This window comes from Macrosteles quadrilineatus, unplaced genomic scaffold, assembly GCF_028750875.1.
Source record: "Macrosteles quadrilineatus isolate MER2022 unplaced genomic scaffold, UCM_ALF_1.0 Scaffold_2__2_contigs__length_208266976, whole genome shotgun sequence".
Lineage (NCBI taxonomy): Eukaryota > Metazoa > Arthropoda > Insecta > Hemiptera > Cicadellidae > Macrosteles > Macrosteles quadrilineatus.
The window spans coordinates 85,640,059-85,712,147 of NW_026542595.1; the positions used below are offsets into that span (position 1 = coordinate 85,640,059).

General features: G+C 36.3%; 1 protein-coding gene across 1 annotated transcript; it reads left to right on the forward strand.

Annotated features, from left to right (window-relative positions):
• Positions 1 to 19,959: 19,959 nt before the first annotated feature.
• On the forward strand, positions 19,960 to 27,040 carry LOC128984526 (uncharacterized). The gene is made up of 3 exons (XM_054403857.1): positions 19,960 to 22,912; positions 24,329 to 24,430; positions 26,736 to 27,040. Exons 1-3 carry the CDS (start codon positions 19,960 to 19,962, stop codon positions 27,038 to 27,040), a joined length of 3,360 nt encoding a protein of 1,119 aa, XP_054259832.1.
• The last annotated feature ends 45,049 nt before the right edge of the window (positions 27,041 to 72,089 follow it).

Consider the following 72,089-nt stretch of genomic DNA (forward strand, 5'->3'; position numbering starts at 1 on the left):
GGAGTCGATCTTTTCTACACGTTTGATTTATCGGAAGAAGAAAGAAAGGACTTTGATAAAGTCATCAGTGTGAACCGCGCCCTCGTGCCTGCACCCAGGCCAACGACTTGGAAGCGTGAATCAATGTGCAGGCCCGAGGAGCGGCCCACCAAAAAAAAAACAAACAAGCTGAGAACCATGGATGGAGGTTCAAGAACAACACGCCATTTGAGAGACACGAGCTGTAATAAACAATTTAAATGCACAACAACAATAATACATGAAACTCTCAATGAACTTTAAATAATTTAGTTACCAGTCTGGCCTACTAACTTACAGTTATTTCTTTTATTATTCAAAATAGGCTAATTTCTGTAAAAAGTAATTTAATAAGTTTTTTTTTACTAAAAAATATTATATAAATGCAACAGTAAATATATATCTCTTTCTTTCAATAAACCCATTTGATCTGGTAACAATTTAACATTTAGAGGCCCCAAAATAAATGCTCTTGAAAATAATTTTTTTGTGTAAATTTTCATAAAGACAATTGAATAAATATATATATATATTTTTTTTTTACAATAAATAGGCTTTAAATCTTTAACAGTAACATAAAAATCTAAACATTAATTAACGATAAATAACCATAATAGGAACTTGCGGTAAGGCGGTAACTGTTCTAGGGCATTTCAGTCGCTTGGTGGAGGGGCGATGAAACCGGACAGAGAGGGAGCATCCCAGAGTCCGAAAGAATGGCCCCAAATTGGAGAAAGTTTCTCTGCCATCGGTGAATGGTCCATCTCCTGGGCCCCAAAAGGTGCGCTGGGCGCTCTTAATTTACTCCATAACAGACAAAATCTTCACCAAGATGAAATTAAAGGCAAAAAGCAAGTAAAGCATGCAACAAAAAATAAGATGCCAATCGATGAAAATTTATGCCGATGCAGCACACTTGACAATCTCGGAGCCTCTGACACTTGGCGGTGGGAGCAAGAAGAACAAGGCACAGCCTTGTTGAGGGTCGTGGGAAGTAACAAATCGAAACACTAAACTAACCTACTATACAAAAACACTAGGACCGTTGAATATGAGTCGTGACATTCGCCGGTGGAATTAGTCACGGCTCAAGTGCATTCGAAGACTACGCCAGTCCTAAAAGCAATGTCGTAATGGAAAGATTCAAGTTTAATATGAGGAGGCAAGCACCGGGGGAACCTTTAACAAACTTTCTAACCGATTTGAAGAGACTGATAAAATCGTGCGAGTTTGGTGATCAACAGGACAGTTTACTGAGGGATCGAATGATTCTGGGCATTGCCGACAAAGGGCTTCAAGAAAGGATGCTAAGGGAGGTAGACTTGAGTCTGGAGAAGATTGTCAAACTATGCAGAGCTACAGAGATGGGCAGAGAGCAGGCTAAGGAGCTGCAGGGTCAGAATTCAGGAGTCGACGCAGTGAGAAGTCGTCCAGGACATTCTGCGAAGCAAGAAATGTCAAGTACCGGTAGGCTTAGCTTTAGTTACTACAGTGGACCTAATAAAAACTCAAACCTAAATTATAAACCTAAGTAAAAGGCTAAGTTAAAACTGTGAAAGTAAAGAAGTTGCGAGAAATATATTTATCGTGACGATAATATTATTTTATCTAGACTAACGTTCAGTTAGTTAAAATGCAATTGCCAACGTGATAAAATACATAACTTTAACTTAACTTATGATAGGTTAGGGGAAAATGAAAAGTCAATGGTAAGTTAAGTGAACAAAGGGCATGCTTTATACATTAAAAAAAAGAAGGGTTACAGAAGATGAACATGCAAGCTGACAGGAAATGGTATTAGTTTACAAAATTACTATGCTTAAATAAATTCTTTGCCTTTCCAGCTTTTCTTAGTAGCAAATATGAGACTAGAAGGACAGGATGAGTCATGGAATGTGTACTATGGAATTTGGGAAGAGGCTAATCTCGCCAGTCACCCTCTGGAATGTTTCTCAGTAGGGGAAACATACCTGTCGAGATTAGCCCCTTCCCACATTCCATATTACACATTCCATGACTCACCCTGTCCTTCTAGTCTCATATTTGCAACTAAGGATGCCTCATCATAGCATGGGTGAAACGTTTGGCTCTGTAAGTTTAACAAGTGTATACACCAATGACGTGGCTTTCACCGGAAAGCCGAGAATTTATAGAGATTACGCCGTTATACGAAAAAAGATTGAACAAGGCAAGAACTGAATATACACCTTGGTATCATACATAATAATGTTAAGAGGAAATCATTTTGTATTCTAAAAGAAAAGACCTAACTGAAAATGCAAAAAGTTAAACCACTAAAAAAGTGAAACTAACATAAGAAATGACAGCTTATGTACAAACAGCTTTGCAAAAACATACATAATACAAACATAAGTTAAGTTACTGAACAACAAAATATACAAGTTGATATTTTACATGCAATCAAACACGTTTTAGCCGTGCAAACCCCAAATCTCAAAAGTTTAATAAATTATTCATGCTGCATAAAAATGAAACAACAAAAGACTTGGATGGTGAAAACGTAAAATGGCAGTTGGTTGAAACAATTGACATGCAAAAATGAATGGTTACATTTTAAAACACAGCTAAAGAAAACAAGATACAGTAAGAAAGACTGAATAGTAATACACGATAAGTTGGACAGGTTACGTTAAAAGATGTAGAAATGAAACTGTACAACATGCTCAAGCTGTCATCTTATACTAAAATCTTTTCCTTAAAAGTAAAAAAAACCCCGTCTTTCAACATGTGGGTGGATAGAATTTGGACTATTTCCGAAAGCTCAACTGATTCGTCGATGTCATCTTCCTCTGGCCAAATATACTTGTTTTCTTTTTTCGTAAGAAACTTAACGGTCACTTTTTTGCCGTCAATTCGTTTAATTTGGCCAGTAAAGTTGACTTTCGAAACGTCCACTTCATAGGGCACAACCACCCACGAATTCACGGTCAGTTCTTCCAAGTCCAAATCGGTAAGGTCCACAGGTTCCGAACAATCGTCATCAGACTCACTTCTGTACACTTTCTTCACTCGCTTAACTTCCTTCAGTCTCTTCTTCTCTTCTCTTTCAACTCTTCTTTTTTCATTTTCCCTTTCCTTTTCTTGCTTCTTTTCATCTCTATTTTTTACGAACTCTTTAAAATTGCAGCCAGATACAGTGGAGGGCATAACTTCACACGATTCTGTCTGTGCTTGGTCGCACGGGGAGGGGTTGGAAATATTAGGCACCTCTTAAAGGGTGAGGGAAGATTTGTTGGTGACACGAAGGTTGTGGTTTTCTCTTTGTATGGTGTTGTGGGAACGTCGGGACCAGGTTGGTGTGGCAATGTTGCTGTCGGAGAGGCGCTTGAAGGACCGGGGAGGGAAGGAGGAAAGGCGCTTGAAAGACCAGGGAGGGAAGGAGGAGAGGCGCTTGAAGGACCAGGGAGGGAAGGAGGAGAGGCACTTGAAGGACCAGGGAGGGAAGGAGGAGAGGCGCTTGAAGGACCGGGGAGGGAAGCAGGAGAGGCTCTTGAATGACCAGGGATAGAAGGAGGAGATTCTCTTGAAGGACCGGGGAGGGAAGGAGGAGAGACTCTTGAATGACCAGGGAGAGAAGGAGTAGATGCGTATTGAGTTGAGCCTGGTAGTGAAGATGAAGGCGTATGTTCAGATGAAGGGGAGATAATTCTTTCATCAGAAGCGTGCACTACAACGTCCAGTCCCACTCCATCTTCTAAATTCGCGAGAAATGAATCCGTCATCAGAATATTAGAAAATGATAGGTCTAGGTCAACAAAACCGCCATCTTCAGTCGACGATTCTGCGATGACCACGCCGGGAAGTTCTGTTGGAGCTTCTGGTTCGTCGGGATCGGAAGCGTCGTTGGAAAAACCTTCATTTTGCGATTCCGTGTTTTTATTGTTGTCGGACCTTAGCTTTCCTTCCCAAGCCTCTACATCTTCTTTCACTTGCTTCCACACCTCGTACAGACCTTCGTCCCTGAGAAGCACATCCCCTGCAGAGAAGCGTTGGAACCTATCTAATCCAATTTTACTCTCTAAGTAGGCCAGGTTGTTTCTAAGCCCATTTGGTCGGCTTTGAATGAGGTTTGAGCTTGGTTGCTTCTCGCCTTTCTGCTTTAACAGGACGTTAAAGTGGACGTTGTCTGGATTTAAAGTATACAGTCCTGTGGCATGGCAGCCACTTGAAATTGTGGACGTCTTCAGGCTACTGTCCATAACGTGTTTTAGTAGAGAGGCGAACTCATCTTTCCTCATCTTCCTCCCGATATTTTCGAACCTCCACTTGTCCACGCCTTTCTTCCAGGCTGCTTTCAAGGGCCGAAACACAGCAACGTCCATCGGTTGAATTAAATGAGTGGAGTTGGGTTACAATGCCAAAACCTCGATCTGATGCTGCGAGCAAAACTCCGAAAGACTGAGACTCAAATGAGAGCTGTGGCCGTCAATAAAGAGTATTACTGGGAAAGTGATGTTCTCCTTCACCAGCCACGGATAAAAGACATTGGTCACATACTCTCCAAGAACTCAAAATCTTTAATTGATCAGATTTATACCAATTGTACTGACGATTCTATTGATTGCGCTGTTGTAGTGTCAGCCCTCTCAGACCATCATGTCCAGATTGCGACAATCCATGGTCCTAGAATAATAAAATCCTTTGCAAAGTACAAATTTGGTAGAAGATTTGACCAATCAAGCAGAGTCTTATTTAGATATTTACTGGCTTCTGCAGATTGGGAGCAATTATACAACACCAAGGATTTAAACACCAAATTTACAATATTCAATGACCAACTATGCCATTTCCTTGACGTTGCTTTCCCAAATAAATTACAAAAAATTAATAAAATTCAGTCTAAGGGTAAAATCAAACTGGACAAGGAGACAATAAATATGAAAAACCAAATGCTTGATCTTTATGTAGAAACCAAGGACTTAGACTCTAACCACCACCTTCGTCAAAAATACTTGCAGATTAAACGCACTTACAGAAATAAAATATGGCAACAAAAATCAGATATGATTCATGATAGAATAAACCAATCAGATAATAGAAATAAAGCCATCTGGGATACTATTAAAGAAAATCTTCCAAACAAAAGTAGTAATGCAAAAGAAATCAATCTTTATAATGAAAAGGGGGAAATAATTAAAGACCCACAACAAGTTGCTAATGTCTTTAATAATTTTTTTACATCAGTTAGTATGCCATCAGATAAGAAAGGCAAGCCAAATCATATAAAACCTATTCCTGATTCCCTTTTTCTTAAGCCAACAAACAAGACCGAAGTAGAAAAGATCATAAAAGAGATGAAAAATAAACGGTCGGCTGGAACAGATGAATTGTCACCAAACCTGTTAAGAGAAGTTGCAGACCTCGTATCTAACCCTCTAGCTAACTTAATCAATGCCTCCTTTGAATGTGGCCAGTTCCCAGATGCCCTGAAAACGTCCATTATCAAGCCACTCCATAAAAAAGGAGATCACCACCTCTGCGACAACTACAGACCTATAGCCATAACATCATCTATATCTAAGGTATTTGAAAAGATAATACTACTAAGACTATTAGAATTTTTTACAAAAAATAATATTATTTCAGAGAAGCAATTTGGGTTCACAAAAAAGAACTGATTTGGGTTCACCACAGACGCAATGACTGACCTTATCTCAAATTTAGTAAATTCATTGGATGCAGGGGAACATACAATGGGCTTTTTTTCGATCTGAGCAAAGCCTTTGATATGGTGGATCACGCATTGCTTCTTGATAAGCTTTCTTGTCTTGGAGTGCGAGGGCTGGCACTGCAATGGTTTAAGTCATTCATTACAGGACGGAAGCAGTTTGTGATGATTCAGGCGGTGGATGACTTAGGATATCTGAATACCTACCACTCACCCCATTGCGAGTCTGCTCGTGGCGTGCCTCAGGGGTCAGTCCTCGGGCCGGTGTTGTTCCTTGTCTTTGTGAATGATCTTCCATCAATTGTAAATATTTGTCTGTTTGCTGATGACACGTCGCTCTCGGTTTCTGATCAAAATTTCGATGAACTCGAAATAAAGGCCTTTTTGCAAGCGAGCTCCATGATGCAGTGGTTCGAGGACAACTCATTGAGTCTAAATGCCAGAAAAACTGAATTTGTAAATTTTTCTATAAGTTCAGCTGGGAAAAACAAAAACAATTTCCTTTTGAATGATGTTGAGCTCGAGGCAACTGATCAGGTTAAGTTCTTGGGATTGGTGCTCGATAGAAACCTGCGCTTTCATTCCCATATTGACACTGTGTGTAGAAGGATTTCTTCGGGAATCTTTCTTCTCCGCCAACTTTCTAAGTTTGCAAAATGTGATGTTCTAATTACAGCATATTATGGAGTGATTTTCTCGCACCTGATATACGCAGTGCCGGTGTGGGGGTGTGAGTGTGGGAAAACGTCTTTCCTTTTCCGACTCCAGAAGAGGGCAGTCTTTGGTTTGAAAAAAAGAACATCTTGCAGGCAATACTTTATTTCATCACAAATTTTAACATTTCCCTCAATATACATTTTGGAAACTTTGATTCTCATTAAAAAAAACTTACACCAATACCAATCTTCACTTACACATTCCTATTGACTACGTAACAATTCTCATCTTAAATTACCATCTCATTCAACTACATTTTTCAAGAGACACTTTCATTACAATGGCATTAAACTTTTTAATCTCCTCCCTCCCTCCCTTCAGCTGGAGTCGGACTTGAACAGCTTTAAAAAGCAAATCAAAAAAATACTCTTGGCCAAGGGCTACTACAGTGTTCGAGATTGTGTCGCTGATGGGTTTAGTTAGTTAGTTTTTTTTTTTGTTGTAAGAAGTAATTGATATTGTTTTAATGAAGCAACATTGTCTATTGTTTATTTTAATTTTAGTTCCATTATTTGACATGACCAATGCAAATTTTGTATCTGTTATTTTGGTTCAATAAATGAGTTATGAGTTATGAGTTATTCGAAAAAGGTGACCGAGGTCATCCACCCAGACTCACTTTTCGAGATGGCCCAATCATCGGGGAACGACTAGCGCGATGGCTGCTGGGATCCTTTCGTAGGCAAACAGCACCATGGTAGGGACCAACTGCCCAGCGGCATTGCCATTGACGAGGACCGTGACACACTCTTTCTCGTCATTCCCAGCTAGGGAATATACAGTCTTTGCCCCCTTTTTCGCCAAACACACCTAAAAGCAACAAGACATTCTTTTTCGTCATTGTTGAATGATTTCGTCAATGATGAAATACACACTAAGTATATCAAAGAATGACTTGTTCACTTTTGAGGTTATGTTGTCACTGAGGAGACAGACGAAGACACGACATAATTGGGGCGAACAGTTCGTAGGCCTGACAGCAGTTGGTACGCCAGTATTGCAAATACCAAAAGTTAAATTTACAAAATGAATACTACCAACCTAACATGAGGAATAATCTTAGATTAACCATGTAGGAGTATGCTTAGTCTATGGAATAATGTTCTTTTACAGTGACATTTTTAAGTCTTATTATGTCTTAATTGTTAGTCTCACTAGAGAATTATATTTTATCAGTAAATGCTTGGAATTTTGTGTAGTATGTTTACGTTATACATATATGCAATGATGAGGTAACATTTTTTTATTGAACATAAATATTTCGGGGGGGATATATCCCCAATATCCCCATCCTGGGTTCGCCCCTGAGCTGGATAAACTGGTTGATAGACATTTAGAACCGCTTCGGTTTCAGCAGAGGTACCGTTCAACATCATTTCTGCATTTGGATCTATTGTAAAAATAACATAACCTGTTACTACATCATCTGCACTGTTCTCTGAGTCAATAATGTTCAAGCTGGTGTTGGTACTTTGAAAATAATCATCTTGAAACTCATTTTCTGGCAAATTAGCATTGATTTCCTCAGCTAGACTTTCTTGGAGCTCATTGAACACATGATTTAAATTATCACTTTCGTCAAAGTCATCTTGTAAATTCTTGTTACCATTTAAGTCTTTAATAACAATTTGGTCCTCACTTTGCACTACTTGTTGAATATTACTGTCTTCTAGAAGCTGAACTTCATTCAACCACTTTTTCCAAACGGAAAACAATGCCAAGTCGGTTATGTCTCCTTTCCATTCTCCATCTGTAGCTTTAAACATCTCCAACTTAACTTTTTCAATGAAGTTTTCAAAACAGTTGAATGCAGCTTTCAAATTTAGATTGTCTGGGAACAGCTGTCTTTGAGTTAACATAAGAGGCTCTTGTGATTCTTCCATACCAACTTCAGATTGAGGAATTTTAGTATAGTCTACTGCTGAAGGATTCCATGGGAAAAGGCCACATTTACGGAAGGCATTTTGTACCACCTCGGGAGTGACACGACTTTCGATTGCATTTTTCAGAAGAGGAGCAAAATGCTTTTTCTTCAGATCAGGGTTGTTGAAGTTCTGGTTTCGCCAATCTTTCACATTGTCTTTCCAACCTGCTTTCAGAGTCCGGAAAACTTGAAAACCTTCTTTTGCATTGAGAAGAATACGGAATATTACAAACAAACCGATAACAATAACAGAATATCACACACTTTTTGCAGCTCACATAAATTATGGAATAATAGCCTGGGACTCCTTGAAACAATAAAATTTATAAAAAACAAACCAAATACTTTTAGACACGAGTGCCACAAATATAATCTAAGAAACAAATCAAACCTAAACCTAGAACAACATAGGCTCCAAAAAACTAGCTCGACCCCACATTTCATGGGAACTAGGCTTTTTAAATCTTCTACCAAACAATCTAAAATCAATAACTGACACTAAAAGTTTTATCAAATCAGAAAAAAAGTCTTCAAAAAATGAATGAATAAAATGAATTTTATAATGACCATAACTTCCTAAATAGGCCTAAATAAAATGCTCACAGTAGGGTAGTAGCATGAAGAAAGAAAATTCTGACGATTCCCTGATCTTGATGACCGTGGAGAAGACAAAGTGAACTATGAACTATGTAAGAGAAAGCGAATGATTATGTAAGAAAACTAACCACTCTGAAAATAATTGCTTTTTCCGTAATAAATCTAAATTTAAACCTAAAGATGGCTGTAAAACATCTTTTCTGAATCATGTAAATCTGCCAACAAACAAGTCTACACAACTAGGCGATTGTGTTATGCGATAGCGTCAATACCAAATCTTTCATTATTGATAGTGGCTGTACCCCTAATCACATGACAAACGATATTTTCATCTTAAAAATGTAAAATAATGTACTAAAAGTACCTATTTCTGTTGCTAAGAAAAATCAAAGCATTCAGCAAATCGCTGTAGGAAATGTTGACTCTGACCAATGTACACTAAAAATGTTTCTTACAGAGTTGAGTAGTAACCTAATGTGTGTCAATGCGATTGCCGAAAACGATGGCGAAGTATTATTCACGAAAAACAAGGTACAAGTTCTCAAAGATTAGTCTATAATTTCAAAGGGTGTAAAAATATATGTGGTTTGCCTAGTTCAGTTAATAAAAAGTGTAAATGAAGTCGCTGCTGTAGGCCTTAGGCAAATTTGATCAAAATGAATTGAGGCCTAAACCTTTTGACACAGAAAGTGTAAAACCTATCCCAAAACAAACCACTGTAATTCTAAAGTCAAACACTAACCCTACTACACAGAATGAAGTTGTTTTAGAATGGCGTAGAAAGTTAGGTCATATCAGTTTTCCGTATATGAAAAAGTTTACAAACATTCGTAATGGCATTTCAACTGATGTTTCCATCTGATGTGTGAAGATGAATTTTGTGACATTTGTATTAAATCTGAGCAAGAAAGGAATACTTGCAATACATCTAGAGAAAAAGCATCTAGACCTCTAAAACTGAAACATTCTGAGCTTAGTGGTCCAATTAAACCCTTGACCAAACTAAATATTTATATATTAATAATTATATAATGCTAAACAACGTAAAAGGGGTATTAGCATTGTTTAAATGGAGAAAAGAGGTCATGCATTTAGAAAAGTAGACATTTATCTGTTATTATTAATTAATTCTTAACAAATTAGGTATCATTGAAAACTACATAACATTTACTAACGTTTTTGTCTTTTGCAATTTCTTCGTTAAGTTAATGGTTTTTGTGATATTTGGCATCAACTATTTTAAATGGCAGCCATTTTAAAACGGTAACTGATTTTTTAGTATAACTTTAAACAAAGATAGGTCTTAACAAGATAGAAATTTATGCAAAATCTCTGCAGTGTCTATCTGCAAGTGTCGTCAGGGCTGTGAACCTAAAAAAAATCCAGAGATAAACAAGGGCGGAAAGTGCCACAAAGTGTTCAAAAAAAGTCCGAAGGCCTAAATGGTATTTTCCTGTGTAAAAAGTGTGGGTAGGCCTATACACATCAACCTAGGATATGTCCAGCCAATAACACGGTATGTGTCAGTTGTAAACAAAAGAATGATATTGCAAAATGTTGTCCTTCTAAAGAATAGTTCTAGGCCAAAACAAATTAGAAGGCCCAATGCTCATGATATTGCACAGGCTTACCCACATAATGTAGTTGAGTCAGATGAGTTAGGCTATAACTAGGGGAGAGTCGGGCACTAGTGGACAGGGGCAGGAATGGACAGTTTGAATTTTCCGCTTTTTTACAGGCCAATGAGGTTCAAATTTCAGTTACTGGTTTGTTTTTGGTTAGTTCTAGCAGTAACAACGTTGTAGCTGAGTTGGATGAATTATGTTTAAGGTGAGTACTATTTTCATGTTTTATATAGTAAAAAGTAAAATTTTCTTTTTTCATGTCATCCTGCTTTTATGCACTATGATCATAAAAGTATTTGCACACTATTATAATGTTGGTTTGGATAGAATGTTTTCTTGGCTTCAATTTGAATACTTTCAAGGTCAGTTTGCACTAACCTATGAGCAGTTGTTTAACAAACTAATGGCCACCATCATTTGTGGCACAAATAAATATTTGTCCACTTGTGCCCCAGTTTGTCCACATGTGCCCCAACAATTTTATAAATTATAGTTTAGAAGTAAATAAATGTTTTTAAATTAAAAAATTAAATCAACAACATCTTGTACAGCAGTAAAACTATTAGGATATTTCAATTTAAATTTTAGCTTTTTTGTGGTTATATATCTAAGGCCTAACTATGTTTTAGCATGATTTTAAATTTAAATTGTTGGAACTGGTATTTTGGTTATTACAAAACCAAGACTTCAAAATAAGTCTATCTCAATATGAAAATATTATTATTATTTTTTTTTTTTGCAGATGATAAACTATCAGCGTAAAACGGCCCGTGCCTTAATATCAGAAGAGGCTGTGAAAAGTGCATTGGAAGACATTCTAAATGGGAATCGTTCCATTCGTGAGGCGGCTGCGTTTCATGGACTGAAAAATCCATGTTACACAAACGTTTAAAAACTCTCCCAAAGGAAACTGTTGAGATTGATATCCCGATTTTTGAGGATGCCTCAAAGTATAGTGAGTATAGTTATACTGTAGTGAGTCGGTGGCTCAGTCGGTAGCGTCGCGGACTTCGGGCCCAAGGCAGCGATGTCGTGGGTTCGGATCCTGGTCACTGCCGATAACATTTTATCAGTACAGTTCACCTTTGTACTGTACCGGCTAACTCCTTGCTTTGCTGTAAACGATCCACGCACGGGCGCTTAGTCTATGTGGACGGGCAAATGCAAGGTTAAAAGAGGCCGCCAACCTCTTAAAAAAAAAAAATAGTACGAGGCATGTATTTACTGTCGAACAAGAATCGCTCCTATGTGAATATCTTGTATATCCTTACATATCCTATGTGGCTGATAAATTTTTGTATAACAACTTGCGCAAAAGGTACAAACATGAAATCAAGAATGCCAAATTGAATTATAATGTCAAGGTAATTGAAAATAGTAGTAATAAATGTAGGGGTGCATGGAAAGTAACTAAAAATTTCCAGGATAGTGTAACAAACAACAGTGTGCCTATCAAACCAGATAGCCTTAATAGTTCTTTTGTTGAATCTGTTAATAATATAAGATCCTCAATCAATAAGTCTAATTATTCATCTCAGGATTATTTATTAAGGATGCCATAGTCAACACTTTCATTTTTTACAGCCTGTAGAGACAAAAGAAGTTGAAAAAGGGATAGCAGGATTAAGTAATTCTAAAGCACTAGATTATTATGACATGTCAAATTATATAATAAAGAGTGTGGGTTGTGTTATATCTAGTCCAATGGCCACTGCCATTAACCTTTGCTTTACGGAAGTTATTTTTCCAGGCATTTTGAAAATCTCAAAGTCACCCCAGTCTTTAAACGGGGAGATAAGTATGATCCTTCTAACTATAGGCCTGTATTTGGTGCCCATCTTGTCTAAGGTTTTAGAGAGTGTTATTTTTCGGCAAATTAACAGACACTTTGAATCTTTGAGTTTATTTACAGATTCACAGTATGGTTTTAGAAAATCACAAAGTACAGCTGATGCAGAAAAGAGGCCTAGTTGAAAAGTTTTTTGAGAACTAGGGCTTTGCTTGGGCCACTTTTTGTGACCTAAGCAAGGCCTTTGATTGTGTAGATCATGGCCTACTCTTGGGACACTATGGCGTAGATGGGGTGGCTCTAAGCCTTCTCAGTTCATACCTCTCAAATAGGAGGCAAGTGGTCTGTGTGGAGAATGAGCGATCTGCTACACTTGGGGTGGTATGTGGGGTTCCCCTAGGGTCCATTTTGGGACCATTTCTTTTTTTAGAGACCATTAATGATCTGCCCAGTAATGTCCTTTGTAGTACCAGTTGTGGTACAGTTACATTCTTGTTTTGTAGATTAAATGTATAAAATTAAATATCTGTTGTTAAGAAGAAAATTGACAATGCTAAAAAGGCTGGTACTGGTGGGGGCGAAGACAAAGTATTGACTGTTGTCGACGAGGAAGTGATTTTAACACTAGGAAAGGATTCAACATCTATTGCTGGTTTAGATGTTCCTGAATCTATGGAAATTAATTTACCCGAGCCACCATTTGATTTGAATTTTGACCATTTGAATTTTGATCAGTCACCATCAGCAATAAATTATGAGGAAACACCTGTGATTGCACATTTTGATGAAGATGTAAGTAGGTACAGAAATAGATCCACCTACAAAAATCCTTCCTAACTAAAATCCTAAGCCAAGTTCCTCAAATTCACATGAGAGTAATAATAAACTGGTCAAAAAATACACAGGTAAATTTGATATTGTATCTTAATATAACCATTATTGTAATCACTCATGTATACTGCATTACACAGCTACACTGATTAATTTTCAAGTTTAAAACAGTTCACATTCTTTGTTATGTCAGCCATGCTTTTAAATGTAATTCTCTTATTTTCACCAGAATTTCATTTATAATTGCAATAGCTTAGTCACTTGTATTTTTAAAATATTTGTATGACGTTTATATATACCTACTTTATTTCACATACAAATAATAACTCTCCATTAAAAGAAATTTTTTTTGTATTTCAGTAAGTCGCTTATACCCATGGTAAAAATAAATCAACTATTCATATATGTGTACTTAAATAATGAAATTACATTATTGACATTAATGAGTATTCAAAAATATATGTTTACATAGAAATCAAATTTTGGGGATGAAAAGGAAAACTTCAAATAGAATTACTAAAAATCCAGATCTACAAGACTAAGTTAGAATAAAAAACTGGAGTTAGAGTTGGGCCAACTATCAAGTGAATTTGCAATTGATATTAATAATGAAGGAATGAATTTGATTTTGTATGAACAATGAGAAACCAAGCAATGTCACAAATGCATTAATTTACTTTATTTCTTCTTTAAATGAAATTTTTATAAGGAAAAGTATTAGATTATTTGAGTATTGACAAAATATAAGTGTTATTAAAATACAATAACAATAATAATGCTTAATGTTAATAATGCTTAAGGTTATTTTCAACAGTTTAATAGAGTACATACCCATAACATAAACGAATTGGCTGTGTGACTTTAATTTTAAATATTAATTTATAATACAAATATATTTACATGAAACAAATTAGTTTTGAGGCTATAATTTTTATCTGCAATTATAATAAACACACATTTCATTAATCATACAACATATGATTTTTTCCGTAAATAGAACAAGAAAACCTTTATAATAAATTATTCTGATTGTTACACATCATGATTAATCATGAAACATACACAAAACGAAGAAAACATCTATAACAATTAAACTTAAAGCTAACTACAAAGAAATATTAATGACATTTTAAAATTGAGAAGTTTTTAATACAAAAATTCCACAACACTAACATTAACAAATAAAATATGTTTATTCGGCAAATTTTGTTTGCATTATTTGTTTATTCATCTCAATCGTTAGTTGGGTTAGATAAACAGATAGTAGGTAGAAGATGAGTAAAAATTGTGTTTGCCGTTGGTAGCCAAATAAATAAGCTATAAACATATTTTGTACTTTAAATATTTATACAAACCATCAATAAAAACTTAAACTATATAGAATTGTTGGTTCTTCCTTGCCCTGGTTCAAATGCTATCTTCAGGGACGTTATCAACGAGTTGTAATCAAAGATAAATCTAACATTAAAAATTTCTCAAACTGGTGTCCGGTTCTTCATGGCGTTCCTCAAGGGTCTAAAGTTGGACCTCTTCTTTTTATTCTCTACATAAATGATCTAGCTGCCACATTGGATTCCAGAATCATACAATTTGCCGATGACACTACTGTGTTGGTCAAAGCTCCATCTGTTGCCCTAGCGTCTATCAAAGCATCGGAAAATTTGAACAAAATAGAACTTTGGTCAACAAAACAAATGGTCTTCATCTCAACTGTTCAAAAACTTCATTTTCACAATCCACAGTTAAATACAGAAAAGGTAACAATCAGCTTGGATTCTGGGGAACAAATCAAGGCTTCAGAAAACATAAAATTTCTGGATTTGTATATGAATGAACATTTAAAATGGACAGAACATCAATTTCAGGTGACTAAATCGTTAGCCAAAGCTTTGTTTAGATTAAGGGTCATCTTCAAAACAACGGGACTAAATGCTGCTTTGACTGTTTACCATTCCTATTTTATGTCCAGGGCTTGCTATGGCATTATTTCTTGGGACAGCTCTCCGATCATAAATGGGTTTTTATTCTTCAAAAAAGGCCATAAGAGTTTTAACTGACACTGCACCTCGTACTTGTTGTCGTCCTCTGTTTGTAAATTTAAAACTATTAACATTTCATGCTGTGTATATATATCAACTATGTATATTTGTTAAAAAACACTTGACCTCATTCTCATCAAAAAATCACCAACATCCATATAACACTCGACATAGAAACACTCTTTAGATCCCTATCCATAGAACAGTTATTTATGAGAAAGCTCCTTTGTATATGGGTGGGAAGCTATTCAACCACCTCCCTAACCAAATCAAATTGACAGAAAAGATGGATATTAAAAAAAAAATACTTAGGGAACATTTGGAACTACTTTGTCCTTGTTCAGTTGATGAATTTGTTTTAACTAACGTCACTCTTTTTGTTATATTTTAATCTTCTGGCCTTATTTTTTAATATATTACCAACTACAATGAAATAAAATGTATAATATCATGTATTTTGCTGTGAAAACCTGACGTGTCATATGTTTACTGGTGATGTATCACAATTATGTAAATTCTATGTGACAAATAAACATTTCATTTCATTTTTCATTTCATTTCAAGGTCCTTAATATGTTTGTCACAAAACTGAAATATCATAATGAAATTATATCTCGTTGTCATACAGTTAATTTTTTTATGTTTTTAGTTGCAAAACTTTTTTAGGGCTGAATGAACTGAAATTAGTTTAATCGTTTAATACGGTAATCCTTATAACGATGTTGCAAGTAAATAAAGGCTATAGATATTATAATGTGTTACAAAATATCAAACTATGGATTATCGTGATATGGATTTTAAAGATCATTAACAAAAATTACAACATATACGTCATATGTTATCTTTATCAACTCTACTGGAATAATATTTTATGTAGAGAAGTGGAATAAAGACAACAGGAAGTAACGCGAAACGTTGAGGTAATATTAGACATTTATTGAAAAGCCAATGGGTGACAGCGATAGCCACGTCCAAGGTCACATATGCCGAGACAGGGGGATGGCAGGACGGGGATTGAGTGGGAATTATGATGATCCTTTATTTCACAGTTGATTCAAACTGGATAAACTCATCCCGTGCACCATACGCTATCATCATTTTCCTTCAAGTGTTTAGCTACTATTGACAAAAAAGAACAGTTAAGATTTTTTAATTCAATTTAAATATAAGTACTAGACAATCAAGTTTAACAATTTCCCTATTCCTTAGTCACCCAACCTGTATAAACAGCCTCAGTATCAAAGGTCAACCCCAACGTTATCTCTGAAGCTAGTTCCGTGTTAGCCACTGAAGAAGACACATGGGGTACCCCACTACACTACAAGTTCAGTAAGCAAATTTACTCTTGCAAAAGGTATTTTTACTTTCACTTTAATTTTTTGGGCTGTTCCCATTATTATATCCAACATTTGGTCCTTCGAACCCTGATAATCAATCCAGTACCTAACTTAAATATTTCCAATTTAATTTTTAACCCACCATCAAGTCACATCAAGAAATAAAATTACAACAGTTAATAAATTCCAAGAAAATCTATTTTAATAACTAAAGTAACACATATTTCAATTCCAAAATTAATTTGGTAATTTTATTCAAGACATTAACCTCAAGAAGTATTTTAAATTATATTTTTATGACTTTTCAATTCAGGAAAAGAATGATTGTTTTCATGTAATTTCATGCAAGCCAAGTCACATTCAAGCATTTCAAGTTAGTTCAAGTGATGTGGACAGGACCATTGGACCTTTCAATTCCTTCAATTCCACTGTCTCAAGAGTATTTCAATTAATTCTTTCAAGTCCACTGTTCCACCAACAACCTATTTTACTTTGTCCCTCGACAGGGAATTTTTGTGCTAGAAGAGGGTAATTTTTCTTATTACCCAGAAGAGTAGCAGGGAAATTTTTGTTCAAGAAGAGGGTAATTTTTCTATTACTTCTACATCAAGAGGGTAAAGAGAGTCAAAGCCTGCATCACTGCTGGTACACCTGATTTCCCAGAGTTACTTTAACTTATTTGGTTTTATTCAATGTTGACAACCATTCTCTCCAATTTCCATTTACATTGAGGTTATGTTATGACTGTATTCTGAATAATACAAGAAGATTGAAGAATTTATTGAACATGTTACTGGTGTGTATTCCTTTTATTATTATTTCTACTTAATGCTGAAAGTAGACTTCTATCATTACAATGAATATTGAATCATTTCATGTTTGTTATGAAGTAGGCCTACATGACCAACTTTGTTATTATTTACTTCACTAGGCCTGACATTATTATAAACTATTTGATTTGATTTATGCGTAACCTATCAAAATGACTGAAAAGCTCAAGAAGGAAATTGAACTTCTTAAATTTAAGAGGGATTCATTTGTACAGAAAATTGATTTACTTCAAAAAAAGGGTTTAGGTTTATCTGTAGACCATAGTCCAGATGAGCTCTCCGAGTTCAAGGTTCGCTGTGAGCGGCTACCTGCCCATTATGAAAGCTTTGTAAGATATCAAAACGATATGGCTAAATGTTTTATTCAGTTAAAAGAGCCTGAGGAATTGAAATCATTACAAATTGTGACCAATGAAGTAGATGATAACTATTACAGTATACTAGCCATTAGAAATAAATTATTTTCTAAAGATCAGTTGTCTGATGCTTCACAAATAGAAAAATCTAGTTCGACTTCTAATGTAAAACTTCCTAGAATTAACTTGCCTATTTTTGATGGCACTATGAAAGAGTGGCCCCACTTTAAGGAAATGTTTATAGCCCTAGTGTACTCAGACGATTCACTTACACCAATTCAAAAGTTTCACTATTTGATTTCTTGTACGAAAAATGAAGCAAATGTACTTGTAAGATCACTGCCTATGTGTTCAGATAATTTTGACTTAGTCTGGACCCAACTTAATGACAGGTATGATAATAAACGTCTACTCGCTTGTCAATACATTGAAGAAATCTTATGTTTACAATCAGTGACTTATGAAAATCCCAAGTTGCTGAGAAATATGTTAGACTTAATTACAGAAAACACCATGGCTCTTAAAGCAATTAGTTCACTTCCGAATCTAGAAGATTTCATTATCTTACATATTTCATTGAAAAAGTTAGATAAGCACACTCGCCAACTTTTTGAAAGAAAATTCTCAGACAAAGAGTTCCCTACCTTAGATGATTTCTTGAAGTTTCTCAAGGATCACTGCAAGTCTCTTGATGCAGCTCAGGGCTCGTCTCCTGCTTCAACTCACACCACTTCCCGGCAAACCGACTTGCGTTCGACTTCCACCAGTAAGCCTAACAAGTATTCCAAGTCAGACAAGTCTGTACAAAGAACTTTTCTCGCCAAAACTCAGGTTCCAACTTGCTTATTTTGCACTCAGGCCCATAACCTGTATTCTTGTCCTGAATATCTTAACTTGACTCCTGGTGCCAGACGTGATTTCATCCGAAGTAAACAATGTTGCTTTAACTGTTTAAATGCGACACATATGCTGAATAAATGTAATTCAATTCATTTATGTAGAAAATGTGGCAAAAAACATCACACTTCCCTGCATGAAGATAATTTCCTCAAGACTAATTCAACTTTTGACCAAAATAAATCTCCAAGGCCTAACTTAGACTCAACGTTACAGCCTGAAACCCACAAGGAAACATCAGTTTCTCAAGTCAGCTTTGTTCATCAGACAAATGCTCCTACACCCTGTGTAACTACTCTTCTTGGCACTGCCCTTATTCAGCTTAGAGACTCTACCAACAACTTTCAGACTTTTAGAGCACTAATTGATCCTGGATCCATGAGTTGTTTTATCACTGATCACTGTGTGAAAAAACTTGGGCTTCCTCGTTCAAAATTAGAACAACATGTCTTAGGTATTTCACAAACTGCTGTCACTTCGACCAAAGGCAAAGTGTCGTGTATACTGAAGCCTACCAAAGCTCATACTCCTCTAATTCCAACTACTGCTATTGTCTTGAACAAGATTACTTCTCCTTTACCGTCTGTACGGTTAACCAAGGACATTATCAATCATTTTAAGGATTGGAATTTAGCCGACCCACATTTTTATGAGCCTTCACCGGTTGACTTCCTCATTGGAGCTGATTTATTTCCCTTGATTTGTGACGGTGGGCGGTCAAATAGCCCTCCTGGATTCCCTACTCCATTCAAAACCATTTATGGATGGACCTTAATTGGTAGAACCTGTCTGTCTTATTTTGAAAACCAACCAACGTGCTCTTCTATCTGCACTAACTTGTCCATTACTGAGTCCTCACTTGAGAAACATCTCAAACTATTTTGGGAACTTGAAGATTTACCACAATCTAAGCCAATAAGTCCTGAAGATCAAGCATGTGAGAGAATATTCGTTAAAACACATTCCAGGGATCCTTCTGGAAGATATATTGTTCGACTTCCGTTCTGTGAAAATCCAGTTGACTTAGGAAACACTTTCCACCATGCAGAACGTAACTTTCACGCTCTTGAGCGACGTTTCCAGAGTGATTTCAACTTCAAATCGGCCTATGTAAATTTCATGAAGGAATAGGGGATCCTTCTGGAAGATATATTGTTCGACTTCCGTTCTGTGAAAATCCAGTTGACTTAGGAAACACTTTCCACCATGCAGAACGTAACTTTCACGCTCTTGAGCGACGTTTCCAGAGTGATTTCAACTTCAAATCGGCCTATGTAAATTTCATGAAGGAATATGAGGATTTAGGCCATATGACTCAGCTTCATTCTTCAACTTCGACTACTTCAACCTACGTTATTCCGCATCATGGAGTTTTTAAGAACTCAGAACAAAATCCTAAATTGAGAGTTGTATTCAACGCCTCGGCCCGCAGTTCAAATGGATTTTCTCTCAATGACAAGCTATTAACGGGCAAGAAACTACAAAATGATGTTTCTGAAATCTTGACCCGCTTTCGCCTTCACCCTTTTGTTATCTCATCAGACATCTGTAAGATGTATCGTCAGATATTGATCCATCCTGAAGATAGGATTTTCCAAACCATTCTTTGGAGAGAAAACCAAAACTCACCGCTTGCTACTTATGCATCGAATACTGTCACCTATGGGGTTAGTTCATCACCATTTCTGGCCATTAGAACGCTACATCAACTTGTAGCTGATGAAGGTGCCGATTTCCCACTCGCTAGCAAGGCTATTTTGAATGACATGTTCGTTGATGATTGTCTCACTGGTAGCGATTCCCTAGATGAAGCTTTCAAACTCAAATCTGAATTGATTGAGCTCTTAAAGCGTGGTGGTTTTGAACTAAGTAAATGGGCCAGTAATTCTCGTGAACTTTTAGAGGATATTGTAAGCAAGTCTCAAGATATTTTATTCTCTGAAGATAAGGACCACAATCAGTTCATTAAGGTACTTGGTTTAAAGTGGAACCAAAACACCGATGAGTTTACTTATGAAGTTCCTATTCAGAAAACTTTACCAACCAAACGAGGAATTTTGTCTATGATTTCCCGTATTTTTGACCCTTTGGGCTTAGTCACCCCTGTCGTACTCTGGGCCAAGTGTATGATGCAACAAATATGGTTTCTTGGTTTGGATTGGGATGAGATTCTTCCCGATGATTTATTCACTCAGTCAAAAAACTTCTTTCATGACTTGCCGCTTCTAAGTAAATTACGAATTCCAAGGAACGTTTTGCCTCAAAATTCTACTGGTGCGCAACTCCATGGATTTTCGGACGCTTCGGAATTTGGTTATGGATGTTCGGTTTATCTCAGAGTTGTCACCTCTGATGGCTCTGTTATGACCAATCTGCTAATGGCGAAGTCAAAAGTTGCTCCCCTCAAGAAAATAAGTATTCCTAAACTCGAACTTTGTGGTGCACTTCTGCTAAGTAAAGCAATGTCATTTTGCAAAATTATTATTTCATGCAAGTATGAAAATATTCCCCTCTACGCTTGGACCGATTCAATGGTGGTCTTACACTGGATTCATACCTCTCCGCATCTCCTAAAAACTTTTGTTGCTAACCGCATAGCTGAACTTCAACACCTCATTGAACCGTCCTGCTGGTCGCACACTCCGACTACAAGTAATCCCGCTGATGTAGCTTCTCGAGGCCTGCTCCCTCATCAACTACTAGACTGCTCGCTTTGGTGGTATGGTCCTACCTGGCTTAGCGAAGACCAACAATCTTGGCCACCCATTACCCTGGTGCAGAAAACTAACATCCCTGAGGAGGGTTTAAATGAATTTCGCCCCGCCTCAAAAATAGTTACTGCTTCAGTTGGCATCCCTCAACCAACGCCATTGTACTCAACTTTGGAAGACTTTTCTAATCTAACTAAACTCCAAAATTGTTTTGGTTGGATTTTGAGATTTATTCGTAACTGCCGCAAGGTAGAACCTTTAACTAAAACAAAGTACCTGACAGCGACTGAACGGAATACTTCTCTTGGTACTTTAGTGAAGCTTACTCAGCAAAAATTCTTCCAAGAACACTTCGATTGTATTCTGAAACAGAAGACTTGTACTCCTGCAGTGCAACGACTGGACCCCTTCATCGATTCATCTGGTATTCTACGTGTCGGCGGACGTCTAGAGAAAGCCCAGCTTCCTTACAACGCAAAACATCCTATGCTTTTGCCGAAGAATTCACATCTAACTTATCTGCTTATTGATCATTACCATTTGAATTATTTACATGTCGGCCCTAGAACTCTACAATCACTGCTATGCAGACAATTTTGGATAATATCTGCCCGCACTGTCATTCGACATAGATTAGCCAAATGTGTTACTTGCGCAAGATGTAAAGGTAAAACTCCACAACCTTTTATGGGTAACTTACCTGAAGAGAGAATAGTTTCCACTCGACCTTTTCTTAAAGTCGGTGTTGATTTTGGCGGTCCTTATTCGACCAAGTCTGATAAGTTGAGGAAGCCACAACTTCTTAAAAGTTACATTTGTCTGTTCGTTTGTATGGCAACCAAGGCTGTGCACTTGGAAATGGTGTCATCCCTTTCTACTGAAGCATTTCTTGCCGCTTTCAAGCGATTCATTTTTCGAAGAGGTTTATGTAGTGACATTTTCTCTGACCAAGGAACAAATTTTGTTGGAGCGAATCGAGAACTTACGGAGCTGTATCAATTCTTCTCTCAACAATTTGATTCAATTCTTCCCAAACTATCAAATCAAGGAATCACATGGCATTTTATACCCCCTTCCTCACCTCATTTTGGCGGATTATGGGAATCTGGCATTAAATCAACAAAACACCACATAAAACGAGTTCTAGGCAGTCAAATTTTAAACTTTGAAGAATTCTCCACACTTTTGACTCAGATTGAGGCTATTCTCAACTCACGACCCCTCTGTAGTCTATCGTCTGACCCTAATGAGTTCGAACCGCTGACTCCTGGTCACTTTTTAATTGGCCAACCCTTAGTTGCTTTACCACAAGCAGACTTCACTTCAACACCTATGAATCGACTGTCACGGTGGCAACTAATTCAACAAACTCTACAGCACTTCTGGAATCGTTGGAATCTAGAATACTTACACCAACTACAACAACGACAAAAATGGTTCGTCCAAAATCCTAACCTGAAGATTGGCGAACTAGTTTTAATAAAGGATTCAAACTTGCCACCTGCATCATGGTTAACTGCCAGAATTATTGAAACTCATCCTGGCGAAGACGGTATTGTCCGTGTTGTGAGCGTCAAAACTTCAAATGGAGTTTTCAAGAGGTCAGTCTCAAAGCTCTGTCCTCTCCCCATGGAGTAAGAAGAAGTATATTTACATACTCCATAGAAGATTTTTTAGTTTTTTTGAACAAGGTGTTTGCTTTTGTTTTTCAATTTTGTGTAAAAAAAAAGTTTTTAAATTTTTTTTGGTGGGCGGTATAGACAATCAAGTTTAACAATTTCCCTATTCCTTAGTCACCCAACCTGTATAAACAGCCTCAGTATCAAAGGTCAACCCCAACGTTATCTCTGAAGCTAGTTCCGTGTTAGCCACTGAAGAAGACACATGGGGTACCCCACTACACTACAAGTTCAGTAAGCAAATTTACTCTTGCAAAAGGTATTTATTACTTTCACTTTAATTTTTTGGGCTGTTCCCATTATTATATCCAACAGTACAAATAAATTAGGTTAACATGGGAAACTCCAGAGTCACTGGGCCGAAGGCCTTTTAACGAATCTGCACCAAACTTTACACAAACCATCCTTGAATAGTTCTTAATAATGCCTGAAAGTTTCATTAGAATCTGTCAAGCTATTTCGGTGTCCATAGGGTATATACATACATACTTCCGCTTTAGATATAGATATACCTATATATAAATCTACACTATGTATACATATATATAATTCCATATAAATATACAGTATACAAATTTGAACGAATAGTGTTTTTGGCCTCTAGGGACATAAAAATAAAAATAAATCTGTCCTGGGCCTAGATCTTACCGTGAGCTACTTCCCTAAGGGAAATTTGCTATAACGGATGTTTTTGCTGCAATATGACGAACAATCCATTTTTATTAACAATATGGATTTTTATAAAAACAATAAGTAAATAAGATTAATTTTACCAAACGTTACTTGGAATTTGTTATGATCAAAATCAAAAGAATGTAAAAATAAGGTTTACATTAATTTGAAAACGATGTTTTAAGTTCAGGACACAATAGCCTAATTAAATTATATGTTACATTATTATTAACAGTAATTTTTAAACACTAAAAACAAACATAGAGGACCGCTCATGCCCTTGACAAATAAATTTCAACACCTTTGCACGAACACAAATCAATATCAACATTTGAAAAGGAATAAAAAATACAATTTATAAACAAAACCTACCACGGCATATTCTTGAACAAGTATGCCTACGATAAGCATGATTGCTATTATTAAATTAAACCTACAAATGCTATGACGTAGTGCATACCTGCTTTTCTAGATAAAACAATTAATTGTCCATGACTCATCCGAACTATAGCGTGACTCTTATAGAAAAGTGGATAAACTAGATACGTAAGCGTATCTAGCTTACGTTAGCTCACCCATTTAAATCAATCTTCAAACTGTGCTGTCTTTTTCCACAGAGGGTCTAGAACACATTGAGCATGCATATGTTCAGCAACTAGCGACTGGTTCTGGATTCTATATCTGGCCAGATCTGGTTTTAAGAGTTAATCTGGCCAGATGTGGGTGCCAGATCTGGGATGACATCAAAAACACTCCAACGTGATTTTGGAAATACACGTTCCAGATCTGGCATCTGGTCATATCTGAGATCCAGATCTGAAATTAGTCCAGATATGGCACCAAGGTATGGCCAGATCTGAGACATACTTTTAAATAATATTAGTCGCACACACCAGAAACAGTAACACTTCTGATTTTATTTGTTAAATTAATTTATTTATTTGCGAATGAGAATTAAAGTGACAATGCTATGAAAAACATTTAAATATTGCAACTAAACAAACAGTGCAATAGAAAACAAAACAACTAAATATAGTATGCAATTTAATTCATATGGCAACAAACATTAGCAGCCCTTTTTGAACGAGAAATGTTTGAAAATTTTCACAATTTAATAGTTATTTATTATACTTGTTTAGATAAATATTTAATTGCTTAGATAAAGGGATACTTTTGTACCTATTTTAGTAATACAAACTACAAAAATTAAGAAAATACCCCCGATGCAGCAAACCTGCAGACTAGGCGAGTTTTCATATGCCAGATTTTAAATTAAATCTATTTGCATTAAGTAAGGTTTAATGAGTACCCAGTTTTGCTGCTACAAAGAGTAATAAAATGAATAAAATGGTAAATATACCAGCTAAGTATAAAATGAATTGCTCTATCTCACTGTAATAACTCCTACTCAGTTCGTGGCATACAGACGCTAACCCTCTAATCAGTAAACCAAATGTTGCATCCTTATCTGTTTCTTATCCGCAACACTGATAATTATCGCCAAACAATAACACTAGAATACAACGTTACATGGGTCTAAGACTGTGATGATAGAATTGATCCTTGAATTGATCATTATTAATAGCGAATGATCACTGATCATTTGGATTGTGAATTCCGAATTTGTCTTTTATAGTAGAAGAATATTAGTAAAATCGACCTAACAAATTCGGACTAAGTGGAAACTTTGCACAGTTGTTTAGTAAGCCTAAATAAATAAAATATCAAAAGTCCCCATAAATCCCGGCTGTGCTTCAGATAAATAATAAAAGTTAGTACTAAATTTAAAATTCCCATGTTATTCTTATGGAGGAAAATAAAATTGTTGCAGTTTGCTTATTTATGGATATATTTTGATCAAACTTGGCAAATTTATTTATTTTATAATAAGGTATTAATATTTAACATAAATACACACTTTAGTACCATTCCTATAGCAGTAAACCTAGTACTCGTTAAATTAAAAGTTATTTAAATAGGGAATCTATCTTACTTTTTTAGGAAATACTTTAGTAATGATCCAGTCAGGTAAATGGTAATTTATTTTTTTTTACATATTAACAATTATTTTCCTTTACCTATCTATAATGTTAAAACGAAACAGTGTTTTTTTATTTCACGATTCTGAATCAACCACTCGACGGATTTTCATGATTTTTGTGTTGAAAGAAAGATAATTTTTAGAACTAGGGAATGTCGATGCCATAATTTTAGTTTAGGGTCCCAGTTTTTTAGAAATTAAGTTTTAATTTTTGAAAAGTCTAGCAGCCGACGCTAAGATTCTAAACTAACTTTTATTATTTATCTCAATAACCGTTGGAAATACAGCAAACCTTGTAATACAAGAAAGATGTATTTTTAGACGTTCTTTAACTTGTGTATTTACAAAAATTCTCTAATACCAATAGTTTGTGAAATATTGTCAAAAAAGTGAAAATTGTCCGCCATCTTCCAACATGGCGGCTGAAGCACAGCCGGGATTTATGGGGACTTTTGATATTTTATTAATTTAGGCTTGCTAAACAACTGTGCAAAGTTTCCACTTAGTCTGAATTTGTTAGGTCAAATGGCAGTTTTCCCCCTAAAATTCTTGGACTATTAGACCTAAACAAAATTTATTGGTTAAATAGTAGTAAAAAAGGGGAAGTTTGGCCCAAAATATATTTTTTATTTTAAAACTTTGATTTTTGAGCTCTGAAACAAAACCCAGCTCAAGTTTTCACCCAGGCTTCCTCTTTAAGACGTTACCCTTTGCTTAAAAATCTCACTTAAGCAAAAATACGTCACAAATTTTGACGCCAGAACAGGGACCCAAAGTATTCGCTTACCTAGTTTGGGCTATCGACACCTTCCTGTACGTTGCGTACAAACAGGGTGGGTTCCCCAGGGTTGAGAACTGGCATCGGGGAACAAATATATTTAACCATGACATAATATTCTTTCCTGTCCACATCCTTGAAAACAATTGGGTTTTAATCGTAGCATGGCCGAAGCGAAAACTGTAACAGGAATTCGACTCATTAGGGAGAGCTCGGCCAACCATCCTCCAGGATATTTTGTACCTACTTGGAGCGGCTGGCCCGAAGATCCGGTGGAATTTCCGCGCCCCAGAATGGGATATTATAGAGAAGGCCACCTGCATACAACAGCCCACAGGCAGCGTAGATTGCGGAGTGTACGTCTGCTTGTACACAGAGCAAATCGCAACCGGGACGTCAGTGACGGATCTGGGAGCGTTGGATGGCGTTGCATTGCGGAAGAGAATGGCATCAGCTCTGCGGAGATCGGAGCTAATTGGAGATGAGGAGCAACTTCTAATCAAGGATTGAAGCGTCCGCAATATTGACCACCTAGTAGCGCCAAGTCACTCGGGTATATTTTGATAGTTATCTCCAATTATCAAATATACCTGAGTGCCCTTCATGTAGGTACTGTTTTGACTGTCAAACGGGACCAGTTAAAGTTATCTTGCGATGCTTTACCAACGATGTTTGAAAATTTGCCTTGTTACCTATCAAAAGTACTTCCTCAAGAAAGAAAGGATCCCAATCAGAGACAGAGGGAGATAGAAGAAAGAGCTGAGCAGACAAAAAATGAACAGAACCGTTTAGACAAAGTAAATAGCTATGAAGAAATAAATAATGGGTTTTTAGTGAAGTGCGCGGTAGAATTGAAAAATGTTTACTCTAAAGTAAGTAATAATCAGTTATGTTTGTTTACTACTATATTTAATGAGAAACAGTTCCCGAAAGTTGATTTGGCGCTCATTATCAAAACAGATCTTTCTTTTACAGTTGTCAAAGACGACTTTGTACTGAATGACAACCCCCAAATATTAGAAGTGAGCAAATGCCCTAGAATAACTAAGTGGTCACAGTTAAAGCAGATCTGCAATCTATTATTCCAGCAAGGTGTCGAATTGCAAATCTCAAAACGTGACAAACTAGCTGTTTTGAATGAAGTAATTGATAACATTTACAATGACCCCTGTTGTTTTTTTTGGTGGAAGACAAATGTATTAGTGAAAAACAATTTTTTTTTATAAAGAACAAATCAATCTATCCGTAACTAAACAGGTCCGGTACTTTGTTACAACTCTTTTGGTTTGCGACGGTTTTTTTCTCATATCCCGCGGCATACAAATATATCAGACGGTCTAAGTTAATGACTATATGCAACACCCTCGGTATTTGAAATCTTTTACCTGCAACTTAGGTATTGGTAGCTCAGGAATAGACTCATCACATATAAACTATTTGAAAAAGAAAGTATCTGCAATGAGTGAACACGAAAAGCATTGTAACTTGCTTCTAGATGAGATTTATGTAAGACCGGAAGTGACGTATAAAGGTGGTAAGCTTGAAGGTATAGCTGTGCAGTCAAGTGAAAACTCGTCTAATTTGGCCACGACTATCCAAACGTTTATGGTATCATCGTTATTATCAAACAATAAAGAAGTGGTAGGTTTATTCCCTTGTAAAGATTTAACAGGCAAACAACTACACAAACTTACTTTACAAGTATTGGAATTGTTGTCTAAAGTAGGTTATAGAGTGTTTAGTATTATATCTGATAACAACCGCATTAATAGGTCAATGTTTACAAGTTTATGAGGGGAAACTTTAACTTCCAAATTTGTAAATCCTTATGATGGTACTCAGCATATTTTTGTACTGTTTGATTCAGTACACCTATTCAAATGTATACGTAACAACTGGCTCAATCAGACCGATTCCAAACAAACTTTCTATTTTCCAGATTTTAGTAGTCATGATATAGTACTTACTGCAAGTGTTTCTGATTTGAAAATACTTCAAAATATGGAGCAGGATAGTGTAGTCAAGCTAGCTCCACCATTAAGTAAGAAAGTATTGTTCCCTACTTCTCTAGAGAGGCAAAATGTAAATTTACGTGCTAAATTGTTTGATCAAAAAATGTAGCCGCTCTAAAGCAATATCAGCTACAACACAAGATAGCAATGTGGTTGGTACTATAAGTTTTTTAGAAATTGTACTTAGGTGGTGGAAAATAGTTAATGTAAATCATGCTTTCAAGGGAGCGAGGTTTAATGATAGAGATTGCCAAGCAATAAGCACTGTAGATCGTGAGAATATGTTATTTCTAAGATCATTTCTAGTCTGGTTAGAGAAATGGAATAATATTATGGTCCAAGGAGAGTCAGCAAATAATAAAAAAAGAAATGGAAAACTCACACTTGACACACAGTTTGCACTTAAACATACCGTCAGTACAGTTTTAGAAATTGTAGAATGTTTATTTAATGTTTTACACTTTAAGTATGTGTTGCTAGGAAAGTTCCAAACAGACTAGAGGCTAGGTTTGGACAGTATCGTCAAATGAATGGTGCTAGTTACAATATATCTGTTGCACAAGTACTCGAATGAGAAAAGAAGCTTAAAACTCTTAGCATTATAAAGGTATTTTGTGCTAAAAATCGGGAAGTAGAGATAAGGGACTTTAGTGTAGAAGAAACTGAGGGTCCAGAAGGGGAAACAAACATTTTTTTTGATGTTTCAGAATTTGAAGACATTTCTCATGAGTTAGAAAGTGCTGATATTTCCGAAAATGATGTTGTCGGTATTACCTACATAGGAGGGTACATTTGTCATAAATTATTAAAAAAATTTCAATGCAACTGTTGTAAATCTAAATTTGTTTTAATCGATAAGCAAACAATCCTCAACTCACATACAATGTCTTATTATTTTACCGTGATAGATAGGGGCAATTTACAATATCCCTCTGACCTCATCATAAATACATTGATTACTGGTTTGAAGGTTTTTAAAGTTATGATTGGTGAAAGATTTGAAAGTACATTTTTTAAGTAAAAATGTCAAAGAAAGGTACTAATGTCGGTAATGTACCATGTTCTCGACAGCACAAATGTTGAGGTATATCTTTCTTGTGGTAAAGATATAACCCCATTGTTTAAAAAATGTTTATTAACATTCTGTAATATTTTACTGAATAGTTATAGTAAAATGAAAAAAAAAACAACGAACAATCGAGGAAGGAAAGAAGTGTGCCAAAAAACGTAAGCTAGATAAGCTTTGTAATAAGAATTGATAAAAGATTGTCTTGTACAGATTAAAAACAAGTAAAGACTTAAATTGTTTTTTTTATTCAACATTATCTATATTTAACTTTATTATAGCAGTGTTATAAATAATACGCATATACAGTAATAAAAACAATGATATTACAACATTTGCATCAAATAATAGCCTAACTAGTAAATATATTTTGTCATTATAAAAATACACATCATTATTATACGAATAAAAAAATAGCTAGTCACTACGCTACACTAACATAAAACATCACTGCAAAATTCTATTATTAGGTATGTTTCTGCAAAATAAATGTTGGAATAGAAGTATCGTATGAAAAATTTAGAGAAGAGTTTGATAAGTGCAACATTGGATTTGGATATCCAAGATCCGACACGTGCAATAATGCACTCAAAGTCCAAGAGGGAAGTATTAATGAGGAAATTTCTAGAACTGTTGATCCTAACGAATTGTAAGATTTACAAAAGAAGTTAAATAAGCTACACACTGAAATGGAATTACACAAACGAAGAGCAGATTAATTTTATAGTCTTAAAAGATCTGATAGACTTAAAGCACAGAAATCTGACAGTTTGAAGCTATAACAATAGATTATGGAAGAAATCTACCACTTCCAAACATAACAACCAAAGATTTTTATTATAAAAGACAGCTCTCTTTTTATTTGTTTAACATACATGTACTCTCTGATGGTTCATCAATTTTTTTTACACATACGACGAGACAGTTGCAAAGAAAGGGTCCAACGAAGTAATTTCTATGCTTCACCACTTTTTTATGAATTCTTTAAACCCCAATGTACGTGAGATACACATATTTTGTGACTCGTGCGGGGGGCAAAATAAACATTTTACTTTTATAAGGTTGTGACAGTGAATTTCAAATTTCCCGCGAGATAAGTAAATCACAGATATGTCGTGGAGTACGTCAGGCACCACCGTCATTTAGCTACCCCCCCCCCCACCACGACCTTGAGAGGGGAAGGAGCTCTAGGAGGTGACCAGTGGACATTCAGTGCCGTACCGTCTAGGAATCAAGTTGTAAGTTTTCGTTGATGGCGGAAGTGAGTGTAGAGTCGCCGACTGTCGACGGGGACATATTTCTATATGGGTAAGTGTTCCTCCAAAAGTCTTAAGTTTTAATTCTTTGACAAACTCAGATCTTAATGTCAATTTTTTCCAAGTTGTCTCGATTTTAGTTTTCCAGTATCGAGTCCATAAAGGATTTAACGTTCTAACCCTCGGTTAGAGGCAAATGTCTCACCTCGAGACTCTAGACTCTTTTAGAAGTTTTATATCTTATAATCGAGCGGAGGCATCTGTCTCGTCGGTTCGATTATAAAAAGACCACCTAAATTTCAAGTAAGAAGTCATTTTGATTTAGTTTTTGTGAAATGAAAAGTCAGTGAAATTTTATTTCAGAGTATTCCATTTTGTTTTTCCGTAGGTTAAGCGAGGATAAAGTTTAATTTTATTTTCAGAGAGTGTTATTCTAACCTGTATCCATTAATTTGAAGTCCCCTGTAGAATTGCTATTCAATATTAGTAGTATACTAAAAACCAGAAGAAGTGTGTAATTTATTAAGTTGCAGGTTGTGTTCCGTGTGGGGTAATTATCTCGCATGGCGACACGTTTATAGAGAGTGTCAGGTTATCGTTTATTCTCTAATTTAAAGCCCCTTTTGATTTTGATCTTATTTGTGTATTTTATAGGCCCACGAAGAGTTTAGATGAAATGTTGTCTTACGTATAATATTCCATGTGGGGTATATATCTCGCATAGGAATATTACAGTGCGTTTGAGATTAATCTGGTTTAACGCAGTCAGTTTATTAGGCGTTTAGTCGTAAGATTGAGCTAATTTTCCTCAATATTTTGTCTCCGAAGTGCGGTGACCTTTTGGATATTTCTTACGTATTAATCCGCGTGAGGCACATGTCTCGCGCGTCGGTAGTTTATTCAAATTAATTACACCCGCCTTCAGATTAATTGACGGGTCAAGTCGTATGGGGCATTTGTCTCGTACGACACAATTTGTAAATATAAGTTTTATAAAGTATCGGGAGGGGCATCTGTCTCTTCACGAAATCTAATCTATCATTCACCTTGTAAACGTGACGATTCAGTGTGTATCGGTTACCTTGAGATACCGTTTTACATATAATAAAGTGTTACGATTCACCCTGAGGTGTGAAGTGTGTAGTGTAGGTTTGGTGCGAGAGAGGAGCACTTTCCAACAAACTATATATATCGTTCTGATTGAATACCTATAGATTGAAACACCTCTCATTGTATATATGTATATATTTCCGTAGTTGTAATGATAATGTAATAAATATCGATTGTTTGCTAGATGTGGTTACAATTTTCATCTCCTGAGATATTTCCTTACCTCCTGACAAATTTAGTGTTACCATTAGGGTCGAACCTTCTCTGTGGGTTTATCCGAGGAAAATAAAATTTATTTTGTATTGCGGGAATATTTTGACATATTAATAACGTATTTCTATTATGTTATTCCCCTTACAAGGTTCGTACTAAATGACAACAATCATTAAGCGATTTGACACTATTACTGTCACCTACCCCATTCGTGGCCACTCGTATCTAGAGTGCGACAAGAATATGTCACTCATCAAGAATGCAACCCCTGCAGAGATCCCTAATGACTGGCGGGATGCAATAAAAGAAGCAAGGGTGAAATCAAGTCCCTTTGAAGTAATGGAATGTACTACCGATACGTTTAAAGCCTGGGAATAGGCACTTAAAGGCGGCTACCTACTTGAAAAAGTTCCACGCAAAAACTCAAAAGGTTAGACAACTGAGAATAACTTCAGACCACCCACAAGTAGTAGAACATAGAGACACATACAGTGGCGCCTACGTATCAACTGTTAAAAAAACCTGAAAAGAAAAGCAAACCTGGAGAGAAAAGCAATGTCACGGAAACATTTTCTGTTACGCAGATTCTTCAGACAGTCAAACCAGAAAATTTACATATGGGTCGGATTCCACTGAAAAAATAAAAGTATGAAGACTTGCAAGCATTGAAACCATTCTGCCGACCTGACACACAAGAGTTTTTTGATGCACTCCCAGTAGTCTCACCTGAAGTGACAGTCGCACCTGAGGAGCGAGACAGTGGCTTTTAAGGTAGGTTTATAACTATAGACCTTTATTATAATATTAGATTATAGTGTCTATAAATTTTGTTGGCTAAACAGTAAAAGGTTTGTTTTATTTTAGGTCGAATCAGCGCCCAAAAATAATGGCAAATTGAAGAAATAATGATAACCTACATTCGTCACAATACTGAAATTATACTTTACAATAACCAGGGATGTCACCACAAATTGTGCATTACAAAACCTATTCATTATTACTTATACCATAAAAAAGAATTGTAAATACTTTAATTATTATTACAAGTAATAAAATTATAAAAACTCAATGTTTTTCTATTTTGATTTATAAAATACAGAGAAATAACGATCAATGTCCAAGCATTGTTTTTTATATATATATTTATATATGTATATATGTCCAAGCAAAATTATTAACAATAAGTGCTATAATATTGTAATAATAGTTATAGAAAACAACTAAACTAATTGTAAAAAGGAATGATTTGGTTATTAACTTTAAAAAGTGTTTCCTGTAAAATCTAAAATTTTGGACATTGATCGTTCTTTCTCTGGATCCTTCGTATACTCCTTACTTCTGAACTTGTTACAAATTTGTTTTTAATAACTATTAAAAATGCTTAGTTAGTCTTTATAAAATATAGATGAAATGTGTATTCGTCCTAACACAATCACACCCCCAACCCGGCTTACAATAAAAATTTGACTTTCTGCTGTTATAAAAGTCTTGTTTTCAATTATGTGATTTGAATCCTTGATTCCAATTCAGTTTACACCGGTATACGGGCATTCTTTAATAAAACTCTGTAACGAAAACCAAGGGCATAAATTAAAATTTGTCTCCGAGTGTCAACCGCTCGAATTCGGGCGGCTTTGCAGGCAGTCATTTTCGTTCAATATACAGCCGTACGATCGATCGATGACGCTTGATACTTATACCTAACTGTTCTGCGGACATTAGGCTACATGACAACTATTTGGAAGTGCCGTTTCTTACGATATTTATATAAGTATGTGCTGTTTACACTGTCAGCTGGCGTTGCAAATGGCGTACCTTTGTTGATGAACTGTGTTGTGAGTTGTAATAGTGATAAAAATGGCAGAATATCTCCGATCTAGTGTCATTAGGGAACTTTTATCTGGTGAAATAAGTGACAGTGAAGGTGATAATTTTGAAGATAACTTCGATTTAGGACAACATAAATCCGACATTAGGCTTATGGTTTTTACTTGGAAGATTACTTGATTTCTCAAGTGGTGGTGGTGATGATTTCGAAGAGTTGGAAACTTCTAACAGAGAATATGACGACGGTCCTGATGATCCTGATCCTGTAAATATTGTAAATAGTAGGCCTAGTGTAAGTCAACCTAGTTATAGTTCGCATGATACTGGTGCAAATATCAGTAGCCCTAGGCCTAAAAGGTCAAAGATAAAAAAACCTGCTTTGGTTCATAGTATACCCTCCTGAACCCGAGAAGGAGATTGAAAGTAAATTTACAAGAAGGAATACTGGAGCAAAGAATCTACCTCCTAGAAATAGTAAACCTTGTAGTGGGGTCAAATGAATTTAAAGGGTAAAATTAATTAAATAATGGCAAACAAAAAAAATATGATATGGCGAGGGGTGAAGAGCCACAATATAAGAAAATAGATGTAGGCTTAACTGTAAGAGATTCAGTAGGCTTAGATAATACATTTGTTTTGTCCATGCTTCAACGGATAGGAAGTAGGTTAACAGATCTTGACAGTAAAATGATAGAAGTAAAATTAAGTAATGAAAGATTAGAAAATAGGTTAGAGAGTGTTGTTCTTGATTTGAGAAAATTCATGTCTAATGTAGAAGAAAAAACTGTAATTTTACAACAGGAAATGAACACTAACAAAATAAATTTAACTGAAATGATAGGTAACGTTCAGGACAAATGAGATAAAGAAATAGAACTACAAAAGGAAAACATTCAAAAGTCAGGTAATGATTTGACTGAAGAATCAAATGTGCATAAGCGTATGGTTAATTCTAAGTTTAAAGAATTTGATGATGAACAAGATATTAAGATAAATTAAGTTGTAGAGTCAGTCAAAGATTGTGTTGGTAAAGTAGGCCAGAACGTTGTAGAAATAAATGAACTCAAGTCAAGTTTTAGTTCCAAGTTTGAAGAGGTTGAAAAGAAGTTTAGTCAGTTTAATCCCGAAATAAACTTAGGCCTAGAACGTAATCTAAGTTGTAGCACTGATAGTAACCAAAAGTTGGCGGAAATGTTGTTAGTACCTTTTAATAGTAGGGAAAGGTTAATCCATCCTATGTACTTTTTAAAATTTACTGAAGAGTATAATGAAAAGTCGATAGACTCATGGGAAGTAAAAAAGTAAACTATCTTAAAGTATTTGCAAGGAGAGGTACAGTACTGGTATCGCAGTTACATGAGTAATTAGGGCGAATATGTGCAATTTCATGAGGCATTTAAGAACCAGTCCTTTCTGAATCTAAAAGTATGGCAACAAACGAAGAAGAGAATGATCACACAAAGAAGATGTTGATGAACTCAGTTAGAAAAATACTAAGATGCAAAGAAGAGACAATAAACATATTGAGAACACAGAAAATGATGAACCTCAAAACCATAAAAAGAGCGTCAAGATGCACCAAGGATCCAAACCCTCTCTCCACAGCGATGTCTCTAATGGGAACTAAGTACCCCTTGTCCCTTGATAAAGACTCGGCCCGATCATTTAATATCCCAAGCAGGTACTTCCCCCCGAACCAATCTCAGAAAGAAGACTACCACAAGCATCGAAGAGTGCTAGCCAGGCTAGAGACAATAGACTGGTTCATAGAAAATGCAGAGACCCCTAGCACACAACAAATTGCTGTAATTGACATACTGAGTAAACAAGCAAGAGAAGAGAGGGACAAATATTATAAAATAGGGTGGGAGGAATCTAGGATAAAATGGGGGCCCACTGTCCTGGAGAGGAAAGTTTTAAGGACAAGAACACCCATTGCAGAGATCCCCAGGAAACTGAGAACTTCAGCTGTAATTGAAGCACTATTTCCTGACTACACCCTCCCCTCTAAGATACTGACTAGTTTCACAATATCCAAGTTGGACATATTGAAAGAACTAAGCCTTGAGTCCAAGGTGATGTTGTGCAAGCAGGCCAGGCTGCTTCTAAATGCATTAGACCCCGGTGAAAAGTGCTTGCCTATAATCCCAGGAAGCAGCAATATGCTGGTCAGCTTGAAACATGCAGTAGCCCATGTAAATTACGCAATAGTCGGATACAATGTAAAGGAGATAAAAGAGAGTGGAGTTAAAGAGCTTTGGGTGAAGATGCTTGAGAATGAAGTTGGGATATGCATAGAAAATGTTTTGTTCAGGTGATGGCGGTCTCCACCTGTCCGTTTTTGGGGAACCCCTACGGACAAATAACGATCAGGAATCTTTTTATAACCAGCTGAAACTTAGATTAAACCATGCGCATCAGGTTGTTTGGGCTTTCATTGGTACGTCAGTGCTAGCTGCAGCTCCGGCATAGGCAGTGTAATCTGCAGCTCCGGCACCGGCAGTGTAATCTGCAGCTCCGGCACCGGCAGTGTTAGCTGCAGCTCCGGCAACAGCAGTGCTAGCTGCAGCTCCGGCACCGGCAGTGTTAGCTGCAGCTCCGGCACCGGCAGTGTTAGCTGCAGCTCTGGCATTGGCAGTGTTGGCTGCAGCTCCGGCACTTGATAATGACATAGAAGTGGTTGAGCTAGAAATTTGAATGGTAAGTCAAAGCATTCACTTTCATTGCATAAACACCAGCAGTGCTAGCTGCAGCTCCGGCAACAGCTGTGCTAGCTGCAGCTCCGGCACCGGCAGTGTTAGCTGCAGCTCCGGCACCGGCAGTGTTAGCTGCAGCTCCGGCATTGGCAGTGTTAGCTGCAGCTCCGGCAACAGTAGTGCTAGCTGCAGCTCCGGCACCGGCAGTGTTAGCTGCAGCACCGGCACCGGCAGTGTTAGCTGCAGCTCCGGCATTGGCAGTGTTAGCTGCAGCTCCGGCACCGGCAGTGTTAGCTGCAGCACCGGCACCGGCAGTGTTAGCTGCAGCTCCGGCATTGGCAGTGTTAGCTGCAGCTCCGGCATTGGCAGTGTTAGCTGCAGCTCTGGCACTGGATAATGACATAGAAGTGGTTGAGCTAGAAATTTGAATGGTAAGTCAAAGCATTCACTTTCATTGCATAAACAAAGTATAAATTTACTGACAAAAATATTCTTCAAAGAACATTCTAAAATGCTTTGTGCATGAGGCAATGATTTTCTAGGCTAGGCCCATGGTCTAGACCTATTTTAAGCCAACGCCTTAACTTTTAAAACTAAAAAAATAATGTCTTCCAAGAACCTTTTTAAGTGTGAGTTGTGTGATAAGGATTTTAATAAAAGGTTTAATTTAAAAAGACACTGGAACAATGTGCACGTTTACATTGCGTTTTCTGATAAGGTAGGCCTACGTTCAGTTTTACTTAGGTGTGCCTCCTGTAACTCAGTATATGCAAATTTTAATGACTTCAAAACTCATCAAAGAGAACGATCACAACATTTCATTGCAAACTGCAAAACTTGATTTTAATAATAGTGATGAATTCAATCAATGGAAAACTCAAGTAGAAGAGGAAGATACAGTGCTATTTGTTAAAAAGAGAGGGGCTAAGACAAATACTGATAGAAAAGTAGAGTATTTCCAATGCAATCAATCGTTCTGGTTATTATGAAGATACCATTGTTTCCCCAAAAAGAAAAAGAGATATTAAAATAAACGGGTCTTAAAAAATAAATGCATACTGTCCTTTAGAATTATGGTAGTTACCTACAGTGATGGTATGGTGAAAATTGAATACTGCAGTACCCACATTGGACACAGAAAAGAATTAGACCATCTTACCCTCTCCTCTTTAATCAGAAATCAAATCGCAGGGGAAATAGCTGCAAAAAATACCGTTTGACGCAATTTTGGACGATGTGCAGGAATCTGTCGAACCTAACGTCGGACTGAAAAGAAGACATTTATTAACTAAACAGGATTTAAGAAACATTGTAAGAGAATATTCATTGGATAACGAATAATGCAACAGACATTCTGATGATGCTCAAAGTGTTGAGGCATGGGTGGTAAGTGAGAGACAAAAAAGCGATAGCTCATTTTTTCTGTACAAACCAAAAGGTTGATCTACCAGAATATCCGCAGTTAAGAAAAAAAAATTTGTTGTTGGGAATCATGACTGAACCTCAATCTGTCATGTTAAAAAAAGTATGGATATGATTGCATTTGCCTTGATTCCACTAATGGAACTAATGCATAGGGTAAGCGGGGGGAATTGGGTGGGCGGGGTAATTGGGTGGTAAAATTTTTAACAATTTTTATATTTTCTATTTATTGATAATTTAACATTTAAATGACATGTATGGACAGCCAGTCTCTTCAAGAATAAGCCATAACCTTTTCAGATTTGTACCTTTAAACATTTAAAGGAGGGAAATAGTTTTAGGGACCCTTGTCATTTCGCGATTCTAAAAGTGGTCTGCAAACTTGTTCAATCTTTCATATAAAATGCATTAAAATTTTCATACATGTGAAATTACATTATGTTTCACCATAAAATGAATAAAAATATACCAAAGAACATGCCCAATACTTATTTTCATAATAAAACTACTTCTAATTTATTTTGTGTTTTTTTTTCAAAAGTGTTAACACCCAATTACCCCCTTATGGGAAATTGGGTGGTAAATTTTAAAACTGAGCTAATACTGTTTCCTTGGCTTAATTTAATTAAAAAAGGCAATAATAATAATATTTTGTGAATATAATTCACACTAGAGTTTTTGTTTTGGTATTTCACCACTACCACCCAATTACCTCTATGTGGGAAATTGGGTGGGGTCTAAAATAAGGTGGCCATACTGTTTGTTTATTCAGAGCTTTAGAGGTTATGTTAATATTTATGTGTTGTTTACAGGTTGTGTGCGAACAATTGTGTTGATAAGTGTGTGTAATGAACTAATTAAAAGCTATAGTAAGGGTTTCAAGATGCCTAGAAACTATAAAAGAAAGACTCAACCTAAGTATGATATTGATAAACTTAATTGTGCAATGGAGAGGATTAAAAAAGGTGACTCTATTTATAGTGCTTCAAAAACCTTTGGTATAGCAGAAAGTACCCTAAGAAACCGTTTGAAAAGGAAAACACAAGACAACACTCAAGGAGCGGGACGCAAACAACTGATTCCTCAAAAAATTGAACAGGATTTAGCAAGTAACATTGAATATTTAGTTCAATTGCAGTAGCCTCTGACTAAGGCGGAAATATCACATATTGTACAGGAGTATTTTGAGGTTAGGCAAATACCTAACCCATTTTCTAAAAACAACAAATCACCTGGCAGAGAATGGTTGGATGGGTTTTTTAAACGCTATCCGCAGCTTGTTAAAAGAAAAGCACAAGGCATCCAAAAGGCTAGAGTTCAGTCTGCGACTACGGAATCTTTTACCAAGTTTTTTTTAATTCTTGATAAAAAATTAAATGAACTGCACATCACAAATCCAGCCCAAATAATAAACCTGGATGAAACAGGGTACTTAAGCTCTCTTAGTGGAACCGCCATTGCGAAAAAAGGTACTAAGTGCGTATCACAAGTCCACGGTGGATCCGGGAAAGAAACATTTAGTGTAGTAGAAACAGTGGCAGCTAATGGTCATTTTTTCCCGCCTCTCATTATTTATAAGAGCAAGAATCTCTACACTTCATGGTGTGTAAACGGTCCTAAAGGTTCAGGATACTTATCCTCAGAAAACGGATGGCAGGATAGGAACACTTTTTTCCACTATTTTAAGAAGCTCATGGAGTGGACAACGGACTGGCCCAAACCAATTCTTATAGTCTATGATGGACACAAGAGCCACATACAATACCGAGTAAGTGCAATGGCTATAAAGAACAACGTTCACATCTTGTCTCTTCCCGCTCACAGTTCGGACAAACTACAGCCGCTGGATGTAGGTGTATTTGGCCAAGTCGAGAAGGCATGGTTGCAAATTAAAAGAAACCATTCACAGAATACCTTCAGCAGCGTCAAAGTTTCGGTTTTGAATGTTGTGTGCCAAACACCATGAAGGTTGACTGTTCAAAGGTTTTGCACCAATTGCGTGTTTAGATGCAGTAGCGAGAGCTTTCGTTGGAAACTTCCACCAATTTAGTTGTGAATATGGATGTATGTGTGAAAATAAAGGGGAAGTCATTCCCTGTGGTCAAGGCACATCTAGAATTTAAAGATAAGAAGATTTTTTGTTGAGGACATACAATCTATTTTGGAAAGTGGCCAGGAAGCAGTTGATAGTGGCTAGGTAGTTAAAGGGGTAAAAGGGCCGTCAATAATCAGCAATGTGTTTTATTTAAATCTTGCAGAAACTTTTGTTCCTGACTACATGCACTGTGTCCTTTTGGAAGAGATAAGGCAATTCCTATTCCTTTGGTTAAACCCAGCCAACAAATGAAACCCATGGTGCCTCCTCCAGTAAAAAGGTTCAGCTGGATAATGAATAAATGAATAAATGAATTTATTTCCATTGAGAACAAACTTATTACATGCATTTACAGTATTGGAAATTGACTGGCCGCTTTTCAAGTAGTGCGGTCAGTTAGAACAAATAAATACAATAAATTATAATATATTTTGAGTCTAGCATCATGCATTAAAAATACTCTCATGCCGCCATTTGGGTATCTGCTAAATACATATATTAAAATGTAAATAAATAACAATGTGAGTGTTGCAAATTATTCAAGCACAATTAAATAACACTAATTGTAAATAATAAATAACAATAATTATAGGTAATAAATAACAAAACAACAATAATTATAGGTAATAAATAACAAAACAACAATAATTCTGGAAACTTAACGAAAGGTAGAGAAGGTCATTTCATTCTTACATGCAACTATTGGCCTTTGGTACCATATCTATGAGATAACATTGCTTAAATAATCGATGTTTTGTTGTGCAGTAAGCCAGAGATTCAATTGTTTGGAGAATGATTTTAGATTTGTGAGATTTTTAATGTTTGAAGGAACTTGATTAAAATACTTCGGTCCTAAATACTCAAAGGAATGGCGAAAAATTGATTTATTGACTTTGGGTAGTCTGAAATTATTTTGACGTACATACCTAGTATTGTAATACACATTGTCACTAACCACATTTCCACTCCTTATAAAAAATAATCTCTGGACCTTGAAAACAAAAAGATGTTGAATAGGTTTAATATTTAAATGCTTATAAAGAGGGAAAGAAGATTCTGTTTTGAATTTGTTTAAAATTATACGTAAAAAATAGTTTTGGGTGGTTCTCAGTTTATCTATCAAATATTTATAAGTTCCGCCCCAACATATTAATCCATATTGTAATCTAGAGTTTATTAATGCAAAATACAGTGATCGTAACAAATCAATACTACAAATATTCCTTAAAAAAATAAAAAGTTCTAATTGAAGACCTTAATTTTGCATGCAAACTAAGTATATGTTGATCAAAACTCATTTTTTCGTCCAAAATAATTCCTAGATATTTAAATTTGTTTACTCTTTCTAAAGGTTGGCAGTCGCAGACTACTAAATTACATGAAGCAGAATGATAAGTGAGAGGAAAAGGTATTTCAAAACCTGAAAGATCAAAATTGACATATTTTGTTTTATTTGCATTTATTTGCATTCTGTTTTGGAGGCACCATTGTCTTAACAACAAGAGATCGTGATTGATTGACTCACCAAGTATTACAGAATCTTTATTGCAGTAAAATATTGCTATGTCGTCCGCAAAAGCACTGACATTCCCCTTAAAATTACGTTCCAATAAATCATTTATAAATATTAGAAATAAAATACCAGAGGTTACTGACCCTTGCGGAACACCTGACTCAACTGTTTTCGCAGAGCTGTAATGATTTAAACATTTTACTTTTTGTTTCCTTCCTACTAAGAAACTTCTGAACCAACACAACGCAGTTCCCCTAATACCCAACGCTTCCAATTTATCTATGAGAATATCATGATCAACTAAATCAAACGCTTTTTTGAAATCAATAAAAAGTCCTGATGTTTTACAATTTGAGTTTAGACTATTGAATATTTGTTCTGTGACATTTAATAAAGCATCTTCAGTCGATTTACCCCTTACAAAACCAAATTGATTACTGCTAAGAAAGTTAATTTTCATCAAATACTTATTCAACCTTAACATCATTAACTTCTCAAATAATTTAGAAAAAACTGAAAGTAAACTAATTGGTCTTATATTGTCTAATTTTGTAGAATTTTTATCTTTTAAAATTGGTACGACAGAACTCAATTTCAGGCTTTCGGGAAATATGCCCAGACTAAAACTCTTATTGACAATATGTGTTAGTACTGGCGCTATGTCATCTATAACAAATTTTAGTAGTTGTGTAGAAATATTATCATATCCTGAAGATTTTTTATTCTTTAGACTTTTGACCACTAACTTTATTTCGTCTTCTGAAGTTGGTGCAATAAAAAATGATTGTTGTGAGGTGCGTAGTGGAAGCATATTTGTGGTCGAAACTCTTCTAGGACGGTCAGCTTGTACAGAGATAAGGTAATTGTTTATCTCCTCTGAGATAACGGATGGGTCCGTTGCATAAGTCCCATCTGATAATTCAACATTCTTAATATTCCTATCTGACACTTGCCCTGTCAAACTATTTATTATTTTCCATTGTTGTGAAATGTCGTTGTTATTGTCTAACAATAGTTTAGAATAATATTGGTGTTTTGCAATACATATTTTCTCATTCAAATTATTACAAAATTTAGCAAAGAAATTTCTGAAAGTTGTGTCATATAAACGTCGCTTACTAATTCTATAAAGCTTTTTGCGCCTATTAATGCCATTCAAAATATCGAGAGTTATCCATGGGCTCAATGATTTAGCTTTTTGCACTCTACTTTGCCTGTTTACCTTTTTACAACTTGTTACAACTGAATACAGTACATCATTAAACTTACAGTAACAGCTATTTACATCTTCATCATTATATACTATGTCCCAGTTAATCACTTTCAATTTATCTTTTACTAAATCAAAATCAATTCGAAAACTATCATTATCAAACTTAGATATGCTTGTTACACTACTGTGAGATTTCCATGTATTTTTATGAACAAGTCCTAGAATACAATGATCTGTAATACCATGATCAAAAATTGCACTATTAAAGTTATTAATGTCTTTGCTTCTAATAAAGATGTGATCTATACAAGTTTTAGATGTAACAGTAATTCTGGTTGGGGTGTTAACTAATGATGTGAAACCTTGATTATGAAGTATATTGAGGTAGCTATTTACAACAGGTTTATTGTCTAAAATATTTATGTTGATGTCGCCTAAATAGACTACATTGTTATGCATATTTTTAATTACATCAGTTAATTCTGTTATAAACAAATTTTCTGAAATGTTTTGGAGCCTATATAGGCAAAATAGCTTAAAGTAAAATTTATTTATGGTAACATGTAACAATAAGGCATCAGCTGAGGTCATATTTATTTCTAATTTCTTACAATCTATACTATTGTCTAAATAACATATAACACCTCCTGACCTGTATGTATCATTACACTGAGCAAACATCTTGTAACCTGGAATGTTATATAAGTGAATTTCGTCTGAACCTATCCAAATTTCACTAAGTATTATACAATGGATTCTATTATTTATACTATTTATTTCTGCTATAAAACTATTGAAATTTTTGCGCATACTTCTTATATTCATACAAATTAAATTCAAACTATTGCTTTTACTTTGTGTGTCGAAAAAAACATTCATATCTAAATTTTCACTACTTAACATTATGAGTTAGGGAAATTCTGCTGAACTACAAAAAAATTAAAACAAAAATGTATCTGATGTGACATAGATATTTTGAAGCAAATGACAATATAACAGGGTCTATTGGAGCTTGAGTAGTTCATCATAGTTGTCTATTTTCTTGCATTTCGCATCCTGACACTTTCGTACAAAAAACTTGCCGTCCCTACACCATGCATATTCATAACCTATTTCCTTACATTTGTTTTTCAGACTTTTTAGGAATACCTTGTTGTCAGGAGATAGGTGCTCATTCACATACATGCTGTCTTTGAGGAAAGACGCGTTGACTTCATGGGCTATCATCATAATTCATTATAATTCATTATTCATCATAATTCATTGTCCAAAGTGAAACCTCCATTAGAAATTAACAGGAGGCCGCGCAGTGTGGAACTGAGGAAATATTGGAAAGACTCTGAGTATCGGGCCTGGCTTTCGTTTTATTTAGCCCTAGCAATTTCTCAGGTACTACCACAAAAATATTTCAACCACCAGATTCTTCTAGTATTCAACATTTTCACGCTGCTGCAATAAAAAATCTCCAAACTTGAAATTGAGCTTTGCACCGTGCTCCTAGGAATGTTTTGTAGCAGTGTAGAAGATTTGTATAGCAAAGAACAATTAACGTTTAATGTCCACCAGCTTAGTCATCTGCCAATTAGTGTTGAACGAAGGGGTCCCTTATGGGCAACATCAGCTTTCAGTTTTGAAAATAATAATGGGCTGATACGAAAACTAATTCATAGGACCCAACATATACATTTCACGCATAAATAAATAAACATGCAGATTGCTAATACGTTAAAGTACGTTAATGGTCTGTGCGTATTACAATCTAGAATTGAAAGTAATAATCATGGTGATAGGAAACCTAATGTGGTAATTTTGGCAAACCCTTCAAATCAAAACCCCAACCATCGTTTATATAAAAAACATCAGCTCTCAAATCATTTGTCTTGTGAGTTAACCCATATTCAGTTATTTTTAAAATGTACCATTGGTAAAACCTTGTTCACCTCACAAGCATATATTAAATCATAAAAACGCAACAATAACACTGTAATGTATCACCTATTAGTTAATTCTAAGTTGGTTTCATTTATTGGGTACACTAAGTTATTATTATTATTTTTTTTTTCAAAAAGGATAACCTGTCAGTTGATGTTTTTTGTTTGGTGGAGAGACACGAAATAAAAAAGAATGTTTTTCAAATTAGAGAATTTATAATGTCAAAATACATCATGTAATCCCAATTAAGCCAGATTCTTCTTTATCAGACATTGTGTCAGTTAATAATATAGAGAAGAAGTTAGTTGTCTTAAACAATGAGTTGGTTGCCTACTTTCCGAATGCTTATGAATGTAACCTCTAAACAGTAATTAGCCTAACACAGCATATGTCAGTTGAAAATAATTGTTACTTTGACTTTGATTTCCTCAACACACTAAATAATATCCTGATATTTAACTGATGTAAAACACACATTCTAATAAAACATGATAAATTTTATACTTTCATATTACAATCTAAATATAGAACAAAGTCGTGTTAATTACAACACTTATAACTCAAGAACGGCTGGACCGATTTGAATGATTTTAAACCGTTGGATTCTTCTCCGTCTCAATTGGGATAGCAGATCCATCCCCCCCTTAGGATTATCCCCCTGGAAATTTACCCCCTGGGCAAAACTGACGTCACAAACCAGGGAGTAAAATTCCGGCCGCGAACTTTTGAGGAATTAAACTTATACTATCCCTGACTAAGTTGTACGACATGGCAACCACGCTTAATCGGTTTCGAGACTAGAACACTATTTTTTTATTGTTAATACTAAATATTAGTTAACCTCTGCCTTAAAAAAATAAGGTTGCAAATGACACAGAAAAATTGTACACATAAAATATCGAAGGATTATACAGCTTTAAGACTGATTAATTTTGATGTTTGCCATATAGATGATTTCTCCTTATGGTCAATGAACCTTTTAATGTTTCATGAATAATAATTTTCAGTAGTAATAATAATAATAATAATAATAATAATAATAATAATAATAATAATAATAATAATAATAATAATAATAATAATAATAATAATAATAATAATAATAATAATAATAATAATAATAATAATAATAATAATAATAATAATAATAATAATAATAATAATAATAATAATAATAATAATAATAATAATAATAATAATAATAATAATAATAATAATAATAATAATAATAATAATAATAATAATAATAATAATAATGAATTTAGTAAACAATTTTAGATTATTTAGTTTTTAAATGCGAGAGCAGGCCACATAAAATTGCTCTTGTGAGAAACATGGATTTGTTAAGTCCAAATTACCAGAAACCAGAAGACCGAGCATGCTTTTGGTGTTTAATTTGTAACAGACGTTAAAAAGATAAACATAGTCGTATATTATGTATAATTTCCATAGTATAATAAAGAATATGTAATAAAACCAATTGTATATAATAATTTTATCGTGCTCACATATTTTTGGTATTTGCGCAACATTTTTGCACGGCCCTCTCGTCATTGACCCTGTAAAATCATTGCGTTTTATTTGATATTTTCACAGATTCCCACTAGATGTTTCGTCACAAGTTTTATACACGCAGTTGCGGTCAACGATGTACCGTTGCAGAAGAACCGGCGTGGAGACAATTCCTACAACTCTGGCGGATATGGGAGAAAGACTCAGTGACGACGCCAACGCTAGGTCCAATACAACGGTGGGCGGAGAACAGTTCTTCCTTGCGTCCCTCAACGATGCACGTCACGGGACGAGCTTAGTTTTCGGCTCTCCGACTATATGAGACAACTAAACACGGTGTCAACGGTGGGCGGAGAACAGTACTTCCTTGCGTCCCTCAACGATGCACGTCACGGGACGAGCTTAGTTTTCGGCTCTCCGACTATATGAGACAACTAAACACGGTGTCAACGGTGGGCGGAGAACAGTACTTCCTTGCGTCCCTCAACGATGCACGTCACGGGACGAGCTTAGTTTTCGGCTCTCCGACTATATGAGACAACTAAATACGGTTTCAACGGTGGGCGGAGAACAATACTTCCTTGCGTCCCTCAACGATGCACGTCACGGGACGAGCTTAGTTTTCGGCTCTCCGACTATATGAGACAACTAAATACGGTTTCGGAACTACACGTGGACGGAACCTTCAAAATTCGTCCAAACGTTCCGGCATCACGTCAGCTACTGACCATCATGGGTATGAAGTTTAACCGGGTAAGCAAATTAAGTGTTTTACAGTTACTTTATATTAATTTGGTTATTTTCACCACACTACGATGTTTCAAGCCGTTTGACAAACGGTAATTGGAATTGGAGGCCGAAAGCTATGCATTTCTGTCCAGGACAGAAATGTCAGCTGTCATCGTCTTTTGGGGGCCGAATAGGTTTTTATCTACATAAATGTACATTTTGTGTTCAAAAAAATTAAAAATATGAAAATAATACAACATTTTCATGTTTATTAATGTTTAAAGTGGCTACTTACATTACTTATAATGTGTTATTTTTTTGTAATAAAAATTAAAATTGTTTCAGCACGCACTGTTTTATGTGTTAGGTACTGGAGAGGCGAACACAGAGAGCATATGAAATAGTTTTCGATTTTATAAAACAACACTCTCCAGAGTTAAGTCCTACATTAATAATAGAATTCCTAAGGAGGGTCAGCCATGCCGTTCACCCCAGAGGAAAACGCTGGTGAACATGAGGAGGATGAAGACATAGCTATTGTACAAAATGGCAATGACTTGCCAGCTCTTTCACCACCACCACCTAATCCGATTTAAAGTAGAACAGAAGAAACCAGCAGGGATAATTATGTTAAGTAGACCACTAGGACCTTGGTACGCACCAAGGAGGCCGCGCAGTGTGGAACTGAGGAAATATTGGAAAGACTGTGAGTATCGGGCCTGGCTTTCATTTTATTTAGCCCCAGCAATTTCTCAGGTACGACCACAAAAATATTTCAACCACCGGATTCTTCTAGTGTTCTCCATTTTCACAGGTCCATAAAGTTGCCCCCCCCATTTAAGCACTAACGTCAAAAATTGTACCAATCGTTAGTGCTACGTTAGTGCTGGTTAGTGCTGAAATCCCCAACGTTAGTGCTCTTTTGGTTCAAGTGTTATTATTAAAAAACTGTGGGTGGGGCCAACTTTATATAAAGTTAGCCCCCCCCCAGTACAAAAAATTGAGCACTAACGTCAAAAATGGTACCAATCGTTAGTGCTACGTTAGTGCTGGTTAGTGCTGAAATCCCCAACGTTAGTGCTCTTTTGGTTCAAGTGTTATTATAAAAAAACTGTGGGTGGGGCCTACAAAAAGTTGAGCACTAACGTCAAACATGGTACCAATCGTTAGTGCTACGTTAGTGCTGGTTAGTGCTGAAATCACCAACGTTAGTGCTATTTTAATTCTAGTGTTAGGAGATGTCAGGCCTCTATTCCAGAAGAAGAGCAATGCAACAAATTCAGCCAGTGTTCAACCATTATATTTGAAGAATGCAACGAAGCTGTTGAAGACAATGATGATGGAAATAGGGATAATCTTCATTTCATTCCTGATCTTTATAAATCACTTATCCCCATGTGTGTAAAGCTTCCTTTGTGGACAGGAGTAATGGTGCCTATTTTTGAGTATGGGGCAAAAGTGGGGAGTAGCACCTCCGTTGAAAGTTATTTCAAGGAACTAAAGGATAATCTGTTGACAAAAGGCGAATGCCTTCATGTTGACAACTTTTTAATGAACCATATTAAACTTAACGATGGGTCATTAAAAATTGCTGGTTCGACGTATATGTTTCAGGAAGAGGTGAGTACTGTGAGTCAAGAAGTTGTGCACCAAAAAGCTCAAGAGACACCCTTCAAGAACGCAAGCATGAATACCCCCTGCATTGCCTGTTCCAATGGCAACAAGCCGGAGGGAGCACACAAGTGCATAATTTGTAATAAAGCTGTTCACGCGTTGGATGGTTGTTCCCTACCCGTTGGAGAAGAAGGGTATGGCCAGAAGAGGAAATGCATGTCTTGTGCCCAAAACATTGAAATCGACCCAATGTCAAATGAAAATAAAAGAAGGCATGACATAACAAAACCAGTTTTTGAAGAGCTCAACCAAATAGAAAATTGGCGTAACCAAGGAAAGGAAAAAAAAGTCAAGAAAAGCTATTACCTGTCTCCTTGCCCTGAAATGAAACATGTAGAGGAAAATAAATCGAAGAACAGAGTAAAAATAAAGCTTTTGAAAAACGGCAATTCAATTGGCTTAAAACCAAGATGCGTGAACAAAATCCAAGTGGTTTGGAAAATACTTGCGCCTTTGACAGTGCTGCACAAGGCATGGCTGTTTGTCTTTGTGACAGCGTCAATTACGCCAGTCTTGCAGACACAAACCAACAAGGATTGTCCAAGCTCTCATCCGGACTTGTTCAGGGACTGAAAGCAAGTTCGCTTTACTTACAAAGAATACTTTTATTAAAGAATAAGTATCCGTCGGACAATTTGGAGCAAGACATCATTAGGGTAAAATGCGAAACTACGATTACGGACGTAGCGTCTAAGTTTGTTTCTGCAAGTTTATCAGAACCCAAACTTTGCTCTTCACCATTCTGTCCAGAGAAAAAGACTAGCAAGAGTTTTTCTGTACTGAGAATGGATTCAAAGTTCCTCTCTGATAATGGAATTGCTTCATTAGAAAAGGCAGTTGAGCGAGCAATGTGCATAAGCCCCGGTGAGACAAGGAGATGCATGAAACCTCTAATGGATTCAAGTAAAGTGCCTGAGGAAGTGCCTGAGGACTACAAATTGCTTGACCTGCAATTATCCACCACACCACTATGCTACGGAGAGGTGTCTTATGATCAAGAGTTTGGTGTCAATGGGCATCTTATGATTGAAGTTGCTGGAGATGACTGCAAACAACAGGCAACTCAGGAATTTGAAAACAACACTATGTATAAGCTTGAACAAATACCAACACATATAACTTTTCTAACAAGTTATTCCATTTAAGATCAGTTGTAGCTTTTTTACCGCCTTTAATATCCGATGGTATTGGTCACTACATTTCGTACTGTAGAAGGTCTGATGGAGGGTGGGAAATCTATGATGATATGCGAGAGAAAGTTATTCGCACTAACAAAAATAAATGTGTTTGTATTCACTTGATCATGTATACTGTATAATGTTGGCCAATATAAAGTTGGCCCCACCGACAGTCTTTTTTATAATAACACTTGAACCAAACGAGCACTAAAGTTGGTGATTTCCGCACTAACCAGCACTAACGTAGAACTAACGATAGGTACCATGTTTGACGTTAGTGCTCAACTTTTTGTATTGGGGGGGGGCTAACTTTATATAAAGTTGGCCCCACCCACAGTTTTTTTTATAATAACACTTGAACCAAAAGAGCACTAACGTTGGTGATAGCACTAACCAGCACTAACGTAGCACTAAGGATAGGTACCATGTTTGACGTTAGTGCTCAACTTTTTGTATTGGGGGGGGGGGCTAACTTTATATAAAAAGTTGGCCCCACCCGCAGTTTTTTTATAATAACACTTGAACCAAAAGAGCACTAACGTTGGTGATTTCAGCACTAACCAGCACTAACGATTGGTACAATTTTTGACGTTAGTGCTCAATTTTTTGTACTGGGGGGGGGGGGCTAACTTTATATAAAGTTGGCCCCACCCACAGTTTTTTAATAATAACACTTGAACCAAAAGAGCACTAACGTTGGGGATTTCAGCACTAACCAGCACTAACATAGCACTAACGATTGGTACCATTTTTGACGTTAGTGCTTAAATGGGGGGGGGCCAACTTTATGGACCTCATTTTCACGCTGCTGCAATAAAAAATCTCCAAACTTGAAATTGAGCTTTGCACCGTGCTCCTAGGAATGTTTTGTAGCAGTGTAGAAGATTTGTATAGCAAAGAACAATTTAACATTTAATGTCCACCAGCTTAGTCATCTGCCACTTAGTGTTGAACGAAGGGGTCCCTTATGGGCAACATCAGCTTTCAGTTTTGAAAATAATAATGGGCTGATACGAAAACCAATTCATAGGACCCAACATATACATTTCACGCATAAATAAATAAACATGCAGATTGCTAATACGTTAAAGTACGTTAATGGTCTATGCGTATTACAATCTAGAATTGAAAGTAATAATCATGGTGATAGGAAACCTAATGTGGTAATTTTGGCAAACCCTTCAAATCAAAACCCCAACTATCGTTTATAGAAAAACATCAGCTCTCAAATAATTTGTCTTGTGAGTTAACCCATATTCAGTTCTTTTTAAAATGTACCATTGGTAAAACCTTGTTCACCTCACAAGCATATATTAAATCATAAAAACGCAACAATAACACTGTAATGTATCACCTATTAGTTAATTCTAAGTTGGTTTCATTTATTGGGTACACTAAGTTTTTTTTTTCTTTTTTTCAAAAGGGATGACCTGTCAGTTGATGTTTTTTGTTTGGTGGAGAGACACGAAATAAAAAAGAATGTTTTTCAAATTAGAGGATTTATAATGTCAAAATACATAATGTAATCCCAATTAAGCAAGATTCTTCATTATTAGACATTGTGTAAGTTAATAATATAGAGAAGAAGTTAGTTGTCTTAAACAATGAGTTGGTTGCCATCACATATTTTTGGTATTTGCGCAACAATTTTGCACAGCCCTGTCGTCATTGACCCCTTTAAAATCATTGCGTTTTATTTGATATTTTCACAGATTCCCACTAGATGTTCCGTCGCAAGTTTCATACCAGCAGTTGCGGTCAACGATGTACCGTTGCAGAAGAACCGGCGTGGAGACAATTCCTACAACTCTGGCGGATATGGGAGAAAGACTCCGTGACGACGCCAACGCTAGGCTCAACACAACGGTGGGCGGAGAACAGTTCTTCCTTGCGTCCCTCAACGATGCACGTCCCGGGACGAGCTTAGTTTTCGGCTCTCCGACTATATGAGACAACTAAACACGGTGTCAACGGTGGGCGGAGAACAGTTCTTCCTTGCGTCCCTCAACGATGCACGTCCCGGGACGAGCTTAGTTTTCGGCTCTCCGACTATATGAGACAACTAAACACGGTGTCAACGGTGGGCGGAGAACAGTACTTCCTTGCGTCCCTCAACGATGCACGTCACGGGACGAGCTTAGTTTTCGGCTCTCCGACTATATGAGACAACTAAACACGGTGTCAACGGTGGGCGGAGAACAGTTCTTCCTTGCGTCCCTCAACGATGCACGTCACGGGACGAGATCAGTTTTCGGCTCTCCAACTATATGAGACAACTAAACACGGTGTCGGAACTACACGTGGACGTGTAGCCTTCAAAGTTCGTCCAAACGTTCCGGCATCACGTCAGCTACTGACCATCATGGGTATGAAGTTTAACCGGGTGAGCAAATTAAGTGTTCTACAGTTACTTTATATTAATTTGGTTATTTTCACCACACTACGATGTTTCAAGCCGTTTGACAAACGGTAATTGGAATTGGAGGCCGAAAGCTATGCACTTCTGACCAGGACAGAAATGTCAGCTGTCATCGTCTTTTGGGGGCCAAATAGGTTTTTATCTACATAAATGTACATTTTATGTTCAACAAAATTAAAAATATGTAATTAATACAACAGTTTGATGTTAATTAATCTTTAAAGTTGAGTATTCACTATAAAGGCTACTTACATTACTTATAATGTGTTATTTAGTAGTAATAAAAATAAAAATTGTTTCAAGCTTACCCACTGTTTTATGTGTCAATGGAGAGGCGAACATAACCCATAATGTTGAGAGCATATGAAATAGTTTTTCGATTTTATAAAACAACACTCTCCAGAATTAAGTCCTACATTAATAATAACAGACTTTGAGCGTGGACTTCAGACTGTTCTTTAGATGAAGTTCCCTAACAGCCACATGATGGGATGATTTTTTCATTAATCCAATGTAAGCGTCCATCTTAAGGAAGTTTTAATATGTACAACTAAGAATCGATACTTTAAAATGTGTTTACAATATCTCAATGCAAAATATATTCCTATTTATACAAAATATTGATTGAACACAATAAATCTAAAATATAATTGTTAGTAAATTTACAAAAAAATTTTAGAACAAATCTTAAACATATGTTTTGAAATCAAAACAAAGTAGAAGTTTTCCATTTAATCTTTGGATACTTACTTAATTTATAGAGGTAAATTTATACTAAATTTATAGAGGTAAATTTACAGTGGTCTTTGGATACTTACTTTGGATACTTATTAATAACTTTGGTACATTGTTAACGTTACATGTTACATGTTTTGTGGCCTGTGCATTTATTTATTTATGTATTGGCCAACGGATTAACAGCTATAATACAGTTTGATTAGAAGGACAGTTCAAATAGGTCGTAAGTAATATAGTTCTTTTCTCTAAATTTAAACGTTGGTTTTTGGCACTGCTACTTTTCCTTAGAACCGGTGGTAGCAGTAAGAATCATTTTTACGTACAAACACATCACTATTTACAACTATAGTTATCGTTATTAAATTATTCTTCTTATTAAATTTAATTGATGTCTTACTGTATAATAAAAGATTTTTTTTTATCAAACCATCATGAATTTTTAAAGCTTGGCGTTGATAACGTATTCAATGTTTTGTGGACTGTGTATTTATTTACTTATTTATATATTTGCCAACGGATTTACACACCAATTTTACAGTTTTGATTAGGCCTAAAGACGATTATCATAACATTTGATGACACTATCAAAACTTTCAAATAATTATTTTGTTCGTAATTTGCTTTGGTTAAAGCGTAGCAAACCCCCTAATTCAATTTTGTATTTATGTGTGTATGTCTGTTGGTAACGCATTAATGTCCTTATTTCTCAGTGTTTCGTGGAAAAGACAAGAGCGCCTTTGTTAATGAAAATTTCAACTCGAATAAAGTGAATTAGTGAGTCGGTGGCTCATTCGGTAGCGTCGCGGACTTCGGGCCGAAGGCAGCGATGTCGTGGGTTTGGGATCCTGGTCACTGCCACTAAAATTTATCAGTACAGTTCACCTTTGTACTGTACCGCCTTGCTTTGCTGTAAACGTTACACGCACGGGCGGCTAGTCTATGTGGACGGGCAAATGCAAGTTTAAAAGAGGCCGCCAACCTCTTTTTTAAAAGTAAAGTAGTAAAGTAAAGTGTGCAGTAGTGAGGTTGAGGTAGTATTTTAACTACTTTTAACCAGTGTCAAAAGTAACTGTCAATTACAGGCCTACCTTAGGGCTATGCCTCATATATCTATAAAGCAATTCCTATTATCATTAGATATCAAATAACACGATCGGGTGACATTTAATTGCGAAGCATTCGTTTTGGCTTTGAAACTGTCAGATATTGTATTTGCGAATGTTTATATGTATTCCTATACAGTAATAGTTTTGCCAACATATCTGGAAAAATGCACACTAAATATGCAAACCAACTCCTGTTCTGAATATAAGGTTTCAACTTACTACAAGGTTCCCTTACGTAGAACGGGCAAACAGCTAGTCTTCTAAATATATAAAAGGCAAAGCCCTCACTGACTCACTCACTCACTCACTCATCACTAATTCTCCCACTTACCATTTACCTAGGAGGCTGAAATTCGGTACACAAATTCTTTGGGCATTAAATAGGAAAACTAAGTAGTTTTTATTCTGATCGGGCTTTCGGGCTCCGCCCCAGCGGCTCTGGAGTTTCCCATGTTAACCTTATGATTTTTCATATTTAAAAGGAATTTCTTAACAGCTGTTTCAATTAAACAAGATGGTTCTGTTCTATGATGTTCAATAGCATTAAAGTTACAAGGATTACCAACAGGGTGCAGCACAACTATTTTTTTTAATTGATGACTACAGCCAATTTGCAACCAAAAGGTGAGTGAGCGTAGCGAACGAACTCCAACCTGGAAGAGAGTTAGCGTAGCGAACGAAATTCAACCAGGACGTGATTGAGCCATGCGAACGAGCTCACTTGTGAAGTTAAACGGGGCAAAGCCCGCGGGTACAGCTAGTTTTTTATAAAATGAAAAAAAGTGTTTCAATAACATGTGTTCTCCTATTTATTTTGTTGCCCAGACAATTTGCAACATTTTGATACCAAATAGGTAGCAAAATAGTAATAAATCATGCATGTTTCATTAGGTTAAACTTTATTTAACTTTAAACGTGATTCACCGTAAACTAACGCCATTAAAAGTAATTTTTCAAACTTCCATAACTTTGTCAAATTTGAAGATAGAATGTTTTTTTTTAATACCATTGGATTCAGCAAGAAAAAGACTACAAGAAAATGTGAATAACTCAAAAAGTGTCTCATGTATCATAAGGTCACTTTTCCTGGAGCATAAGCAAATAGATGTAGGCTTAACTGTGTGAGATTCAGTAGGCTTAGATCAGACATTTGTTTTGTCCATGCTTTAACGGATAGAAGGTAGGTTGACAGATCTTGACAGTAAAATGACAGAAGTAAAATTAAGTAATGAAAGATTAGAAAATAGGTTAGAGAGTGTTGTTCTTGATTTGAGAAAAGACATATCTAATGTAGAAGAAAAACTGTAATTTTACAACAGGAAATGAACACTAACAAAATAAATTTAACTGAAATGATAGGTAACGTTCAGGACAAATGTGATAAAGAAATAGAAATACAAAAGGAAAATTTTCAAAAGTTAGGTAATGATTTGACTGAAGAATTAAATGTGCATAAGAGTATGGTTAATTCTAAGTTTAAAGAATTTGATGATGAACAAGATATTAAGATAAATAAAGTTGTAGAGTCAGTCAAAGATTGTGTTGGTAAAGTAGGCCAGAACGTTGTAGAAATAAATGAACTCAAGTCAAGTTTTAGTTCCAAGTTTGAAGAGGTTGAAAAGAAGTTTAGTCAGTTTAATCCCGAAATAAACTTAGGCCTAGAACGTAAGCTAAGTTGTAGCACTGATAGTAACCAAAAGTTGGCGGAAATGTTGTTAGTACCTTTTAACAGTAGGGAAAGGTTAATCCATCTTATGTACTTTTTAAAATTTACTGATGAGTATAATGAAAAGTCGATGGACTCATGGGAAGTAAAAAAGTTAACTATCTTAAAGTATTTGCAAGAGGAGGTACAGTACTGGTATCGCAGTTACATGAGTAATTAGGGCGAATATGTGCAATCTCATGAGGCATTTAAGAACCAGTCCTTTCTGAATCTAAAAGTATGGCAACAAACGAAGAAGAGAATGATCACACAAAGAAGATGTTGATGAACTCAGTTAGAAAGATACTAAGATGCAAAGAAGAGACAATAAACATATTGAGAACACAGAAAATGATGAACCTCAAAATCATAGAAAGAGCGTCAAGATGCACCAAGGATCCAAACCCTCCCTCCACCTCCAAAGATTAATTCACCTCCACCACTCTACAGTTACCACCCTGTAAATTTTAAAACTGAGCTAATACTGTTTCCTTTGCTTAATTTAATTAAAAAAGACAATAATAATAATATTTTGTGAATATAATTCACACTAGAGTTTTTGTTTTGGTATTTCACCACTACCACCCAATTACCCCTATGTGGGAAATTGGGTGGGGTCTAAAATAAGGTGGCCATACTGTTTTTTTTATTCAGAGCTTTAGAGGTTATGTTAATATTTATGTGTTGTTCACAGGTTGTGTGCAAACAATTGTGTTGATAAGTGTGTGTAATGAACTAATTAAAAGCTATAGTAAGGGTTTCAAGATGCTTAGAAACTATAAAAGAAAGACTCAACCTAAGTATGATCTTGATAAACTTAATTGTGCAATGGAGAGGATTAAAAAAGGTGACTCTATTTATAGTGCTTCAAAAACCTTTGGTATAGCAGAAAGTACCCTAAGAAACCGTTTAAAAAGGAAAACACAAGACAACATTCAAGGAGCGGGACGCAAACAACTGATTCCTCAAAAAATTGAACAGGATTTAGCAAGTAACATTGAATATTTAGTTAAATTGCAGCAGCCTCTGACTAAGGCGGAAATATCACATATTGTACAGGAGTATTTTGAGGTTAGGCAAATACCTAACCCATTTTCTAAAAACAACAAATCACCTGGCAGAGAATGGTTGGATGGGTTTTTTAAACGCTATCCGCAGCTTGTTAAAAGAAAAGCACAAGGCATCCAAAAGGCTAGAGTTCAGTCTGCGACTACGGAATCTTTTACCAAGTTTTTTGAAATGCTTGATAAAAAAGTAAATGAACTGCTTATCACAAATCCAGCCCAAATAATAAACCTGGATGAAACAGGGTACTCAAGCTCTCTTAGTGGAACCGTCATTGCGAAGAAAGGTACTAAGTGCGTATCACAAGTCCACGGTGGATCCGGGAAAGAAACATTTAGTGTAGTAGAAACAGTGGCAGCTAATGGTCATTTGATCCCGCCTCTCATTATTTATAAGAGCAAGAATCTCTACACTTCATGGTGTGTAAACGGTCCTAAAGGTTCAGGATATTTATCCTCAGAAAACGGATGGCAGGATAAGAACACTTTTTCCACTATTTTAAGAAGCTCATGGAGTGGACAACGGACTGGCCCAAACCAATTCTTATAGTCTATGATGGACACAAGAGCCACATACAATACCGAGTAAGTGCAATGGCTATAAAGAACAACGTTCACATCTTGTCTCTTCCCGCTCACAGTTCGGACAAACTACAGCCGCTGGATGTAGGTGTATTTGCCCAAGTCAAAAAGGCATGGTTGCAAATTAAAAGAAACCATTCACAGAATACCTTCAACAGCGTCAAAGTTTAGGTTTTGAATGTTGTGTGCCAAACACCATGAAGGTTGACTGTTCAAAGGTTTTTGCACCAATTGCATATTTAGATGCAGTAGCGAGAGCTTTCGTTGGAAACTTCCACCAATTTAGTTGTGAATATGGATGTATGTGTGAAAATAAAGGGGAAGTCATTCCCTGTGGTCAAGGCACATCTAGAATTTAAAGATAATAAGATTCTTTGTTGAGGACATACAATCTATTTTGGAAAGTGGCCAGGAAGCAGTTGATAGTGGCAAGGTAGTAACTATAGTTAACTATATAGTAACTAAATAGTTAAAGGGGTAAAAGGGCCGTCAATAATCAGCAATGTGTTTTAATTTCAATCTTGCAGAAACTTTTGTTCCTGACTACATGCACTGTGTCCTTTTGGAAGATATAAGGCAATTCCTATTCCTTTGGTTAAACCCAGCCAACAAAGGAAACCCATTGTTCCTCTCCAGTAAAAAGGTTCAACAGGATAATTCATTGTCCAAAGTGAAACCTCCATTAGAAATTAACAGGAGGCCGCGCAGTGTGGAACTGAGGAAATATTGGAAAGACTCTGAGTATCATTCTTTCGTTTTATTTAGCCCCAGCAATTTCTCAGGTACTACCACAAAAATATTTCAACCACCGGATTCTTCTAGTGTTCTCCATTTTCACGCTGCTGCAATAAAAAATCTCCAAACTTGAAATTGAGCTTTGAACCGTGCTCCTAGGAATGTTTTGTAGCAGTGTAGAAGATTTGTATAGCAAAGAACAATTAACATTTAATGTCCACCAGCTTAGTCATCTGCCAATTAGTGTTGAACGAAGGGGTCCCTTATGGGCAACATCAGCTTTCAGTTTTGAAAATAATAATGGGCTGATACGAAAACTAATTCATAGGACCCAACATATACATTTCACGCATAAATAAATAAACATGCAGATTGCTAATACGTTAAAGTACGTTAATGGTCTATGCGTATTACAATCTAGAATTGAAAGTAATAATCATGGTGATAGGAAACCTAATGTGGTAATTTTGGCAAACCCTTCAAATCAAAACCCCAACTATCGTTTATAGAAAAACATCAGCTCTCAAATAATTTGTCTTGTGAGTTAACCCATATTCAGTTCTTTTTAAAATGTACCATTGGTAAAACCTTGTTCACCTTACAAGCATATATTAAATCATAAAAACGCAACAATAACACTGTAATGTATCACCTATTAGTTAATTCTAAGTTGGTTTCATTTATTGGGTACACTAAGTTTTTTTTTTCTTTTTTCCAAAAAGGATGACCTGTCAGTTGATGTTTTTTGTTTGGTGGAGAGACACGAAATAAAAAAGAATGTTTTTCAAATTAGAGGATTTATAATGTCAAAATACATCATGTAATCCCAGTTAAGCAAGATTCTTCTTTATTAGACATTGTGTAAGTTAATAATATAGAGAAGAAGTTAGTTGTCTTAAACAATGAGTTGGTTGCCATCACATATTTTTGGTATTTGCGCAACAATTTTGCACGGCCCTCTCGTCATTGACCCTGTAAAATCATTGCGTTTTATTTGATATTTTCACAGATTCCCACTAGATGTTCCGTCGCAAGTTTCATACCAGCAGTTGCGGTCAACGATGTACCGTTGCAGAAGAACCGGCATGGAGACAATTCCTAGAACTCTGGCGGATATGGGAGAAAGACTCAGTGACGACGCCAACGCTAGGCTCAATACAACGGTTGGCGGAGAACAGTTCTTCCTTGCGTCCCTCAACGATGCACGTCACGGGACGAGCTTAGTTTTCGGCCCTCCGACTATATGAGACAACTAAACACGGTGTCAACGGTGGGCGGAGAACAGTACTTCCTTGCGTCCCTCAACGATGCACGTCACGGGACGAGCTTAGTTTTCGGCTCTCCGACTATATGAGACAACTAAACACGGTGTCAACGGTGGGCGGAGAACAGTACTTCCTTGCGTCCCTCAACGATGCACGTCACGGGACGAGCTTAGTTTTCGGCTCTCCGACTATATGAGACAACTAAATACGGTGTTAACGGTGGGCGGAGAACAATACTTCCTTGCGTCCCTCAACGATGCACGTCACGGGACGAGCTTAGTTTTCGGCTCTCCGACTATATGAGACAACTAAATACGGTTTCGGAACTACACGTGGACGGAACCTTCAAAATTCGTCCAAACGTTCCGGCATCACGTCAGCTACTGACCATCATGGGTATGAAGTTTAACCGGGTAAGCAAATTAAGTGTTTTACAGTTACTTTATATTAATTTGGTTATTTTCACCACACTACGATGTTTCAAGCCGTTTGACAAACGGTAATTGGAATTGGAGGCCGAAAGCTATGCATTTCTGTCCAGGACAGAAATGTCAGCTGTCATCGTCTTTTGGGGGCCGAATAGGTTTTTATCTACATAAATGTACATTTTGTGTTCAAAAAAATTAAAAATATGAAAATAATACAACATTTTCATGTTTATTAATGTTTAAAGTTGAGTATTCACTCTAAAGGCTACTTACATTACTTATAATGTGTTATTTTTTTGTAATAAAAATTAAAATTGTTTCAGCACGCACTGTTTTATGTGTTAGGTACTGGAGAGGCGAACACAGAGAGCATATGAAATAGTTTTCGATTTTATAAAACAACACTCTCCAGAGTTAAGTCCTACATTAATAATAGAATTCCTAAGGAGGGTCAGCCATGCCGTTCACCCCAGAGGAAAACGCTGGTGAACATGAGGAGGATGAAGACATAGCTATTGTACAAAATGGCAATGACTTGCCAGCTCTTCACCACCACCACCTCCTCCGATTTAAAGTAGAACAGAAGAAACCAGCAGGGATAATTATGTTAAGTAGACCACTAGGACCTTGGTACATGCGTACCACCGACATAATAGGACCATTACCCCGATGTAAAAGGGAAATAAATTTGCATTGGTTATCCAGGATAATTTTTCAAAAAAGAGTTGAAGTTACTCCCTTGAAATCCGCAAACTGCTAAATAAAGTATTTAAAAAGTTTAAACTATTATTTTATTTAAGATATGAAGCTCCCGAAATTCTACGATGCGAACAATGGCAATAATTTACAGCTAACATTTCCAAACAAATGGCAGATAAATGGAATATTAAATTGGAATATACAGCACCTTACAGCCCTCAATCTAATCCTACAGAATGATATAATCGTGTACTAAAGACGATTATTTCGCAGTATGTACGAGATGGTCAATAAACCTGGGATCAGAATTTACAGGAATTCAGGTTTGAATTCAAGGTTTGACAAAGACGATCACGACCATCACGGCACACGCTAAAGACTTGAAACCATTTATTGACTAAATTACAAAAATACACATGGGCTAACAATTGAATTTCTCAACTTCAATTGTGTCCACATAGTATTGTAACAATTTGTGTTAATTAATGTACTAAATTGTATCTGCACGTTGCATGGCTTTTGGTTGCAAGGTGACCGGCGGAACGAGAAAAAAATTCTATCTTAAACAACTCACAACTGGAAAAGGGATGGCACTAGAAGAAATTCGGGGACCGATGACCCTCAATCAAATGTATCCTAAAAATCACTTCTCGGAAGAAAGCGGAGATGGTTGACGACCAGGCTATTGCAGTCTATCTCTGATTAATTGAACGGAGAAGTTTACTCCTGCCCGATCAATTTAGGGTTTGGCTTTCGACACCTTCCTGTACGTTGTGTACAACAGGGTGGGTTCCCCAGGTTGAGAACTGGCATCGGTGAACAAATATATTTACCCGTGTCATAACCTAATATTCTTTCCTGTCCACCATCCCTGAAGAAAACCATTGGGTTTTAATCGTAGCATGGCCGAAGCAAAAACTGTAGCAGGGAATTTGATTCATTAGGGAGAGCTCGGCCAAACCATTCTCCAAGGATGTTTTGTGCTACGTGGAGCGGCTGGCCTAGGTGTTTCTGGTCGGAATTTCCGCGCCCCAGAATGGGCTCTAATGGAGAAGGCCCCCTGCATGCCCACAGGTAGCGTAGATTGTGGAGTGACAAGTGCTTGTACACAGAAAGAGCAAATCGCACGGAGACGTCAGAGACGGATCTGGGAGCGTTCGATGGTGTTGCGTCGTGGAAGAGAATGGCATCAGCTCTGCAAAGATCGGAATCTAATTATAGATGAGAGAGAAACTTCTAATCAAGGATGGAAGCGTCCGCACTATTGACCACCTAGTAGCACCCAGTCACTCAGGTATATTTTGATAATTATCTCTAATTATTATCAAAATATTCCAGAGTGTCCTTCTTTTAAATCAACATCTGAAAAAGTTTTTGTTACTTATGACTTGAAATGCCAGTTAAAAATCTTTTAGAAAATGGAAATGCAGCTAAGTACCTATTCCAACCCTAGGTGAAATAACAAACTGATATCGAAGACATTTCAGAAGGCATTTGCTACCAACGACTGAAAGAGACGTACCATTTAGGTCGACAAGATCTTCTTTTGATTTGGAAACAAAGATGGAGTTCCTGTGTTCAAAAGCTCCAAATGATCTAGGACTTTGGCCACTTCAGTTAGCCTGACATGAACACGTTTCTTGAAACCATTCACAGAAGACCTTCAGCAGCTTCAAAGTTTTGGTTTTGAATGTTGTGTGCCAAACCCCCATGGATGTTGTGTGTTCAAAGTGTTTGCCACATTTGCGTATTTAGATGCAGTAGCGAGAGCTTCCGTTGAAACTCCACCAATTTAATGATGAATATGAATGTATGTGTGAAAATAAAGGGAAGTCATTCCCTGTGGTCAAGGCACATCTAGAATATACAGTTAAGAAGATTCTTTGTTGAGGACATACAATCTATTTTGGAAAGTGGCCAGGAAGCAGTTGATAGTGGCTAGGTAGTTAAAGGGGTAAAAGGGCCGTCAATACTCAGCAATGTGTTTTATTTAAATCTTGCAGAAACTTTTGTTCCTGACTACATGCACTGTGTCCTTTTGGAAGAGATAAGGCAATTCCTATTCCTTTGGTTAAACCCAGCCAACAAAGGAAACCCATAGTGCCTCCTCCAGTAAAAAGGTTCAGCTGGATAATTCTTTGTCCAAAGTGAAACCTCCATTAGAAATTAACAGGAGGCCGCGCAGTGTGGAACTGAGGAAATATTGGAAAGACTCTGAGTATCGGGCCTGGCTTTCGTTTTATTTAGCCCCAGCAATTTCTCAGGTACTACCACAAAAATATTTCAACCGCCGGATTCTTCTAGTGTTCTCCATTTTCACGCTGCTGCAATAAAAAAATCTCCAAACTTGAAATTGAGCTTTGCACCGTGCTCCTAGGATTTTTTTTAGCATTGTAGAAGATTTGTATAGCAAAGAACAATTAACATTTAATGTCCACCAGCTTAGTCATCTGCCACTTAGTGTTGAACGATGAGGTCCCTTATGGGCAACATCAGCTTTCAGTTTTGAAAATAATAATGGGCTGATACGAAAACTAATTCATAGGACCCAACATATACATTTCACGCATAAATAAATAAACATGCAGATGGCTAATACGTTAAAGTACGTTAATGGTCTGTGCGTATTACAATCTAGAATTGAAAGTAATAATCATGGTGATAGGAAACCTAATGTGGTAATTTTGGCAAACCCTTCAAATCAAAACCCCAACTATCGTTTATAGAAAAACATCAGCTCTCAAATAATTTGTCTTGTGAGTTAACCCATATTCAGTTCTTTTTAAAATGTACCATTGGTAAAACCTTGTTCACCTAACAATCATATATTAAATCATAAAAACGCAACAATAACACTGTAATGTATCACCAATTAGTTAATTCTAAGTTGGTTTCATTTATAGGGTACATAAGTTTTTTTCTCTTTTTTCAAAAAGGATGACCTGTCAGTTGATGTTTAAAAAAAATGTTTTTCAAATTAGAGAATTTATAATGTCAAAATACATCATGTAATCCTAATTAAGCCACATTCTTCTTTATTATACACTATGTCAGTTAATAAAATAGAGAAGAAGAAAGTTGTCTTAAACAATGAGTTGGTTGCCTACTTTCCGAATGCTTATGAATGTAACCTCTAAACATTAATTAGCCTAACACAGCATATGTCAGTTAAAAATAATTGTTACTTTGACATTGATTTCCTCAACACACTAAATAATATCCTACTATTTAACTGATGTAAAACACACGTTCTAATAAAACATAATAAATTTTATACTTTCATATTACAATCTAAATATATAGAACAAAGTCGTGTTAATTACAACACTTATAACTCAAGAACGGCTGGACCGATTTGAATGATTTTAAATTCGTCGGATTCTTCTCTGTCGCGATTGGGATGGCGGATTTTTATCCCCCTGGAATTTTACCCCCTGGGCAAAACTGACGTCACAAACCAAGGAGTAAAATTCCGGCTGCGAACTTTAGAGCAGCACAACATCAGTTCAATGGATTAACGGTGGAATTAAACTTATATTACCCCCGACTAAGTTGTACGACATGGCAACCGCGCTTAATTGGTTTCGAGACTAGTACCGCCTAGGATCTAGTAGGTCTTTGGACCAAACATTTTAACAAATTTTAGCATTGCGAGGGCTATCTATGTCTATTCTACTTTTATCTAGGATTGAATCCAATGAGAGTGGCCACACGAGGCGAAGCTAAGCCGCCTGGACGGATTGTCCGCACCATGTCGTGACTCGTTCGCGCGAAGTTAAGCCCGCTCAGTTAAGCCGCGTTGGAGGAGATGACACACGTTATAGTTATGATATATGTCGAAAGACGGTATGTACTTACAATTTGAACAAGGTTACGATTTTGTGAATGTCTGTGTAACCTATTTCTTAATTGTGCTTGATGGCTTGATTTTTCCCTGGAATATTAGAAAATAGAGATTCAGAACATGTACTAGTAGAATACATGTATCGCAAATAGAGGTCTTGGTTGGTAAAAATTTTTCACTAACCCAGTTAAAATTGTTTCAGACTTACCCACTGTTTTATGTGTTACGTACTGGAGAGGCGAACACAGAGAGCATATGAAATAGTTTTCTATTTTATAAAACAACACTCTCCAGAGTTAAGTCCCACATTAATAATAACAGACTTTGAACGTGGACTTCAGACTGCTCTTCAGATGAAGTTCCCTAACAGCCACAGGATGGGATGTTTTCTCCATTCATCCAATGTAAGCGTCCATCATAAGGAAGTTTTAATATGTACGACTAAGAATCAATGCTTTAAAATGTGTTTGCAATATATCAATGCAATATATATTCCTATTTACACAAAATATTGATTAAACACAATAAATCTCAAATATAATTGTTAGTAAATTTACAATAAAATGTGTTATGTGTCAATTGAGAGGCAAACACATAGAGCGTATGAAATAGTTTTCGATTTTATAAAACAACACTCTCCAGAGTTAAGTCCTACATTAATAATAACAGACTTTGAACGTGTACTTCAGACAGCTCTTCAGATGAAGTTCCCTAACAGCCACATGATGGGATGATTTTTTCCATTCATCCAATGTAAGCGTCCATCATAAGGAAGTTATAACATGTACGACTAAGAATCAATGCTTTAAAATGTGTTTGCAATATCTCAATTCAATATATATTCATATTTATACGTAGTATTGATTAAACACAATAAATCTTAAATATAATTGTTAGTAAATTTACAATAAAATGTGTAGAATAAATCTTTAACATATATTTTGAAATATAAACAAAGTAGAAGTTTTCCATTTTATTTTGAATCGTTTATTATTTAGTCAATGTGGTTATTTCATGTCAAACATTGCTTCAACACAACAAAAACCTTCAAATTATAAGGAAAAATTTCATTATTTTTCCAGCCATAAGTTTAATTACATTGACTTGAACCATATTCTATGATTCTACTTACACAAGTTACACATATATATATACAATACAATACAATATATACACAAGTTTGCAAATTGCACAGTAAAACAATTGATTTAAACTTTCTAAGATGTAAATAAAACGTCTACATTATTGTAGGTAACGTTATCCCAGATATTATAATATAGTATACCGTACATTGCAGAATTAACTGGCAAATGAGTAATCCAAATGTAATATTGCTTAATTGCCAGGACAGAAATGGCAGCTGTCATCGTCTTTTGGGGGCCGAATAGGTTTTTACCTACATAAATGTACATTTTATGTAAAAAAAAATAAAAATATGTAAATAATACAACATTTTCATGTTTATTAATGTTTAAAGTTGAGTATTCACTCTAAAGGTTACTTACATTACTTATAATGTGTTATTTTTTTGTAATAAAAATTAAAGTCAACTCAAAGATTGCCGGTGTGTAACTCAGACCATGTTTATATTCGTTATTGATAAACCTAAAGCATTCCGACCGGTTTTATCCTTATCAAAATGCCTCGCTGTACAGGCAACACGTGTCATTGATAGAGGGCCAATTGAGAACGAAAAGTCGTTTTGGGGTAGTGTTAGGGCGTATTGGAGTATGTTTTCTTGTATGTATTCTTGAGGAGTATGTTTTATCTATGGTTAAGCCTATTACGCGCCACTGTTCGGTAGGTGCGGTCGTTATCACGATTGGGTACGCCTCTTGTCTATGTTTCGTTGTCGTCGCGTCGGAGACATTTAAAAGAAAAAACAACAAATAAACAAATTATAGCTACAAAAAACAACGATAAATGCACAAATTTCAGTTACAATCATGGTAACTCGATCCGTCAAAGCGACACAAAACAACGATAAATACATAAATTCAAGATACAACCATACTAACACGATACGTCTTGGGGGTTATGTTTACACAAACCCAAATAGTAAATAAATGTACTCAGTGCGTTTCATTGAATTGAAAAACAAATAACAGCAATTAAATTATACAGCTGATCAAAATGTGAACAATTAATAATTATGTTCTACATAAAGATAACATGGGAACTTCCAAAGCCACTGGGGCAGAGCCCAAGGGACTTTTTCAAAAATGTAAGGCCGGTTTGCAAATCTACAAGACACGCTCTTTTCATTGAGACGTCAATAGATAAAATCGGTTAAGAAATGGCGGAGGAGTTCAACCGACAAAGTTTCATGTAGCGGATTAATTATATAGATGTGGTTATTTCATGTCAAACATTTCTTCAACACAACAAAAAACTTTAAATTAGAAGAAAAAACTTAATTATTTTTTCAGTCATTAGTTCAATTCCATTGACTTGAACCATATTCTATGATTCTACTACTGTACTTATAATACGCTTAACTAATTTACTTGAAAATACACAATTTGCAAATTGCACAGTAAAACAATTGATTTCAACTTTCTTTATTTTAATGGCTGTTTATTCCAACAAACTAGTCAAGAATGCTATGTATGTACATCGGTTACATACGGTGTACAATACAGTTACATTGTCCCCTCGAGTCCGGGTTTTTGCTGAAAACGTCGACACTTTTACATCAAGATAGGCTTCATCTGGCACACAATCGTGGACAACAGCTCTACTTTACACATTGTCTTTATACACTATTCTGCCCTTGCGTCTGGCGGATCCTTCCTTTAAGCTCACCCATCTAAATCAATCTTCAAACTGTGCTGTCTTTTTCCACAGAGGGTCTCAAACACATTGAGCATGCATATGCTCAGCAACTAGCGACATATGAAAACGGTGTGGCGAACGACGCACTTCCCTAAGCGCCCTTCTTAGCAAATGATCGGAGAATCGCACAGCCCACCACTCTCCTCGTGGCAGGAAGGTAACCAAGGCCATGGACCCAAAAGGCCGCCAACCTAGTCACGCTAAACCAGCGACTGCGACTCTAAGTTATTAGATAGTATCTTGTAATAAATTTAGGCCTATGAAGAGTTGTTTGCTGATGTGAAATATTGGTGTTTTCAGATGTCGGTAGGCTGCTGCAGAAAGCATCGTCATTGGTAGAAGGCCTAAAAAGTGTTGGGGTGGGATCCTCATCCAAATCATCCCAATCCCAGATAACAATCCCTGCCTTAGATTCGCCCAACAATCACATATTCCTCACCAAGTTTATTTAAAGATATACCCCAAAAACCACCTTAAAGAAATAAACCCATCTTAATCTCCTTTATTTTCACCAGTTTCTTCCCCACCACCTAAACATTCTTTTCCTTCCGTTTCATCCTCCCCGCCCCACAGTTCGATGATTTGTGAAGTATCTTTCACCTCACCTTCTGCTACCATCAAAGATGAAGGACACCTGGTTCATTATCCAGAGAAAAATCCATTAAATGTCTTGGTACAGGATATAATAAAAGAGGGAGAAACCATCAGCAACGGCAGAGAACAACTGTTTTTCAATGGAACAGAGACCAATGCAATTTTTATTTGTATTTCATGCTATAAAGTTATTGTACAATCATGTTTGTATAGTAGGTTATATAATGTCTCAATCCCATCAGGGACTTGGGAAAAACAGTAGCATTTTTCAAAAGTCATTAAATAAGAAATAACGTAAAATATCCATAAATTGGAAATTCATGAGTAGTTTAAAACGTATGCTTAATTTTCGCTGAAACGCGTGATTAAGTCTCTACTGCGTTTACTAACTCAAACTGACATAATATGTTTATTTTCCTGAGAATTTAAATACAGTAGTTATAGAAATCAGAAGAGCAGAATATTTTAGAGCAAAGGTTAGGGGCTATGACCCCTTCAAGCAAATAGTATGTATACTCATTAATTCTGATATTGTTACAAATTTGTTTGTAATAACTATTAAAAATACTTAGTTTAAGTTAGCGTTTATAAAATATAGATGAACTGTGTCCCTTCAAGCAACTAGTAGAATGTAGAAGGCTAGAGAGAGAAAACGATCAAGGTCCAAAAATCCTAAATTTTATATTATTGACATATTTTGATTCCTTATGAGGAATAGTAAAACCACGTGCAACGTCTACAGCGTAAAAACGATCAGGGTCCGAAATATAGCGCAAAGAAAAATGGGTATGCTGAGAAGTAACGATCAAGGTCCATCGGCTACAGCGAAGTAACGAACAATGTCCAAGCGAGCGACAGTGGAGGGGGACATGCGCCCGTCACAACAGCTCAGTCAGCTGATGAGTGGCTGGTAGCCGGTGGCAGAGTTGTTTATGTGCTAGTGACACGGTGTTTTTATGTTGTAGTGGGTAGTTTTCGACATTGGAAATGAGTGATAGTGGTAGTGTAAGTGAAGAAATGTGCGAGTAGGTGTTAACTTGAACTCAGTGAAGAAAAAACGTAAGTATGGATCAATGTTTGAAGCTGCTAAACGGATGAGAAATACAACACACGAAACGGGGGAAGAATGTCACTGTAAGAGATTAAAATGTTTTTCACATGTTGATAAAAATGCCCGGAATATACTGATACGAGACTTTAACAACTTAAGTGATAGAAATTCTCAAAACTCGTACTTAGCTGGTTTAATTTCTGTTGAACATATTAAGCGTAGGAGACCCAGATAGGACATTACCGAAGCTAATTTACATGACTTTAGCTATTCCTATTAAGTGCGGGTTACGAAAGAAAATAAGATTGAGGAGATTCCTGTTTGTTTTAATGCTTTTAAAACAAGCATTTTTTGGCATTACAAACCGACGTTTGCAGTTCATTAAAAGTAGTTTAGGAAAGATAGGTATGCCACCTATTGACAAAAGGGGAAAACGTGAGAACCGGGGGAAAAATAAATTACCCAATGATACTTGTATTGCCCTAAACAAGTTTTTCACGTCCTTAAAAGGCCGCAAGGCTCATTACAGTCCAAAGGACACACACAAAATTTATCTGTCTGAGCATCTAAATAGAAAAAAAAACTACTAGGTATGTTTCTGCAAAAAATTTTGGAATAGAAGTATCGTATGAAAAATTTAGAGAAGAGTTTGATAAGTGCAACATTGGATTTGGATATCCAAGATCCGACACGGCAGTTCGATCAGGGCTTCGAGCCATATTCACAGAAGAACATAATGCAGTGTGTGAACTGCTCAGTGAAAGGCGGAATTGCAAAGGGCCCCTTTGGAATCAATCTTCAAACTGTGCTGTCTTTTTCCACAGAGGGTCTCAAACACATTGAGCATGCATATGTTCAGCAACTAGCGACATATGAAAACGGCGTGGCGAACGACGCACTTCCCTCAGCGTCCTTCGCAAATGATCGGAGAATCGCACAGCCCACCACTCTCCTCGTGGCAGGAAGATACAGTGTGGAGGAATTCCTAAGAAGGGTCAGCCATGCCGTTCCGACCCCAGATGAAAACGCTGGTGAACATGAGGAGGATGAAGACATAGCTATTGTACAAAATAGCAATGACTTGCCAGCTCTTCCACCACCACCTCCCCCGATTTAAAGTAGAACAGAAGAAACCAGTAGGGATAATTATGTTAAGGAGACCGGTAGGACCTTGGTACATGCTTTACCACCGACATAATAGGACCATTACCCCGATGTAAAAGGGAAATAAATTTGCATTGGTTATCCAGGATAATTTTTCAAAATGGGTTGAAGTTACTCCGTTGAAACCGCAACTGCTAAACAAGTATTTGAAAAGTTTAAAGATTATTTTATTAAGATATGGAGCTACCAAAATGCTACGATGCGACAATGGCACTCAATTTACTGCTAACATTTTCAAACAGATGGCAGATGAATGGAATATTAAATTGGAATATACAGCCCCTTACAGCCCACAATCTAATCCTACAGAAAGAGATAATCGTGTACTAAAGACGATCATTTCTCAGTATGATCACAAAACCTCGGATCAGAATTTACAGAAATTCAGATTTGAATTCAAGGTTTGACAAAGACGAAATCACGACCATCACGGCACACGCGAAAGACTTGAAACCCTTTATTGACTAAATTACAAACATACACATAGGCTAACACTTTGACTTTCTCAATTTCAATTGTGACCACATAGTATTGTAACAATTTGTGTTAACTATTGAACTAAATTTGTATCTGCACGTTGCATGGATTTTGGTTGCAAGGGTGTCCGGCGGAACGAGAAAAAATTCTATCTTAAAAATCACAACTGAAAAACGGATGGCACTAGAAGAAATTCGGGGATCGATGACCCTCAATCAATAATCCTATAAATCACTAGTGTGGCCTTGGTTTACTCCTGCCCGATCAATTTTGGATTTAGGCGTTCGACACCTTCCTGTACGTTGTGTACAAACAGGGTCGGACACCAGGGTTAAAAACTGGCATCGGGGAACAAATATATTTAACCGTGACATAATTAATATTCTTTCCTGTCCACATCCCTGAAGAAAACCATTGGAAGAAAAATCTAAAATCGCTCATCATTGCTGGTCCGAAAATCATCGTATGAATTTTGAAGAGGCAAAAATTGTCCATAAGGAACCTCATTTTTTCAAACGTAAACTCATTGAAGCCTCATACATTAAATTAGCAGACCAACCAATCAGTCAGTCATCGGTTGAAATAAGGCCACTTTGGCTACCCATTTTGAACAAGGAACTAAAGGATAGGGAACTTAATTGTTCAATAAATAGGGAAATAACGAGTTCTCCTCAAAATTCGCACGTTATGTTAACTCGTAGTAAAACTCGTGATATGAATAAACATAATTAACACCCATCTTGCGGCATCGTACATCGCTCCGCCATTTTGTTGGTTTTACTTTTCCAGGGACCGGAAGCCATTTCTGTTGTCTCCGTGTTTCCGATTGGTCAGCCATGTTGGTTCAGTCTCATTGGTGGAGTCATAGCGTACGGTGTTGTTAGTGTTCCATTGTGTGAGTTTTTTGTACGTAAACCTTTTATAGATTATAGTGTTTTGTGATTTGTTATTAATTGCATGTTGTATCATGACTTTAGGTTGGCAAGATGGTGGAGGAGAGTGAGGACGCCCCTTGTGCTGTATGTAAAGTTGTGATTCCTAGTGATGGAAAAGGACTATTTTGTGATGGATTTTGTAAATTATGGTTTCATCCATCATGTGTAAATGTATCAGATACGAGATATGAGCTTATTAATGAGATACAAGAAGACATTAAGTGGTACTGCTCAACCTGTGTGCTGAAGATAGACTGGTTAGTCACTAAAGTGTGGGATACGGACGATTTGTTAAATTTGAGATCAATTGTTGACAACTTAGTGGGGCTTGTAAAAGGAGTGATAAATGACAATTTAGAACTAAATAAGCGAATGGACTCTTTAGCTGATGGAAATGTAAGGTTAAGCAATACAATACTGTCACTGTCGTCTGCAGACGGGAGTAAACAGGAATTAGCAATGTCGAACAT

Coding starts and splice junctions, on each gene's coding strand:
- LOC128984526 (XM_054403857.1), top strand. CDS start 19,960: ATGACTCAGCTTCATTCTTCAACTTCGACTACTTCAACCTACGTTATT. Junction 22,913..24,328: donor AACTCATCCTGGCGAAGACG/GTATTGTCCGTG, acceptor CTTTTTCCACAG/AGGGTCTAGAACACATTGAG. Junction 24,431..26,735: donor AAGAGTTAATCTGGCCAGAT/GTGGGTGCCAGA, acceptor TCGACTCATTAG/GGAGAGCTCGGCCAACCATC.